Source organism: Rutidosis leptorrhynchoides, chromosome 11 (genome assembly GCF_046630445.1).
Source record: "Rutidosis leptorrhynchoides isolate AG116_Rl617_1_P2 chromosome 11, CSIRO_AGI_Rlap_v1, whole genome shotgun sequence".
NCBI lineage: Eukaryota > Viridiplantae > Streptophyta > Magnoliopsida > Asterales > Asteraceae > Rutidosis > Rutidosis leptorrhynchoides.
The window spans coordinates 394,259,123-394,331,211 of NC_092343.1; the positions used below are offsets into that span (position 1 = coordinate 394,259,123).

Genomic DNA, 72,089 nt, shown 5'->3' on the forward strand with positions numbered 1-72,089 from the left:
TATCCCTTTTTGTCCTTTTGCCAGACTCGCCTTACTTGACCATTTTGGTCACATCTATTTATCACAAACTCAGTATACTGAGTACAATCCACAAAGTTTTTTATTTTGCCAACATTATCAAACTATTAATAATTATCAAGGAACAAAGTAAGTGCATTTGAACTTTTAAGTCACATATAATATTGTGAATTTTTATTAATCGGTGATATACACATGGGGTTGGTCCCAAATTTCACACATGGAAGCTTGAAGCCTTCACCTAATCAATGGAATTACACTTCTGTTACACCTAGATATATCCTACTGGACTACAACCATCTTTAATAATGATTCTATATAATGATGTTACAAGTAACACAACTTAATCAAGGTTAGTATTAAAAGTGCACCTTCTATCTCGGTTAGTGTTAGTAGCATTTAATATCCACCTTTTATCTGTGAAGCTGAGTAATGAAAGATTTGGGTGTGTTATAGTCAAGGATTCTTAAAACCGAATTATGGTGGATATAACTGGACTAGATACTTTGTCAAGTATTATCATATTAATTTTATCCAGCATCACATCATTGTTTACATTTGTAGTTATTGTTGAATGGGAGTGTTAATTTATGCTTCTATAATCATACAGTTGTTTCTGGGATACCAACTGATAAAGGGATTTGCTCATCAGAATTATTTGACAAGAGTTCTTAGTACAAGCATTTTGAGGACGATCTTTTGATGAATCCAGTAAGTTATTGTTCATTTGCATCACATCTTGATCCTTATGTTCGAAATGCATCTGCTTCTATTTATGATTTCGTATATTGTAATGTTCGAAGGCATGCTGAACGTAAGTGATGTTCATGAAGTTAGTTGCTTATTAGTTGCTTATCAGTCGAACATTAATATAAATGTTAATATGATTAACTCTATAAGTTTACATTAGTTTTCATGAAAATGTGACGTCCAATGTTTAGTACAGTTTACATTTGTTCCGGTTAATTGTTGCACGTTGTTCTTAGAGTACAATTTTTCACGCACAACAATATTTGTGATACTGTCTTTATCTGCAAAATGAATTTTTAAAAAACTGATTACAAAACATATATCAACATAGTACTTATAATACTACTAATAATTTGGTTGCAAAAAACATTATAACATTTACAGATACGTACGAGTTTGTAGTTTTATCATTACCTTTAATTGATATAGCATATTACATTTTCAGTTTGTTTGATTAAGAGTCGCCGTGCAACGCACGGGCTCTTAAAGGCTAGTTAACTAATATAGACTTTGTTTTAATAGGAAGAGAGGATTGCAACAACATACAAAACAAAACGTACACTCATATCGGTATCTATATAAAAATCTTACCAGCTTCATTCGTGTTTGACCGGATTTATGTGAGTTACGATTCCGATTTTTATTACCGTACAATTGGACGGGATTCATGACTTAGTTTATAACACAAACACAATTAACATTTTGTCTTCAAGCCCCAAATAAAACCCAAAAATGACCACCATTGTCTTCAACATCCAAATTACGAAAATATAGTACAAAATCTGGAAATATGGTGAACTCGAAACCCAAAATTTCCTTTTCTTAAACCTTCTGATTGTCACCAACTGAAAAATAATGTAACGTCGATTTTTGAGATGCCCTCAAAAATTCCAATGATGTGATGATAAATATTGCCAGGTGTCCCTCAAGAAAAGCTTCAATGCCTTACAAACATTAGACATGTATCTCCCGTTTTCATTTTATTAACCTTTTGAAATTTGTTTTTGAGTTTCTACATTACTAATGGTTGAAGATATCTTACTTTTGTCAATGGATGATGAAATTTGTTTTTAGGCTTTAGTTTTGATTTTGTGTTGGGGATTAGATATGATTTACAGCTTTTGTTGAAGATGAAGAAAAATGAAAAAATAAGTGTGAGTTAATCAAAGGGAAAGAGAAATCACCTAAAATGCCCTCATGTGCACATGACTGTATTTAACGAGATATTTTAATATTCGTTCCAACCACGTAACTACTACATATTATGGGACCAACCAAGTAAAAAAAGAGTTTTAAGGGTAATCCTATCCTATAATTTTGTCTTAATTTTAAAGTATAAAACTCGTCCTTAGAAAAATCGTTCAAGGTTAACAATTTTTTTAGTCTAAAAATTAAAAGTCGTTATTAAAACTATTATTTTACATAGACGACTGGTTCAAATTATAAATGCTTGTCACACCCCCATTTTCATCTTTACAAACACAACTTCACATTTGTTTCCTCCACCATGGAATTAGGATCATCAACGGTACAGGTAGAAGAATTAACCTCCGGCGCAAGCAGCCGTATAATTCCCGTCTTCTGAAACCTACACCGATCAATTTTCACATCAACCTCAATTAACCGTTTATTAATTTTCATTTAATCAATTTTCCTCTGGTTCATTTTCCATCTCCGCCGTTGTCCACGTCACCATAACCACCACCACCGTCAGTCTCCGCCGTCATCTCCGTCTTCTAAACCGAAGTTTTCGTTCCGTCGAAGAGAAATTGAAAATGAAAAAAATGATGCTGTCAGACGACGAGCTCTTGCGGAAGAAATTCAGATGCTGACGTGACGTCTGCATCGTCGATCGGTGCTGATGATTTGAGTAGTGAACAGCGCCGAGCTGCCACGTGGACGTTTTACGGTACCGGACGTAACACCCTGTTTTGCCGGTCTTGGATTCAGGTTGGTGATGACATTAGGTATATTGCATGTGCTCATGCAAGTTGTATAGGTTAGTCTGATTTAGATTAGGTAAAATAAAACTGTTACAGACTTTGTTAATTTGTTAAATTAGTATAGATTAAAAAGATTTGGAGACTTGTATTATATTATACTGTATGATTATTATTTTAAACTGTTATGTTTTTATAATAATGTGTTTGTGTGATTGGCTAGTTTGACATGACTAGGTGAATTAAACTTTTGTAGAGTTTGTAATTATGCCTGATTAGTATAGAATCATAGGAACTTAGTTTTTTTTGGTTTTTTGTTATGCGGTGTAACGACCCGTCAAAATCGCTATTGACGCGGCACGTTAATCATTGATTCCACAGTGAGGTTTTGACCTCTATATGATACGTTTTGATAAAATATTGCATTCATTAAAATAAGTGACTTTCTAAACATAGAAAGTTATAAACATGTGGGCGAGTGCTTAGGTATAAGCAAAACCCCGAAATACATAAGTCTTTAATTTACAGGTTGACATCACAGTCCAATTATTTATTACACAACGCAGTTTTATTTTGAATGCAATAAACTTTGTACAAAGCATGAGAGACTCCATGCAGGCAACAAGCACATCACAGCGGAAGCATTCTAAGGACCTGAGAATAAAACATGCTAAAAAAAGTCAACACGAATGTTGGTGAGTTATAGGTTTAATTGCTCGAGTCATAAACATGTATAAAGATAGACCACAAGATTTCATCAAAAGTTTATCAATAGATTCTACGTAACAGAGCACCCTGGTAACTAAACTTAACGCTATAGTGATAATTACCCCATTCGTTTTAATACACGCAAACCAACGTGTCTTAAACTCAAATAACATACGTCCGTTAAAAGGCTAGCGCTCTAGCTCGGACGGGGATGTCAAGCCCTATGGATCCATATACAATTATTCGCGCCCACCAGTCCATATCCTATGTACTGGCAGCTACTAGTTACCAAAGCTAAGGGATTTTCGGTTTAACTCAGTGTAGAATTTAGTATGTACTTGTGTCTTATCGCGTTTAAAATAAATTGCATGCATTCTCAGCCCAAAAATATTTAAAGTATTTAAAAAGGGAGACTATAAACTCACAGTTCAATATTGAGACTCAATATTGTAGGCAAATTGCGTAGAAGTAATGACGGTAGATGACTGTATGGTTGGCCTTGGATTCAAGAACAATACCCCAAACAATACCCAATATTTCCTTAGCTTAAAGCGGTTTGAAACCCGAATTAAAACACCCTCGAATATACTTTATTATTATTAACTTAAATTAAAATTATAATTATAATTATAAATTAAAATTTATATTACATAAGAAAATATATTGTGAAGTATTTCGTCGAACAAACTGGCCTTTTTATAGTACTTTTCGATTTACTGTAGCTCATGCGATCGCATGAGTTTTCAGTGTTTTTGCCATGCGATCGCATGGCCGCCTTCCCCGTTTTGTTTGCTAGTTCGTCGACATCAAAATAGTATTTACTGTAGCAAATAGTGTTTTATTGTAGCAAATAGTGTACTGTAGCAAATAGTGTTTACTGTAGCAATAGTGTTTTACTGTTGCAAATCACTGTAGCAAAGTCGTTTTCACTGTAGCACTGTAGCAAATACGGTTTCACTGTAGCAAATAGTGTTTTACTGTAGCAAATAGTGTTTTACTGTAGGAAAGTCGTTTTTACTTGTACATATATATACATACATATAATTGTTCATGAATCGTCGAGAGTAGTCAAAGGTAATTGTATATATGAAACAGTTCTAAAATTTTTGAGACTCAATCTAACAGACTTTGTTTAACGTGTCAAAATAATAAATCGTATAGAGAATTGGTTTAAATTAGTCGAAATTTTTCGGGTCATCACAGTACCTCCCCGTTAAAGAAAATTTCGTCCCGAAATTTTGAGTAGTACCTGTTTCATGAGCGATATCAGTGAACAAATGTGGATACTTTTGCTTCATTTGATCTTCACGTTCCCAAGTAAACTCGGGTCCTCGTCTTGCGTTCCAACGAACCCTAACTATCGGTATTTTTCTTTGTTTTAATTGTTTGACCTCACGGTCCATGATTTCAACAGGTTCTTCGACAAAATGGAGTTTGTCATTGATTCGTATTTCGTCAAGAGGAATTACGACATCCTCTTCAGCTAAACATTTCTTCAAATTTGACACGTGAAATGTGTCGTGAACACTACTAAGTTCTTGCGGTAGCTTTAATCGATAAGCAACTGCTCCAATTCTTTCGGTGATTTCAAAGGGTCCTACGTACCTAGGACTTAGCTTTCCTCGTTTACCGAATCGTACAACGCCTTTCCAGGGTGACACTTTCAACATGACTTTGTCGCCCACTTGAAATTCTAGCGGTTTTCTTCTTACATCAGCATAACTCTTTTGGCGACTCATGGCCGTTTTCAATCGCTGTTGTATTTGAATGATCTTTTCGGTGGTTTCGTGAATAATTTCTGGTCCAGTAAGTTGTCTTTCTCCTACTTCACTCCAACATATAGGAGATCTGCACTTTCTACCGTAAAGTGCTTCAAATGGCGCTGCGTTGATGCTCGTATGATAGCTGTTATTGTATGAAAATTCTGCCAACGGTAAGTGTCGATCCCAACTGGTTCCAAAGTCAATCACGCATGCCCGTAACATGTCTTCTAATGTTTGTATTGTTCTTTCACTTTGACCATCTGTCTGTGGGTGATAAGCGGTGCTCATATCTAATCGAGTTCCCAATGCTTTTTGTAATGACTGCCAGAAACGTGATGTGAATCGGGTGTCGCGATCAGATATGATAGAGATGGGTACACCATGCCTGGAAACTACTTCCTTCAAATATAGGCGTGCTAATTTCTCCATACTGTCTGTCTCCTTTATTGGTAGAAAGTGAGCTGATTTAGTTAGACGATCAACTATCACCCAAATAGTATCATGACTACTTGCAGTCCTTGGCAATTTCGTAATGAAATCCATAGTTATTCTTTCCCATTTCCACTGCGGAATTTCTGGTTGTTGCAGTAATCCTGACGGCTTTTGGTGCTCAGCTTTGACCTTTGCACACGTCAAACATTTGCTTACATAAGTAGCAATTTCTGTCTTCATATTAGGCCACCAATAAAACTTCTTGAGATCGTGGTACATTTTCCCGTTTCCTGGGTGAATTGAGTACCTCGTTTTGTGTGCTTCATCTAGTACTAGTTGCCTTAGATTACCATGTTTTGCTACCCATATCCTATCAGCAAAATACAGGGTTCCATCGGCTTTTACTTCAAGCTGTTTTTCTAACCCTCTGCTCATTTTGCCTTTTTCATTTTCTTCTTTTAAAGCCTCTAACTGTGTTGCTTGAATTTGCTTTGTGAGATCAGTACGAATTGTAATATTCAAAGCTCGGACCCTAAGAGGTTTTACTCTTTCTTTTCGACTTAGGGCATCAGCTACAACATTAGCCTTTCCGGGGTGGTAACGGATTTCACAATCGTAATCGTTTAACAACTCTACCCAGCGACGTTGCCTCATATTGAGTTGTTTTTGATCAAAAATATGCTGAAGACTCTTATGGTCGGTGTACACTGTACACTTGGTGCCATATAGATAGTGTCTCCATATTTTGAGTGCAAAAACTACTGCTCCAAGTTCCAAATCGTGCGTCGTATAGTTCTTTTCATGAATTTTTAGTTGTCGTGAGGCGTATGCGATGACTTTTGTGCGTTGCATTAATACACATCCTAAACCTTGGCGTGAAGCATCACAATAGATCACGAAATCATCATTTCCTTCCGGTAATGACAAAATGGGTGCAGACGTTAACTTCTTCTTTAATAACTGGAATGAGGATTCCTGTTCTGTGGACCAATCATACTTCTTTCCCTTTTGAGTCAATGCAGTTAAGGGTTTGGCGATTCTAGAGAAATCTTGAATGAATCTTTAGTAGTAACCAGCAAGACCTAAGAATTGGCGGATTTGTGTTGGAGTCTTCGGTGTTTCCCATTTACTAATGGCTTCGATCTTGGCGGGGTCAACTTTAATTCCATGTTTACTGACAACATGGCCCAAAAATTGTACTTCTTGTAACCAGAAATCACACTTCGAAAATTTTGCGTACAATTCTTCTTTCTTGAGTATCTCTAGTACCAGTCTTAAGTGTTGCTCATGTTCTTCCTTGTTCTTCGAGTAAATCAATATGTCGTCGATAAAAACAATGACAAATTTGTCTAAATACGGTCTACAGATGCGATTCATTAGATCCATGAATACTGCTGGAGCATTAGTCAATCCAAAAGGCATGACTAAAAATTCATAGTGACCGTAACGGGTTCTGAACGCTGTTTTAGGAACATCTTCTTCCTTCACTCTCAACTGATGATATCCGGAGAGTAGATCAATCTTAGAATAAACACTTGATCCTTGCAATTGATCAAACAAATCATCAATCCTCGGTAATGGGTACCGATTCTTGATCGTTAATTTGTTTAATTCTCGGTAATCTATGCACATTCTCATTGATCCATCCTTCTTCTTGACGAACAGAATAGGAGCACCCCAAGGTGAAAAACTAGGACGAATAAATCCACGGTCCGATAATTCTTGCAACTGGTCTTGTAATTCTTGCATTTCTGAAGGTGCAAGTCTATATGGAGATCGGGCTACAGGTGCAGCTCCTGGTATGAGATCAATCTGGAATTCTACACATCTGAGTGGAGGTAGCCCCGGTAATTCTTTTGGAAATACTCCGGGATATTCTCTTACAACCGGCATGTCATCAATGCTTCTTTCTTCAGTATCGATCTTCTTTACGTGTGCCAGAATAGCATAACAACCTTTTCTTATAAGTTTCTGGGCCTTCATACAGCTGATAAAGTTCAGTTTTGAGTTGTTCTTCTCCCCATAAATCATTAATGACGTTTCATCCTTACGAGGGATGCGGATTGCTTTCTCAGCGCAAACAACTTCCGCTCTTGTTTTGGACATCCAGTCCATGCCAACGATTACATCAAAACTTCCTAATTCTACGGGTATCAAATCAATTTTGAAGGTTTCACCAGCGAGATTCATTTCGCAACCATGGCAAATTTTATCGGCTTTTATCAGTTTACCATTAGCTAATTCAATAGTATATTTATCGTCTAGAGGTAATGATGCACATTTTAGTTTAAAACTAAAGTCTTTACACATATAACTTCTATCAGCACCCGTATCAAACATAATAGAAGCTAGTTGATTATTAACGGTAAACGTACCCGTGACAAGATTAGGATCCTCACGTGCTTTACTGGCACTAACATTAAATGCCCTCCCACGTGCGGGTTCTTTGTTCTTCTCCTTATCAGGGCATTGATTTATAAAGTGACCAGACTTCCCGCATCCATAACATTTCTTGACATCGGTCGATTTTGTCTTTACTTCAGAAACGGTGGCATAACAATCTTTCGCCACATGTCCTTTCTTGTTGCACTTATCACAGACCACTTGGCAATAGCCTGCATGATGTGTGTAACATCTTTTGCAGAACGGATGAGGTCCCTTATAGTTTGGACTTGCAGTTGCCCCATCTTGTTTACCTTTAAAAGTTTCTTGTTTCTTCAGATGAGTACTTTTGCCCTTATAGTCTTCCCATTTCCACTTTCCTTCAGTTGTCTTGACTTCGGTAATTGGTGCCTTAATCGAACTCTCTGTGATCTGGTCCATGAGTTGGTGTGCCATTGTCATGGCTTCCTGCATCGTATTTGGTTTGGACGATGTAACATTTCCTTTGATATTGATCGATAAACCGTCAATATACATTTCTATCTTTCGTTTCTCGTTTGGCACCAATTCGGGACACAACAAGGCTAGTTCCATGAAACGCTTTTCATAGTTATTGAGATTCGCGCCGATAACCTTCAGATTACGTAACTCAGATTCCATTTTTCTGATCTCATTTCGAGGACAGTACTCCTCGATTAGCATCTTTTTCAGTTCTTCCCAAGAGATATCATATGCCGTATCTATTCCTTCTGCTTTAGCATAATTGTTCCACCAAGTAAGTGCACCATCTTGCAACGTGCACGAAGCATACTTTGACTTTTCTCCGTTCGCACAATTACTGATTTTGAAAACGGACTCCATCTTTTCAAACCATCGGGTTAGACCGACTGGTCCCTCGGTTCCACTAAACGTCTGTGGTTTGTATCCTTGAAAAGTTTTGTATGAGCATCCGTTTCGTGAGTTTGTGTTTACGGCTGCTGCTTTGGCTGCTGCTTCGGCTGTTGCTTTTGCTGCCTCGGCTGCAGCAATTCTTTCATTCACACATTTCTCGACTAGTTGCTCAAACTCAGCATCCGACATTTGAGACATGTTTCTTCAATAAACACAACAGATATAATTTAATCATATAGAATATTATAGGTAAAATGAGTTGTCAATAGTTAATCGTAGCATATTAATAATATGAACCGATTATTATAAAAGCCTTTTCTTCTTATTAGCATTTTATAATTATTTCTAGGGTATTACCTACCCGTTAAGTTCATACATAATAGCTAGTACAAGGAATTAACTACTAAAATCCTAATAATATTCCACTATGAAAAATTATAGCGAGTTACTACATTATTATGTAATAATAATAATAATAATAATAAGTAGTAATAATACAAATAATCATTCCATGCATTTATTATTAATAAACCAAAATAATACAATACCATACAATACTGATATTTTACATATGCTTATTTTACATAACAAGATAGAGTAGCACACATAAGCAATAAAATAGCGCATGGAAGATTTATGGTTGCGAGGTCGTTTATTCAGAACTATCAGAAACTTCTTCCCATTTGGTTCTCTCTGCCAATTGTTTGTGTGCACATGGTCCGACAGACATTCTGGCAGTGTATTTTATTTTTAGTTGGGGTTTTGAGGTACCCGTTGCCTCAGTGGGTTTAATACAATAAGGGTGGTTACGGATCGAATGGTCCTGTTCTTTTTTAATAATTAAGGACATTTTATTATTGTGGTTGTTTTTATTATCTATTGCAAGTTGGAATTTCTCCTTAGTGATCTCGTCTGATGACGAACTGTCTGAGTCATGTGTAGGAGAATATGATGACGAACTGCAAGAATATGTACCGGTGGTCATGAACCGAAATCTGCCAGGCGTAATCGGCACAACCCGCCCGTCGGCGGTATATCTGGACCAATGTCCATATTTGTTTAGAAATGGATGATCCTCGTTTACTCCAGGGATCATGGGTCCATGCCAACGATACTGTGGCTCTGGAAAACTAAAGCTGGGTGGAGCTGGAACCTCCTCTGGGTTTACCGGGAGTTGAGATTCCCCGGCTAACACAATTTCTTCTTTAATAGGTATTGGAATGCCCTTTTCAGTTGTGGATAGAATAGATTCAGTGTCCGATTCCGAGTCGTACAAAATGATAGGATTAGAGGAAGTCATCTATCACATAATTGAAACAACAATTACGTTAGCATATAAATATATCACATATAATGTTTTTGACCAAATAATAAGCAAAAATCAGTAACAACAGATATGGTCATAGTCCAGACTCACTAATGCATCCTAACAATTACCAGTTAAACACACTAATGTAATTTCTGGTTCCCTATGACCTCAAGCTCGGATACCAACTGTAACGACCCGTCAAAATCACTATTGACGCGGCACGTTAATCATTGATTCCACAGTGAGGTTTTGACCTCTATATGATACGTTTTGATAAAATATTGCATTCATTAAAATAAGTGACTTTCTAAACATAGAAAGTTATAAACATGTGGGCGAGTGCTTAGGTATAAGCAAAACCCCGAAATACATAAGTCTTTAATTTACAGGTTGACATCACAGTCCAATTATTTATTACACAACGCAGTTTTATTTTGAATGCAATAAACTTTGTACAAAGCATGAGAGACTCCATGCAGGCAACAAGCACATCACAGCGGAAGCATTCTAAGGACCTGAGAATAAAACATGCTAAAAAAAGTCAACACGAATGTTGGTGAGTTATAGGTTTAATTGCTCGAGTCATAAACATGTATAAAGATAGACCACAAGATTTCATCAAAAGTTTATCAATAGATTCTACGTAACAGAGCACCCTGGTAACTAAACTTAACGCTATAGTGATAATTACCCCATTCGTTTTAATACACGCAAACCAACGTGTCTTAAACTCAAATAACATACGTCCGTTAAAAGGCTAGCGCTCTAGCTCGGACGGGGATGTCAAGCCCTATGGATCCATATACAATTATTCGCGCCCACCAGTCCATATCCTATGTACTGGCAGCTACTAGTTACCAAAGCTAAGGGATTTTCGGTTTAACTCAGTGTAGAATTTAGTATGTACTTGTGTCTTATCGCGTTTAAAATAAATTGCATGCATTCTCAGCCCAAAAATATTTAAAGTATTTAAAAAGGGAGACTATAAACTCACAGTTCAATATTGAGACTCAATATTGTAGGCAAATTGCGTAGACGTAATGACGGTAGATGACTGTATGGTTGGCCTTGGATTCAAGAACAATACCCCAAACAATACCCAATATTTCCTTAGCTTAAAGCGGTTTGAAACCCGAATTAAAACACCCTCGAATATACTTTATTATTATTAACTTAAATTAAAATTATAATTATAATTATAATTATAAATTAAAATTTATATTACATAAGAAAATATATTGTGAAGTATTTCGTCGAACAAACTGGCCTTTTTATAGTACTTTTCGATTTACTGTAGCTCATGCGATCGCATGAGTTTTCAGTGTTTTTGCCATGCGATCGCATGGCCGCCTTTCCCGTTTTGTTTGCTAGTTCGTCGACATCAAAATAGTATTTACTGTAGCAAATAGTGTTTTATTGTAGCAAATAGTGTTACTGTAGCAAATAGTGTTTACTGTAGCAATAGTGTTTTACTGTTGCAAATCACTGTAGCAAAGTCGTTTTCACTGTAGCACTGTAGCAAATACGGTTTCACTGTAGCAAATAGTGTTTTACTGTAGCAAATAGTGTTTTACTGTAGGAAAGTCGTTTTTACTTGTACATATATATACATACATATAATTGTTCATGAATCGTCGAGAGTAGTCAAAGGTAATTGTATATATGAAACAGTTCTAAAATTTTTGAGACTCAATCTAACAGACTTTGTTTAACGTGTCAAAATAATAAATCGTATAGAGAATTGGTTTAAATTAGTCGAAATTTTTCGGGTCATCACAGTACCTCCCCGTTAAAGAAAATTTCGTCCCGAAATTTTGAGTAGTACCTGTTTCATGAGCGATATCAGTGAACAAATGTGGATACTTTTGCTTCATTTGATCTTCACGTTCCCAAGTAAACTCGGGTCCTCGTCTTGCGTTCCAACGAACCCTAACTATCGGTATTTTGCTTTGTTTTAATTGTTTGACCTCACGGTCCATGATTTCAACAGGTTCTTCGACAAAATGGAGTTTATCATTGATTCGTATTTCGTCAAGAGGAATTACGACATCCTCTTCAGCTAAACATTTCTTCAAATTTGACACGTGAAATGTGTCGTGAACACTACTAAGTTCTTGCGGTAGCTTTAATCGATAAGCAACTGCTCCAATTCTTTCGGTGATTTCAAAGGGTCCTACGTACCTAGGACTTAGCTTTCCTCGTTTACCGAATCGTACAACGCCTTTCCAGGGTGACACTTTCAACATGACTTTGTCGCCCACTTGAAATTCTAGCGGTTTTCTTCTTACATCAGCATAACTCTTTTGGCGACTCATGGCCGTTTTCAATCGTTGTTGTATTTGAATGATCTTTTCGGTGGTTTCGTGAATAATTTCTGGTCCAGTAAGTTGTCTTTCTCCTACTTCACTCCAACATATAGGAGATCTGCACTTTCTACCGTAAAGTGCTTCAAATGGCGCTGCGTTGATGCTCGTATGATAGCTGTTATTGTATGAAAATTCTGCCAACGGTAAGTGTCGATCCCAACTGGTTCCAAAGTCAATCACGCATGCCCGTAACATGTCTTCTAATGTTTGTATTGTTCTTTCACTTTGACCATCTGTCTGTGGGTGATAAGCGGTGCTCATATCTAATCGAGTTCCCAATGCTTTTTGTAATGACTGCCAGAAACGTGATGTGAATCGGGTGTCGCGATCAGATATGATAGAGATGGGTACACCATGCCTGGAAACTACTTCCTTCAAATATAGGCGTGCTAATTTCTCGATACTGTCTGTCTCCTTTATTGGTAGAAAGTGAGCTGATTTAGTTAGACGATCAACTATCACCCAAATAGTATCATGACTACTTGCAGTCCTTGGCAATTTCGTAATGAAATCCATAGTTATTCTTTCCCATTTCCACTGCGGAATTTCTGGTTGTTGCAGTAATCCTGACGGCTTTTGGTGCTCAGCTTTGACCTTTGCACACGTCAAACATTTGCTTACATAAGTAGCAATTTCTGTCTTCATATTAGGCCACCAATAAAACTTCTTGAGATCGTGGTACATTTTCCCGTTTCCTGGGTGAATTGAGTACCTCGTTTTGTGTGCTTCATCTAGTACTAGTTGCCTTAGATTACCATGTTTTGCTACCCATATCCTATCAGCAAAATACAGGGTTCCATCGGCTTTTACTTCAAGCTGTTTTTCTAACCCTCTGCTCATTTCGCCTTTTTCATTTTCTTCTTTTAAAGCCTCTAACTGTGTTGCTTGAATTTGCTTTGTGAGATCAGTACGAATTGTAATATTCAAAGCTCGGACCCTAAGAGGTTTTACTCTTTCTTTTCGACTTAGGGCATCAGCTACAACATTAGCCTTTCCGGGGTGGTAACGGATTTCACAATCGTAATCGTTTAACAACTCTACCCAGCGACGTTGCCTCATATTGAGTTGTTTTTGATCAAAAATATGCTGAAGACTCTTATGGTCGGTGTACACTGTACACTTGGTGCCATATAGATAGTGTCTCCATATTTTGAGTGCAAAAACTACTGCTCCAAGTTCCAAATCGTGCGTCGTATAGTTCTTTTCATGAATTTTTAGTTGTCGTGAGGCGTATGCGATGACTTTTGTGCGTTGCATTAATACACATCCTAAACCTTGGCGTGAAGCATCACAATAGATCACGAAATCATCATTTCCTTCCGGTAATGACAAAATGGGTGCAGACGTTAACTTCTTCTTTAATAACTGGAATGAGGATTCCTGTTCTGTGGACCAATCATACTTCTTTCCCTTTTGAGTCAATGCAGTTAAGGGTTTGGCGATTCTAGAGAAATCTTGAATGAATCTTTAGTAGTAACCAGCAAGACCTAAGAATTGGCGGATTTGTGTTGGAGTCTTCGGTGTTTCCCATTTACTAATGGCTTCGATCTTGGCGGGGTCAACTTTAATTCCATGTTTACTGACAACATGGCCCAAAAATTGTACTTCTTGTAACCAGAAATCACACTTCGAAAATTTTGCGTACAATTCTTCTTTCTTGAGTATCTCTAGTACCAGTCTTAAGTGTTGCTCATGTTCTTCCTTGTTCTTCGAGTAAATCAATATGTCGTCGATAAAAACAATGACAAATTTGTCTAAATACGGTCTACAGATGCGATTCATTAGATCCATGAATACTGCTGGAGCATTAGTCAATCCAAAAGGCATGACTAAAAATTCATAGTGACCGTAACGGGTTCTGAAAGCTGTTTTAGGAACATCTTCTTCCTTCACTCTCAACTGATGATATCCGGAGCGTAGATCAATCTTAGAATAAACACTTGATCCTTGCAATTGATCAAACAAATCATCAATCCTCGGTAATGGGTACCGATTCTTGATCGTTAATTTGTTTAATTCTCGGTAATCTATGCACATTCTCATAGATCCATCCTTCTTCTTGACGAACAGAATAGGAGCACCCCAAGGTGAAAAACTAGGACGAATAAATCCACGGTCCGATAATTCTTGCAACTGGTCTTGTAATTCTTTCATTTCTGAAGGTGCAAGTCTATATGGAGATCGGGCTACAGGTGTAGCTCCTGGTATGAGATCAATCTGGAATTCTACACATCTGAGTGGAGGTAGCCCCGGTAATTCTTTTGGAAATACTCCGGGATATTCTCTTACAACCGGCATGTCATCAATGCTTCTTTCTTCAGTATCGATCTTCTTTACGTGTGCCAGAATAGCATAACAACCTTTTCTTATAAGTTTCTGGGCCTTCATACAGCTGATAAAGTTCAGTTTTGAGTTGTTCTTCTCCCCATAAATCATTAATGACGTTTCATCCTTACGAGGGATGCGGATTGCTTTCTCAGCGCAAACAACTTCCGCTCTTGTTTTGGACATCCAGTCCATGCCAACGATTACATCAAAACTTCCTAATTCTACGGGTATCAAATCAATTTTGAAGGTTTCACCAGCGAGATTCATTTCGCAACCATGGCAAATTTTATCGGCTTTTATCAGTTTACCATTAGCTAATTCAATAGTATATTTATCGTCTAGAGGTAATGATGCACATTTTAGTTTAAAACTAAAGTCTTTACACATATAACTTCTATCAGCACCCGTATCAAACATAATAGAAGCTAGTTGATTATTAACGGTAAACGTACCCGTGACAAGATTAGGATCCTCACGTGCTTTACTGGCACTAACATTAAATGCCCTCCCACGTGCGGGTTCTTTGTTCTTCTCCTTATCAGGGCATTGATTTATAAAGTGACCAGACTTCCCGCATCCATAACATTTCTTGACATCGGTCGATTTTGTCTTTACTTCAGAAACGGTGGCATAACAATCTTTCGCCACATGTCCTTTCTTGTTGCACTTATCACAGACCACTTGGCAATAGCCTGCATGATGTGTGTAACATCTTTTGCAGAACGGATGAGGTCCCTTATAGTTTGGACTTGCAGTTGCCCCATCTTGTTTACCTTTAAAAGTTTCTTGTTTCTTCAGATGAGTACTTTTGCCCTTATAGTCTTCCCATTTCCTCTTTCCTTCAGTTGTCTTGACTTCGGTAATTGGTGCCTTAATCGAACTCTCTGTGATCTGGTCCATGAGTTGGTGTGCCATTGTCATGGCTTCCTGCATCGTATTTGGTTTGGACGATGTAACATTTCCTTTGATATTGATCGATAAACCGTCAATATACATTTCTATCTTTCGTTTCTCGTTTGGCACCAATTCGGGACACAACAAGGCTAGTTCCATGAAACGCTTTTCATAGTTATTGAGATTCGCGCCGATAACCTTCAGATTACGTAACTCAGATTCCATTTTTCTGATCTCGTTTCGAGGACAGTACTCCTCGATTAGCATCTTTTTCAGTTCTTCCCAAGAGATATCATATGCCGTATCTATTCCTTCTGCTTTAGCATAATTGTTCCACCAAGTAAGTGCACCATCTTGCAACGTGCACGAAGAATACTTTGACTTGTCTCCGTTTGCACAATTACTGATTTTGAAAACGGACTCCATCTTTTCAAACCATCGGGTTAGACCGACTGGTCCCTCGGTTCCACTAAACGTATGTGGTTTGTATCCTTGAAAAGTTTTGTATGAGCATCCGTTTCGTGAGTTTGTGTTTACGGCTGCTGCTTTGGCTGCTGCTTCGGCTGTTGCTTTTGCTGCCTCGGCTGCAGCAATTCTTTCATTCACACGTTTCTCGACTAGTTGCTCAAACTCAGCATCCGACATTTGAGACATGTTTCTTCAATAAACACAACAGATATAATTTAATCATATAGAATATTATAGGTAAAATGAGTTGTCAATAGTTAATCGTAGCATATTAATAATATGAACCGATTATTATAAAAGCCTTTTCTTCTTATTAGCATTTTATAATTATTTCTAGGGTATTACCTACCCGTTAAGTTCATACATAATAGCTAGTACAAGGAATTAACTACTAAAATCCTAATAATATTCCACTATGAAAAATTATAGCGAGTTACTACATTATTATGTAATAATAATAATAAGAAGTAGTAATAATACAAATAATCATTCCATGCATTTATTATTAATAAACTAAAATAATACAATACCATACAATACTGATATTTTACATATGCTTATTTTACATAACAAGATAGAGTAGCACACATAAGCAATAAAATAGCGCATGGAAGATTTATGGTTGCGAGGTCGTTTATTCAGAACTATCAGAAACTTCTTCCCATTTGGTTCTCTCTGCCAATTGTTTGTGTGCACATGGTCCGACAGACATTCTGGCAGTGTATTTTATTTTTAGTTGGGGTTTTGAGGTACCCGTTGCCTCAGTGGGTTTAATACAATAAGGGTGGTTACGGATCGAATGGTCCTGTTCTTTTTTAATAATTAAGGACATTTTATTATTGTGGTTGTTTTTATTATCTATTGCAAGTTGGAATTTCTCCTTAGTGATCTCGTCTGATGACGAACTGTCTGAGTCATGTGTAGGAGAATATGATGACGAACTGCAAGAATATGTACCGGTGGTCATGAACCGAAATCTGCCAGGCGTAATCGGCACAACCCGCCCGTCGGCGGTATATCTGGACCAATGTCCATATTTGTTTAGAAATGGACGATCCTCGTTTACTCCAGGGATCATGGGTCCATGCCAACGATACTGTGGCTCTGGAAAACTAAAGCTGGGTGGAGCTGGAACCTCCTCTGGGTTTACCGGGAGTTGAGATTCCCCGGCTAACACAATTTCTTCTTTAATAGGTTTTGGAATGCCCTTTTCAGTTGTGGATAGAATAGATTCAGTGTCCGATTCCGAGTCGTACAAAATGATAGGATTAGAGGAAGTCATCTATCACATAATTGAAACAACAATTACGTTAGCATATAAATATATCACATATAATGTTTTTGACCAAATAATAAGCAAAAATCAGTAACAACAGATATGGTCATAGTCCAGACTCACTAATGCATCCTAACAATTACCAGTTAAACACACTAATGTAATTTCTGGTTCCCTATGACCTCAAGCTCGGATACCAACTGTAACGACCCGTCAAAATCGCTATTGACGCGGCACGTTAATCATTGATTCCACAGTGAGGTTTTGACCTCTATATGATACGTTTTGATAAAAAATATGCTGAAGACTCTTATGGTCGGTGTACACTGTACACTTGGTGCCATATAGATAGTGTCTCCATATTTTGAGTGCAAAAACTACTGCTCCAAGTTCCAAATCGTGTGTCGTATAGTTCTTTTCATGAATTTTTAGTTGTCGTGAGGCGTATGCGATGACTTTTGTGCGTTGCATTAATACACATCCTAAACCTTGGCGTGAAGCATCACAATAGATCACGAAATCATCATTTCCTTCCGGTAATGACAAAATGGGTGCAGACGTTAACTTCTTCTTTAATAACTGGAATGAGGATTCCTGTTCTGTGGACCAATCATACTTCTTTCCCTTTTGAGTCAATGCAGTTAAGGGTTTGGCGATTCTAGAGAAATCTTGAATGAATCTTTAGTAGTAACCAGCAAGACCTAAGAATTGGAGGATTTGTGTTGGAGTCTTCGGTGTTTCCCATTTACTAATGGCTTCGATCTTGGCGGGGTCAACTTTAATTCCATGTTTACTGACAACATGGCCCAAAAATTGTACTTCTTGTAACCAGAAATCACACTTCGAAAATTTTGCGTACAATTCTTCTTTCTTGAGTATCTCTAGTACCAGTCTTAAGTGTTGCTCATGTTCTTCCTTGTTCTTCAAGTAAATCAATATGTCGTCGATAAAAACAATGACAAATTTGTCTAAATACGGTCTACAGATGCGATTCATTAGATCCATGAATACTGCTGGAGCATTAGTCAATCCAAAAGGCATGACTAAAAATTCATAGTGACCGTAACGGGTTCTGAACGCTGTTTTAGGAACATCTTCTTCCTTCACTCTCAACTGATGATATCCGGAGCGTAGATCAATCTTAGAATAAACACTTGATCCTTGCAATTGATCAAACAAATCATCAATCCTCGGTAATGGGTACCGATTCTCGATCGTTAATTTGTTTAATTCTCGGTAATCTATGCACATAGTGTTTACTGTAGCAAATAGTGTTTTACTGTAGCAAATCACTGTAGCAAAGTCGTTTTCACTGTAGCACTGTAGCAAATACGGTTTCACTGTAGCAAATAGTGTTTTACTGTAGGAAAGTCGTTTTTACTTGTACATATATATACATACATATAATTGTTCATGAATCGTCGAGAGTAGTCAAAGGTAATTGTATATATGAAACAGTTCTAAAATTTTTGAGACTCAATCTAACAGACTTTGTTTAACGTGTCAAAATAATAAATCGTATAGAGAATTGGTTTAAATTAGTCGAAATTTTTCGGGTCATCACATGCGGTTATTAAGTGGTATAGTATGATAATCTGCAGGTACATGATTCAAGTTTATATCTTTTTTGTATTTAGTTATATGTTCGGTTAAAGAAATGGGAATGGCTTGAATTTAGGTAGAGCAAATAAGATATGAATACATGTGTTAAATAAATCAATAATGATATGCCATGTGATATGTAGTGTGTTAGGTTAGTTGTTGGATTTCTCTTAGTATTTAGTCATAAGCTTGAGCGAATGCCGTCGGGTTTGCTTTTTACTCATCCCCACTGGATGTCAATTTTAGTACTTCATCTGCTATGATGAAATGGTCCACTTTCAGTGAGAGGACAAATGGATTCTACTCGGATAAAGATCATCCGATCACCTTTATCGTGAATCCATCTTCATCTGACCAAGCTATTGAACTTTCCAGACACATAGCCATGGCCACCGCATCTTCATCTTACGGCGATAGGTCAAACACAAAGACTAAGCCCACTTATTCCTCTTACTCAACGGGCTACTCTCCTAGGCCTACTTATTTGGCCTATAATAAATCCTTCACTCCATATTCTGGATCAACATCCCCAAAAGTTACAACACCATTGGGCCAGGCCCAACAAGCTGTAACAAGCAAACAGTCCACATCTCCTACTGTCAACACTAAATAAATTAACAAAGCATGAATGGGAAGACAGGCGACGGAAAGGATTATGTTTCACATGTGGTTCGATTTATTCTCCACAACACAAGTGCACAGCAGGTCAATTACGAGTCTTACTCTTGGGAGACGATGATGAGCTACTTGATGAGCTTCATGGTTCCATTTATTTCTCAAAAATAGACTTAAAGTCGGGATTTTACCAAGTTAGAGTTCGCGAGTGTGATATTGAGAAAACCGCATTTCGTACCCAGTGGCGGATCCAGGAAAATTTTTCACCGGGGCGAATTTTTTTTTATAACGTAGGGAATTTTTATTTTTGCAAAATATTGAGTTTTTTGAGCAAAATTTGAAGGTTTTGGAGCAAAATACGAAGGTTTTGGGGCAAAATATGAAGGGTTTGGGGCAAAAAAAAATTTCCACCAGGGGCAAAATCGAAAAACCGAAAAAATTTGCACTAAAATTTCGAAATCCACCGGGGGCGGGCGCCCCCTCTTAATACACTGGATCCGCCAGTGTTCGTACCCATGATGGCCATTATGAATTCCTTGTAATGCCTTTCGGGCTGACGAACGCTCCGGCAACTTTTCAAGCACTTATGAACGAAGTTTTTCGCCCGTTACTTCGTCAAGGCGTTTTGGTCTTTTTTGATGACATCCTCGTATATAGTCCTACATGGGACACCCATCTAGAACTCTTACATTCGGTCCTGACATTGCTTCAAACTCACGATCTAGTTATCAACCAAAAAAAGAGTTGTTTCGGAATCAACTCGGTTGAATACTTGGGTCACATCATTAATGGTACAGGAGTCTCTATGGATCCCAAAAAGATCTCTTCCATAATTTCTTGGCCAATTCCCTCCACGGTGTGTACCGATCAGAAGAGCCTAAAGCACTTGCTCGAACAACGTATTACGACTACTGACCAACAAAATTGGATAGCAAAATTGATGGGCTACCGTTTCAATATTTGTTATAAACCTAGGAAGGAAAATCGGGCAGCAGACGCCCTCTCTCGCATCTCTGAAAGTAAAGAATTGATATCTCTGATCTTGATTCCACAATGGCTCGAAGGTGACTCGTTAACCACTGACTACAACAATGACACTAAACTGAGCAAAATTATATTAGAACTGCAAAATGACCCCTCTTCACACCCAGGTTACTCTCTACTACACAATCGTTTGTATTACCACAACCGATTAGTTGTTTCATCTTCTTCACCATGGATACCCCGTCTTCTCGATGAGTTTCATAACAGCCCAACCGGGGGGCATTCGGGTTTTTATCGCACATACAGGAAGCTAGCGACTCACATCTATTGGGTTGGCATGACCAAATCAGTGAAAAAAATATGTACAAGCTTGTGACATATGTCAACGATACAACCCCTACCCTTACCGAGTGCCATTTGGGAAGATATTTCGCTTGATTTTGTCACCGGGTTACCGAAATCTAAAGGGTTGTAGTTGATCGCTTATCTAAGTACAGCCACTTTATTCTCCTTAAACGACCCTTCACTGCCTGGCTAAAACTTTCCTTAAAGAGATTATTCGATTGCACGGCATACCCCGGTCAATTTTAAGTGATCGTGATCCCTTATTCCTTAGTAACTTTTGGCAGGAACTTTTTACACTTCAAGGGAGCAAATTAAAATTCAGCTCGGCTTACCATCCAGATACCGATGGGCAAACTGAGGTGGTCAATCGTAGTCTCGAAACGTACTTGAGGTGCTTCGCAGCTGATCAGCCAAAGACGTGGTCTTTTTGGCTTCCTTGGGCCGAATTCTGGTATAATACCACGTATCATGTCTCCACGCATACAACACCCTTTGATATTGTATATGGTTGACCACCCCCACCTGTTTTTCGTTTCATTCCGGGTGATATAAAGTGTGAAACAATTTTGCATGATTTATCAGATAGAGACTAATGGTGTATCCTATTGTATACACGCATAAAGGCATAATATTCGCATGAAATTAGCATCAGGAACACTGAGAATAACAGTTTTGGGAAACTTTCCGTCAAGCGTTCTCCGATGTGCAAGCTGCTTCCGTCATGCATAAGCCCTGAAGGCCGCCTAGCGCTTAAGCCCTGATCGGAGAACGTCACATCCAGCGCATATTTCGGATCACAAATAACAGAACGTATTATCATCTGACACGTGTCCCCGAACAATCCGGTAGATCTATCACTATAAATAGACCCCTTGGGTCGTGATTTTACACATTCTGACATTCTGACAACTTGTGAGCAGAGACTTCACCTTTCTCTCTCTCACAGTACTTTCTCTCACTAGAATTCATCCGGCTAACAGCTATACGCTCAACGGACAAAATATTGATAAAGCCACCCCACAAGTTTCTATACTTGTGAACCGGGTCTAGGGATTATTTCCCGAGGGTAAAAATCAATCGGCAACACTCCCTCACCTTTAGCTAGGTCACTTCTAGTATTGTGCTAACACACTAAGCCTTACCTCATAAGGAAATAGGTGTTAACAATGGCGCCATCCACTAATGTTAAGAACACGCGAAACGGAAAAGGAACAAAAACAATTTAGGCCCCGTCCACGGGTGTGCTCGAAAAATCCAACAATCCATTAAGTGACAACGTGGAAATCTATCCGTTAATGCCTGAAGGGGATGTACTTATTCAACCAACGGAGGATACAATTGAAGAAACAGTTGCTGAAACTGCAGAAAGGCTTAAGCATTTGGCAACTAATTCAGAGAAAAGGCCAGTAATTAAAGAAACAACAACCAAAAGTGCAGAAAGGCTTCAAAATATTGTTACTAATCCAGAGAGGCGACCATTGATGCAACCATGGCGATGTCCATCATTTATACCTTTTCGACGGATGGCGGATGGTAAAGACAAGCAAATCATGAAAAAGCAATCTATATCAAAGTACAAGTTATCCAGACTACTTGGCAAGCTGGGCAGTCTTATTGATGACTCTGAGGATGATAATGACTTGAGCTATATTAATAATGATTCTGACGATGAGATTGATGACAAAGATGAGTTCATGTCTGAGAAGCAGGCAGTATTGCTTTTAAATGACATCCTTAAGCAGACAGCTCCGGCAAAGTATAAGTAACGCTTAGCGCAGCTCGCTGTCCGTGCTGTGGCTGTGGATAATTTTTTCGTTCTAATCACTGGAGAACAAGCTACAAAACCACCAGCTATGGCAGAGTCCACTCAATGTTTTATTGATCGAATTTCTAACTATCCGTTGCCTAGAAATCTTGGCATACCGGCAATTAGAGTTTATGACGGTACAACGGATCCTGAATATTTTCTTACTATGTTTGAGGGTGCAATGAGGTTACAGCATTGGGATGACGAGGTGGCTTGTCATATGTTTCCAATGGTGTTGCATAAAATGGAAAGGGAATGGTTTGCAAGCTTACCGTCAAGGAGTATTACAAGTTATTTGGATCTTCGTGCAAAGTTTGTTATGCAATATCAAAATCTTCGTAGCTGCACTTTGACACATCTTGATGCACATGAGGTAACGATGCATCATAATGAATCCTTGAGTAATTTCATGAAGCGATACACGCTTGAAGCACAAAAGATACCTGATTGTCCAGAGTCGCAGCTAGTGTCCGGTTTCATTTTCTGTTTGGATCAGCGAAGGTTTAGTGCACTTGTTCATACATTAAGGTATGACTTGCCAAAAACTCTGCATCAGGCATTGGAAGTTGCACAAAAACATGTTCAAGCTGGTGAGAGAGGACTAAACAAGTTTGATGGTAGCAGCAGTAGCAAACCGCACAACGGAGGGCGGTACTTTGACAGAAATCAGAGGAGGAATGACAATTCCAATGGTGGATGAAGAGGCAACAATCATCCCAATGATTTTCATCACAACAGAAGGCCAATAGAGAGGCATCCGTTGATAATGGCGCTGACTAAAACTCCAAAAGAGATTCTTTTCACTGAGCCAATCCGGACAACTTTCAATCCTCCAGCACCTATGGAAGAAAGAGAGGGTCCAAAAAGTGAGCTATGGTGTGACTTTCATGAGGCATGGGGTTATGATACAGATAATTGCAACTCTCTGATGAGAGAAATCATCGCAAAGATCAAAGCAGGAGAGTTAAACCACTTGTTGCCAGGCAAACAATACAGGAGAAATGATCCTCACAGGAAATTTGCATGGCAGAAGAATGATGGTGGAAGAGGTCGTCGAGGTGAGAACAGAAGAAGGGAAGAGCATGGCGGAAGAGATAACAGAAACCAGTACGGAGACCGGATTACGGAGCGTGAGCCAACTCCAGATGTTGTAATCAAAATGGTGTGGTTGAATGGTAGTCACTATGAGGACGGTGAGCATTCAGATAACAATGTTGATAGCTGGAGATATGCTCCAATCATTTTCAACCAATTCAAAATTGGGCCTTGTTCATTCAGCCAGTGGTCATTTCAGCAGAAATTACAAACAAGTTCATCGACCGTATCTATACGGATGCCGGTAGTGAAGCTGATATCATTTATTATCATTGTTTGAAGACTTTTCCAAGGCATGTGCAGGATAGAGCTAGGCGGACGAGTTTGAAGGTTTCAGGATTGACGGGAGCACCGGTGAACCCCATGGGGCGAATTCGTTTGGAGGTTGTTATGGGAACATTCCCATTACTAAGAACTGAAACAATCGATTTCACTATTCTGGATGGCAATTCTCAATTTAATGTCCTTTTTGGAAGGACAGCGTTGGCTAAATTTGGAGCAATTACATCAACCGCTCATGCAGAGATCAGATTCCCAACTCCTAACGGAGTAGCTGCCATACATTCACAGTATGTGGCACCAACTAGGGAACGATCCACATTTGCAAATTTGCCAGACGGCAGCACAAATCAGAGAAGGCGTAATCGGTTGGTCAGAGAGGACGAAGTTCAGGAATTTTTCATACCATGATCAAACTTTCAAGCCGGACAGCGCTGCGCGCTTGGCGTGTGAAGACCAGTTTGTTAGCATTTTCTGAAGAGCAAAGTTTATCAATTTACTGTAAACCATTGTGGTTATTTTACAGTGCCTATGTTTACAATAGCATACATTAAACGTTTATGATGTACTAATTAGGCTTGATCCACCTAAATTCATCATTAATTGTTTATGTACTGCACAGTATCGATCAATAAAATTTTATATTTTTCTTATGCAAAGTGCTGCTGATAGTGCTCCAAATGAATATATATTTAGGCACAATATCCTTCCAATATGTAAAGCTTTTAGTTGTAATTGTTCTATTTTTATGTAATATTCGTTTAAATAAATAAGTGCGAAGACAAAAGAAGAAAACGACGATTTGAAGACGCAAATGACCAAAAAGCTCAAATGTACAAGATATAATTCAAGTGGTTCAATTTATTGATAAGAAACGTCTAAAAATTATAAAAGTCCAAGTCGCGGAACGCAAAGTACAAGATATCTACGCGTACGAAAAGACGTTCGAGAAACCGGAACCGAGACATAAACCGGGCGTAAACGTACGAGACAACGGAGTAAAAATTATGAGTCAACTATGCACAAGAATATAATATAATATATATATATATATATATATATATAATTATACAAAATTATATATATTATATATATTAAATAAACATGTCGACAAAGCTAGGAGACAAACGATTGTGAGCTGGATCCTTGCTCCATGCGATCGCATGGCCTGGAGGCCTAATTCCCATGCGATCGCATGCCCTACTTTTTCTGGACACATTCCTATAAAAGGCAGTCTGGTGCTCGAGCTTAATACATATCTTTTTCTTTTCCTTCCCTGTAACGTGTATATATATATATATATATATATATATATATATATATATATATATATATATATATATATATATTTATAATATAATTTTAATTTTAAGTTAATAATAATAAGGTTATTTTAAGAATGTTTTACGGGTTTTAAGTCGAAATTCTGTCCGTGCAACGCTACGCGATTAATCACCACTGTAAGCTATGTTCTTCCTTTTTAAATTAATGTATCGTAACTAAGTTATTATTATGCTTATTTGAGCCAAAGTAATCGTGATGTTAGACTAAAAATTAAGATTGGGTTATTAGATTTTGTACCATAATTAAGGTTTGGACAAAAGACCGACACTTGTGGACATTGGACTATTGACTATTAATAGATAGGGGATATTGTCTAATCGAATGACAACTCGTTGGAATCTGTCGAACCTATCTTCAAATTAGTTAATCTAATAATTATTAAAATGATTATGTATGTTCTATTTAGTGACGTTTATACTACATCTTTTATGATCATTTAATTAATTATTCGGGTTGAGTAATTGATTATTCATTCTGATCAAGTGAGTAAATTAATATTCATATCTCATTAAAACAGGGGTGGATTACATGCTAGAATAATTGGTGTAACTGTTAACAAAGTATTAAAACCTTGGATTACACGCAGTCGATAACCTGGTGTAATTATTAACAAAGTATTAAAACCTTGTTACAGTTCGAATCCCTAATTAGTTGAAATATTTGACTTCGGGAATAAGGTTAATTTAACGAGCATTTTATAATTATGACCGATGGACTATTATGGACAAAAATCAAATAGGTATCAAATAATCCAGGACAAAGGACAATTAATCCAGGGTAATAAATTAAAATCAAAACGTCAAACATCATGATTACGGAAGTTTAAATAAGCATAATAATTTTATTTCATATTTCATCGTACCTTTATTTACTGTCATTTTAATTACAGCAATTTACTTTATCGCAATTTAAATTCTGTCATTTATATTATCGTCATTTATCTTTATGCTTTATTTAAAATCGACAAACAGGTCATTAAACGGTAAAAACCCCCCTTTTATATATTATTATTACTATATATAATTATAAATATAGTTGTTAAAAATATAGCGTTAAACTTAGTTAGCTCCCTGTGGAACGAACCGGACTTACTAAAAACTACACTACTGTATGATTAGGTACATTGCCTATAGTGTTGTAGCAAGTTTTAGGTATATCCACTCTATAAATAAATAAATAACTTGTGTAAAATTGTATTGTATTTAATAGTATTTCGTAGTAAAAATATAACTATTTCGTACCCCTCTGCTTTAACATCAAGTTTTTGGCGCCGCTATCGGGGAGCTTCAACAACGCCGAAAGCGAAACGCTATAAATTTTTTTTATTAAGTTTTAATTTCTTTTTGTAAAAATACGTTTTAAATATTAAAAATACAAAAATATAAAAAAAACGAAATATATATATATTTAAGAGTTTGTTTAAAAAATATAAAATTATAAAGTTTTTCTATTTCTATTTTAGTTTTTAAAAATTAAGTTTTTATTTATTTTATATAAATAAATTAAAAACAGAAAAATAAAAGAGTAATCGGGCCACTACACTGTAGCAGCCCAACATCTGAACTGGATCCGAGGGTCATGCGACCGCATGGAATTAACAAAGAATCCTCATGCGATCGCATGAGGTAACCTGACACGCCAGGTCTGATCATAGTACAGCATTAATTACGGAGTATTATTAATTATTCTTATTATTATTATTATTATTATTAAACCCTAATTAGGGTGTAGTTATTTAATAATTAAGTTTTAGTTTATTTTATTTTGTATTTTTAAGTTTCAATTAGTTTTATTATTAATAAAATTAATACTTTTATAAAATAATAATATAAAAATAATATTTTTATAAAATTGTAATTTTATTACTTTTTATTTCTTTTTATAAATTGTATATTTTAATCGTTTATTCGCAATATTTGTATTTTTATCGTTCCTAATTAGTTTTAAACTTAGTATTTTGCCATAGTAGCTCTAGATTTTTAGACTTTGCCGTAAAATTATTTAAGTGCTTTTTCTATAGACTAAGATTTAGGTGCTTTAGAATTTTGCGACGCCGTTTTAAGATTTTAGTACTTTTTAAGTTATTGCCGTTTTGGATATAGATTTCCTTTTAAGCTTTAATACCTTTAGGCGAAACTTTTTAGATTTAGTTTTTAGGCTTTTAAGTTTCGACGCTTATTTTCTTATTTTTGTTTTTCGAACTTTTATTTTTCAAAGTTTTTCGACGCGCTCTTTTTCTTTCTTATTTCTCGACGTTCTAGTTTTTAGGACATAGAATTTTATATTTCTCTAAAATTTCAAAACGAAAAATTATTTTAAGCGGTTAAATTTATAGACATCCAAAATTTTCTGGTTCATAGTAATAGTTGGATTTGTTAGTGGCGAGTTGTGGGCTTCCGATTTAAAGGGTCCTGGCTACCTGCTGTATCTATTGGCTATTCGAAACGTGGGAAAATCAGAAAAGTCTATTAATTTGATAACTTATATAATTTTTATTTTTATAACTAATAGGATATTCAGTGAATGCACCGAGCAAAACGTTCACCACCTTTCATACGTTCACCACCTGTAACTCGATCAAGACATCTAGCCAATATTGTCGCCGTTGATTTTTCTTTAGAATCGTCATCTAGTCCACCAAGTACTCCAATTCAAATTTCCGATAATCCATTTTTTGAACCCGACCTCACAATTGAGAATCCGGAGGATATTCAAGGACAATTCCAAGATCCTGAACCACTAATCATTCCTCCTGAACCACAAACCGTTAAATCAGAATCCTCTAGTGATTCGTATTCAACAATTTCAATTATGGAAGTAACGGAACCTCTAAGTATGGAAGATCGAATGAGAGCTACACGCACTGGCCAAGGTCACGCCATTATTAAGCCAGATATTAATGTGTCAGATTATGAAATCAAAGGACAAATCTTACACATGGTAACTAATCAATGCCAATATAGTGGTACGCCAAAAGAAGATCCAAATGAACATCTTCGAACCTTTAATAGGATTTGTACTCTATTCAAAATCAGAGAAGTTGAGGATGAACATATCTATCTCATGTTGTTTCCCTGAACTTTAAAGTGAGAAGCCAAAGATTGGTTAGAATCGTTACCTGAAGGAGCGATTGATACATGGGATGTCTTAGTTGAAAATTTTCTTAAACAATTCTTTCCGGCATCTAAAGCCGTAAGACTTCAAGGAGAGATTGTTACGTTCACGCAAAAGCCAAATGAAACTCTATATGAAGCGTGGACAAGATTTGGAAAGCTGTTGAGAGGATGTCCTCAGCACGGTTTAGACACTTATCAAATAGTACAAATATTCTACCAAGGATGCGACATTACTACACGAAAAGACATCGACATAGCAGCTGGTGATTCCATTATGAAGAAAACCGCAACTGAAGCACACAAGATAATTGATAATACAGCCTCCCACTCTCATGAGTGGCACCAAGAAAAAGATATCTTTCGTTCATCTAAAGTAGCTAGAGCCGATTCTAGCCATGACTTTGATTCCGTTTCAGCAAAAATAGATGCTTTCGAAAGACGAATGGAAAAGATGAATAAAGATATTCACGCAATACGAATCAGTTGTGAGCAATGCGGTGGACCACACTTAATGAAAGATTGTCACATTGAGCAAACGATGGAACAACGTGAGAATGTTTCCTATATGAACCAAAGGCCGAGAAATAATTATCAAAATAATTATTAACCGCCAAGGCCAAACTTCAATCGAAATCAAAACATTCTTTACAATCCAAATGGACCCAACAATAACTCGTACAACCAACAAGGTCCGAATAACCAACCAACTCAAAACAACACTTTCAATCAACAAAGACCTAGCTTGTATAAACTACCACAACAAATCGAAGAGAAAAAGTCAAATCTAGAAGAAATGATGGCAAAGCTAATGGAATCTCAAACACAATTTATTACATCTCAAACCCAAACAAATGAGAGGTTTGATCAGTCATTAAGAACTCAACAAGCTTTCATTTTGAATCTAGAAAAACACGTAGGTACTCTTGCTAGCATGATGAGTGAGAGGGAAGAAGGAAAGCTACCGAGTAATACTGAAGTAAATTCTCAAAATGAGAATGTTAATATGGTGTCAACAAATTCTGAAAAACCAGCATCAGAAGATGGGAAGGTTTTAGACGTGAGTAACAATGAAGAAGTTACACCACCACCACCACTACCCGAGTATGTAAAGCCAGTGGTGGCACCCTATAGACCACCCGTCCCGTTTCCAAGAAAAAGAGTTGAGTATGAGCAAGTAATAGGTAACAAAGTTTGTGATACCTCTGGAAAGAAGAATAAGAATAAGAAAGTACAAGAAACAAAAACCGTAAAGATAAACCCGGTGAAGACAATCCCACCAAAACCTCCACCCAGGGTGGGTGATCCGGGTGAATTTATTATTCCTTATCTACTTAATGATTGTGTCATGTATGATGCACTAGCAGATTTAGATGCGACTGTGAGTGTTATGCCTCTTTCATTATATAAAAGATTAGGAGTAGGTGAGTTAAGTCCAACAGAGATGAGTGTCCGACTCTTTGATCAAACAATTAGGCACCCAGTTGGAATTGCTGACAACCTACCCATTCAAGTGGGTAATTTAACCTTTCTAGTCGAATTTATTGTCATTGACATAGAAGAGGACTCAAACGTTCCTCTAATTTTAGGACGACCATTCTTAGCATCCACCGGGGCGTTATTTGATGTAAGAGAGGGTAGAATGACACTTAGTGATGATGAAAACTCGATCACCTTTGTGAGTCGAAAGGCTAAATCTCCACCAACCAAAACCGTTGAACCAACAAAAACGATTGGTAAGAACCATGTTGTTTTACCAACTCCAACAGTAATTCTTAGCAATAATAAAACGCCTAAGTGTGGGGAAGATGAAGCAACACCTAATGATGACCTGATAACAAAGAACCCCATTGTTGATACGAAATTAAACTATCCCGTTATTTACAGTTCAATGAAGAAACTTATAAAACGGATTCTCGATGCTAGAACCAAGGGGAACTTTAAGTTATGTAACCGGTTAGTATCCAATCTATCGCCTAAAGAAAAGGCGAAACTAGTTGAATTTGTGAATATTACACAGGAATCCGACCAATGGCTTAAAGCAAAAGTCACAGATATGCAAGTTGATTATGGTCCAAGAGAAATTGACAATGAAGTTAATCACAAATTAGATACCACATCTACCTAAATGTGGGGAGATTCAAATGTTCTAAAAAAAACGCTGTCTAAAGTTAGTTGTTCTGTTCTGGTTTAGTTCCGAGAATCGAAACCGATTGGTCTTTTCCGCTAGCAGACACTAAAGAACTAGTTTTCTCCTCCCATTCTGAATTTTTGTTTTGTAGGTTTTGAATAAAATTAATATGCATTTTTAAATTTAAGTTTTGTGTGAATTAAAAAATAAAAAATTACTTTATTTCATTAAGTTTAAAAAATGATTTCTAAAATTCATCGTAAGTTGAAGACTAGGTCATGGAACCGAAATTGCTTTACCCGAGGGCGGGGCGAAAAATTTTGTTATCATTATTTTTAATTTTATTGATCTAAAGTATACCAAAAAAATTAAAAAAAAAACCCAAAAATCTTTGTTTATAAAACAATAGCTTTAAGAACGACAAATTTTAAATTTTGTCGAGGGACGGACTAGGTAAACATACCGAAACTACCTAAAGTAAAAGGAAACAAAATTTTAAAAAAATTATTCAAATTGTTTTAATAAATAAAGGATTTTATATATATATATATATATATATATATATATATATATATATATATATATATATATATATATATATATATATATATATATATATATATATGTTTGTAGTTTATCTTATGTACAAAACAGGGTAAAACATCGCATTTTCAAAGACTGACATTAAGTTCAGCAAAAGCTACTAATTTTTGACGATAAGACGCAAAATATCAAATGTGATATAAAATAATATGTTTACAAACTCGGTATTTTTAATCACTTTTCTACACTCATCACCCTCAGGAATTTATAATTATAGTCTGATTTCATGCAAGTGAGGGCATTGCATGATCTCAAGTGTGGGGAAGGGTTATAAATTCTCTCGGGTTTACACTTAGTTTAATTGCCAAATTTTGTGAAAATTTGAAAAAATTTCAACTAAATGAATTCAAAATCATGTTTATACATATTTATGAACGATAAAACTAGGTGTTAATGCCGAAATTATTGTTACCTCGGAGAGAACATAAATGGAGAAACAACCCAAAACGTTAGAATTCATTTAAAATGGAATAGAGGAGAATAAAAATGCAAATAAAAAAATAAATAAAAGCTAAGTGTGGGAAGAATTTACCAATTTCTTTAAAACACATATCACATATTTGGTACAGATTATTGCAGGTACTTTTGCTTTCGACTAAACTAATCCGTTTTACCCGATTTATTGTAATACCTTTTAAAGAATAGATGGATCTACACGATGAATTAATTTCATCATTAAAAGGAAGTAAAGTCTTCCGAAAAAGACACGCGCTTCTTGATTTAGGTCAGGAAGTTGTCGTCCAGACCAGCTGTAGGTTGACGAAAAATTTAGAAAAGTCATCTCTAAAATTAGCAGGAAATTCACGGACCTCAGCATCAAACAGGGTCGCCAAGTGGTCAGACTTATCCTAACCATGAGAGGATCTGTCTCGTAAAATGGGGAGGGCGCCGTGCAAATTAGCTTGATAAGACTAATGAATCAGACCCCCAGAAAGGATAATCTCCTTAAAGATTAAAAATCAGCTTCTAAGCCTGATATTACTCAATCCTTGAGATTGACATTAAAGATTGAGAATTACAAACTCATGGAATTCAATGATATCTAAACTCGAGCTTGAACGAGAAAATATTTTGATCAAAATTAAAACCGATTTGTTTTCTGAAAACCTATTTTCAATGCGTTCATTACCATTGAACGTAAAATCCTAGGAATTCACCTAGAATTCCTTAGGTCACCTGAACCAAATCGGGTGTCAACCGTAAGAACGGTAGTTGCATAGCATGGTCGAAGACAGGACCTTGTGCCAGACAGAAAAACTATAGGGTGATCTTTACTATTTCTCCTACAAAGGATAGTAATTGCATCCAACACGTTATAGACCATAATCAAAAGCATGTCACGGGACGTTGCCTTAACAGTTGTTTGTTCAATGCTTTCCTTTACAACCGGACGATAGTTTACCTAAAGGTAATATACGGAGCAAGTATACTGGACGTGTTGCTTTCCCAATACAAGGTTAGCAAGTGGGTGACACAAAATCATAAGTTTTGAGCTAAAATTTTCAAATCTGAAACCCACCAAACCCACAAAAACAATTTGCAAACACCGGTGAAGGGTTATTCTGGAAAACTTATCTAGGGTAAAAGCTAGAATGAATTTTCAAAAGATCAAATGTTTTCATAAAGATCCAATTTCCTTAAATGATCAAAATTTTCATAGTCATGTGGGACTGTAAACTACATCGTTACTACCATTGTTTATACCGCCGTATCAAAATCACTGATGTATAAAGTGTGAGAATAAAAAATGATTCGAGTGAAGTGTGATTTAATTTCAAGTTCTGTGTTGCTTGAGGACAAGCAACGCTCAAGTGTGGGGATATTTGATAGTGCTCCAAATGAACATATATTTAGGCACAATATCCTTCCAATATGTAAAGCTTTTAGTTGCAATTGTTCTATTTTTATGTAATATTCGTTTAAATAAATAAATGCGAAGACAAAAGAAGAAAACGACGATTTGAAGACGCAAATGACCAAAAAGCTCAAATTTACAAGATATAATTCAAGTGGTTTAATTTATTGATAAGAAACGTCTAAAAAATACAAAAGTCCAAGTCGCGGAATGCAAAGTACAAGATATCTACGCGTACGAAAAGACGTTCGAGAAACCGGAACTGAGACATAAACCGGGCGTAAACGTACGAGACAACGGAGCGAAAATTATGAGTCAACTATGCACAAGAATATAATATAATATATATAATTATATAAAATTATATATATTATATATATTAAATAAATATGTCGACAAAGCTAGGAGACAAACGATTGTGAGCTGGATCCTTGCTCCATGCGATCGCATGGCCTGGAGGCCTAATTCCCATGCGATCGCATGGCCTACTTTTTCTGGCCACATTCCTATAAAAGGCAGTCTGGTGCTCGAGCTTAATACATATCTTTTTCTTTTCCTTCTCTGTAACGTATATATATATATATATATATATATATATATATATATATATATATATATATATATATATATATATATATATATATATTTAATATAATTTTAATTTTAAGTTAATAATAATAAGGTTATTTTAAGAATGTTTTACGGGTTTTAAGTCGAAATTCTGTCCGTGCAACGCTACGCGATTAATCACCACTGTAAGCTATGTTCTTCCTTTTTAAATTAATGTATCGTAACTAAGTTATTATTATGCTTATTTGAGCCAAAGTAATCGTGATGTTAGACTAAAAATTAAGATTGGGTTATTAGATTTTGCACCATAATTAAGGTTTGGACAAAAGACCGACACTTGTGGACATTTGACTATTGACTATTAATAGATAGGGGGTATTGTCTAATCGAATGACAACTCGTTGGAATCTGTCGAACCTATCTTCAAATTAGTTAATCTAATAATTATTAAAATGATTATTTATGTTCTATTTAGTGACGTTTATACGACATCTTTTACGATCATTTAATTAATTATTCGGGTTGGGTAATTGATTATTCATTCTGATCAAGTATGAAAATTAATATTCATATCTCATTAAAACATGGTTGAATTACATTCAAGGATAATTGGTGTAATTGTTAACAAAGTATTAAAACCTTGGATTACACGCAGTCGATAACCTGGTGTAATTATTAACAAAGTATTAAAACCTTGTTACAGTTTGAATCCCTAATTAGTTGAAATATTTGACTTCGAGAATAAGGTTAATTTGACGAGCATTTTATAATTATGACCGATGGACTATTATGGACAAAAACCAAATAGGTATCAAATAATCCAGTACAAAGGACAATTAACCCAGGGTAATAAATTAAAATCAAAACGTCAAACATTATGATTACGAAAGTTTAAATAAGCATAATACTTTTATTTCATATTTCATCGTACCTTTATTTACTTTCATTTTAATTACTGCAATTTACTTTATCGCAATTTAAATTCTGTCATTTATATTATCGTCATTTATCTTTACGCTTTATTTAAAATCGACAAACCGGTCATTAAACGGTAAAAACCCCCCCTTTTATATATTATTATTACTATATATAATTATAAATATAGTTGTTAAAAATATAGCGTTAAACTTAGCTAGCTCCCTGTGGAACGAACCAGACTTACTAAAAACTACACTACTGTACGATTAGGTACACTTCCTATAGTGTTGTAGCAAGGTTTAGGTATATCCTCTCTATAAATAAATAAATAACTTGTGTAAAATTGTATCGTATTTAATAGTATTTCGTAGTAAAAATATAACTATTTCGTATACACCTCGCATAACATCAGCTGCCTGTGACAAATGTAAAACATTGCATTTATATCCTGCCCACAGAAGGAGAGTATTTTTATACCTCCGATGGCGGAAGTTTGTGCCGGCCAGCAACAGGCACAGGGGATCGGCTAGAAAACGTTAAAGTTTTACTAGAACGCACCGAGGCAAAATACAAAAATCAGATACTTGTCATGACAAACATTATAAAAAACTTACTTCACAGAACGAAAGAAGTTTCTATATTATATGAAGGTAAAAATATTTCACAATTCTTCCTCATAAACTTTATGACGGAAGGCGTATGACGGACAGGTTACTAATTCATAACCATTCTTCCAAAAAAATACTTCATATTCCTCATTAACTTTGTGACGGAAAGCATATAGTGGACTTCAAATGTTCTACTAATTATTTGCAGGTATAATGTTTGCAAAGTGAATTTTCCATATTTTATATGTTGTTCATTCAGCAGAAGTTAACAAAACGAAGCATCCACAAAAGAATTACCTCAAACACTTTTCAGTATGTCTTAATAAGTTAAGCAGCATGCAATTGTACATGGAAAATTTCGAATATGCTTAGTGCATAGCAGATTTATTTGAGCAATAAACGTTAAAACAAACATAAAGCCAAACATAGTCACAGAAGTAATATATATATTTATGGCGTCAAAAACAACAAAAGTTTATTACACACGTTGTTTATCAATAGGAAAAGTTTATTACATAGTTACAAAATTTATGAAAAATCCACATTAAGGACATCCTGGGCAGGAGACTCTTCTCTGCTGCACACCTCATCATAAACATCAATTTTAAGATTTATCAGTTTGTCCTTTGCTTCATCAACCTTCTCCAGGGTTCCAGAACGCATAAGGTTAGCAATAGCAGGAGGGAGAGTCTGGTTTGGGACAAGGCGTCTAGTTAACTTGTTCGCCACATCAGAAATGGAATGGGTGCGAATAGCATCAACGTAATCATTGTAGGGATCCCTAATAAGTTTGGATCCAAGAACTTTGGCTATCACACCCAGTATCCCCTTCTTTAGCTCAGCAAAGTTACCCTCACCGGCCTCCTCCCTCCGCAGAAGCTCAGCAGACTTTTCCCTCTCAGCATTTAGCTGCTTCTCCAGCTCACTAACCTTCACATGCTCCTCCTCAACCTTCTTCTTTTCAGCCTCCACCACTCTATCCTTCTCCTCTTGCAAGGCAGTAGCAGCATCTTGAGCACTTTTTAGCTCAGTTTCTTTAGCCTTTAGTATTCTCTGAGCATCAGTCAAGGCACGTTCAGCATTAATAGCTCTTTTGAGAGCATTTTCATCTTCAGCCATCTCAGTACGGGCTATGGCAAGAACAGACTCCTGATGCTTCTGCAGTTGCAAAGAAGACTCTAGATGATTAATTAACAATACAGTAGTTGCAGCGGTTGATTCCCTAAGTTGATCAGAGCGGAGAGCGTTGAAGTGAGGTTTTAGCTCAGGGATAGCATAACCCTGCAAAAGAAAAATGTTATGATCAATATTGACAATCCATGTAAATAGAATGCAAGCACATAATTGCAAGATATTTTATCATTCATACCTGAAGAAGAGTCGAAAAATCTGTGCCCTTAGTGGCAGGGTTATCAATGAACGCCTGCAGCGTGCTCACATAAGCAGGAATGGATGGCTCTTGAACATTTGATGATGTGATAGGCGAGATAGTGGTACTGGGAGGTGGAGAATGATAGGAGGCGTCGTCTTCCGGCCTCTGCTCATGGAATTCAGCTTCATCAAATAGAGTAAAGTTCTGCTCAGGAGTTTTTAGAACTTTATCTCCTTGACTTTCAAGATTCTCCTCTGGCCTCTGCTCACCACCTTCAGCAGCCTTTCCTTGGCTATCACCAGAATCTGATAAAACCACTAACATAAATAAATTAGCAAACATAACAATTATGAGCAAAGATATATGCAATATCAAGAAAGGGCAATGTTGGTATACTTCTTCTACGTTTTAGCTTAGGGCTTCCCTCAGCACTTTTTGCTCTCTTAGAGCCTATACTCTTCTTGCGAGTCTTCTTGGTTGTAGGAGGGCTAGGAAGCGTTTCACCAGTAATGTCTACCGAGCCTGTTGTTTCCTGCTCGGTAGTGGTGCCCTCCGCTGTCAGTTCAGTGTCGGACTCGGACTCACTATCTGAACTACTGCCACTGCCTTCCCCTTCCTTTTCAGCATTAGCAGCAGCAGCAGCCTCAGCTTCAGCAGCAATCCTTTCCGCCTCTAGTTCAGTAGGGGTTTTGTCACGAGCAGTGATCTCCACGTCATTCTCAAGATCGAGGGATAAGATAGCAGAACGAACAAGCATCTCGGTATATTCTGCAAAATTTAAACAAGGGCAAAAATAGCAAACATAAGCAATAATGGCATAAAAAAGATAGACAAATATATATGTTAGGATGATCATATCACATCCTACCCTAGTTTTTCTGGTGGAGTACTGGCACAGAAGTACTTGGCCATTCTTGGCTCACTTTACACAGCACAAGAATACCCTCATATCTCTCATATAATCTAGGCGGAAGGTGGAGAGCTTTAAGATTATTTATTATTCGCTTTTTTGCGGTGGTTACCTTAATGACCTTTCCCACACCAGCATCTATAGACTTCCATTTCCAGACCACGGAATACTCCTCCAGAATAACTCCTTCGTCAACAAAGAAAAATGGACTCTTCCAGTCCTTCAAGTTTGAAACTTTATTTTTCCCAACAAAATATGTATTTCGTTTATTGTCAATCATAAGCCAGCAGTGGCTAATCGTTCGTATTCTAAAAAGAGAGATGAAAACTTTAAGGCGAGGCTTAATATTGCTGGCATTGCAATACATTTCAAAAAGGATAATTTTTTGAAGGTCGTGGGGATGGATTTGGCTCAAGCAGGCTCTATAGTATCTAAGGATACGGAGAAGAAATTTAGTTAGAGGAACACGGAGGTTGCCGTGAGTAAGTTGTAAAGCATACAAAGTAATTTTTCCGGCAGGCGGTTTATTGGCCCTTTGATTTCCAGTGGGAAGAATAGGGTTGTATTGATTAAGATGATGAAAAGCGATCTTCAAGCTGTCAAAATGGCTCTCCGATAATGACGATGCTATCGTGCTAACCTCAGGAAGGTCGGTTGTTTCTGAAGAAGAAAGCTCCACGTTCTCTCGGCCAGTACTCGACACAGAAGCCATGGTAATAATATGAACAGTAAAAGTGAAAAAGAAGTAACAGCGAGGTAAAATGCAACTGACCTTGAAAGATGAAAAACCTTAAAAAGTTGAAAATAAAAGCTTGAGGAATGCGATGAAGATTTGGGCAGAGATATGCTTTTTAGATCTTGAGCAAAAGTAAAAAAGTGAAGTTCAAAGGTTATGACGGTTTATATAGAGATTCATCAATGTATTTTTTATGGACACGATCGTGACACGTGTATGGGCAAGTTTAAAAGTGGGATATACAGAAATGCTTTTAACAGCTGGTGACGCGTAAAGAATCTCAACCATTTAAAAGTAATCATTATAATGTCAGTAAAATTCGTCTGTCATCATTATCAATAATGTTTTCCCCGATGCAAATGGCAAATGTGAAGACTTGTTTGGCATGCGTTGGCAGAAGTTTAACAACTTAATCCTTTTTCAAATGCTTAAGTCATTAAACTGGGGGGACTTAATGGTGTATCCTATTGTATACACGCATAAAGGCATAATATTCGCATGAAATTGGCATCAGGAACACTGAGAATAACAGTTTTGGGAAACTTTCCGTCAAGCGTTCTCCGCTGTGCAGGCTGCTTCCGTCATGCATAAGCCCTGAAGGCCGCCTAGCGCTTAAGCCCTGATCGGAGAACGTCACATCCGGCGCATATTTTGGATCACAAATAACAGAACGTATCATCATCTGACACGTGTCCCCGAACAATCCAGTGGATCTATCACTATAAATAGACCCCTTGGGTCGTCATTTTACACATTCAGACATTCTGACAACTTGTGAGCAGAGACTTCACCTTTCTCTCTTTCACAGTACTTTCTCTCACTAGAAGTCATCCGGCTAACAGCTATACACTCAACGGATAAAATATTGATAAAGCCACCCCACAAGTTTCTATGCTTGTGAACCGGGTCTGCAAGGATTATTTCCCGAGGGTAAAAATCAATCGGCAACACTCCCCCACCTTTAGCTAGGTCACTTCTAGTATTGTGCTAACACACTAAGCCTTACCTCATAAGGAAATAGGTGTTAACAGAGACGAAGCATTGAAGCAACTGAAGTTCCACTTGACCCGAGCTCAAAATTATATGAAAACAAGTGCCGACAAACATCGCAGAGATGTACAGTTCGCTATTGGTGACTGGGTTTTCCTCAAACTACGCCCCCACAGGCAGCAGTCGTTTGTTAAACGCATACACCAAAAGCTGGCAGCTCGTTTCTATGGGCCATTTCTTATCCTAGCTCGCATTGGAGCCACAGCCTACAAACTCCAGCTGCCCGATGAATCGAAAATACACCCGGTGTTCCATGTGTCACTCCTTAAAAAAGGCCATTGGGCAGGCCCCTGTAGAGGCCTCTCTTCCTCTGGGTTTCGAATCTGACACTACTGATATAACCCAGCCCACCAAATGCCTAGCTGTTCGAACTGTTACCAAGAATGGGGCTAAGGTTCATCAATGGTTAATACAATGGCCCGACACCGATGAAGCAATTTGGGAAGACGCTTTGGACATCCAAACACAATTTCCGGATTTTAGGCTTGAGGACAAGCCTTTTCTTCAAGAGGGTTGCATTGATAAAGATCATCCGATCACCTTTATCTTGCAGCCCAAAGATACCAGGCCTGAGCCCAACAATTGGAAAGTTTACAAGAGAAGAAATGTGATACGAATCAAGTTGGATTTTATTAATGAGAAAAGAAAACACGTAATAAAAGAAACAAATATCCTACAGTTCGAGATTGTAGGCTCTCCCAAAGACTTAATTAATGTCTTAATACTTCAATAATTCTCTGCCATAAACAGCTCCGCTCTACCCTATTTATCATCATCTCCAACTTGATCAACAAGTAACTTTATTAAAGGAAACACAATCATACATTCTTAATGACTAGGAAGATATAATACTTGCTAAATAAACTAACTACTAATTTATCATTCACCCCCTTGGCTTATCTTCAATTTCCAGCAAGCCCTTCAATTTGCTTGGGTCGACAACGATACCCGTTTTTACCCGATTTTCTATTCGTATCAAAATGCCAACAAGATGGAGGGTTGAGATGAATGCAGCTTGTTATTTTCTTATGTTAGAATAATATATAATGGCATAGTGGGAGAATGCCTTTTTCATGTTTTTGCACTTTCTGTTTCTCTCTGATTTTGTATCACTGTTCTATTACATAATACAATTACAGCTAAAACCCTATCACATACTTACTTCAATGATTTTAATTTGTTGTGTTTATTGTAGTTCGTTTAAATAACAATAATCTTTTTCAAAGATTAGAAAACCTACTAATTTGAAGTTTGCAAATTGGATTCATTGAACTGAAAACTATGACTAGTTCCTCTGCCCTTGAGAGGATAGAGTAAGCTATACATTTGCTTTATATAGTTCTATTGTTTTTTTTTTTCACTTGCTTTGGTTTGAAGAGACTTTTTCCAAGTATTTTTACATTTTCATTTGGTATTTCAATGTAGATATAGTTTAGTCACTAAATTATGTGACTGCACATTTTGAAAAACGTTATGTTTGCATGGCAGTTACTGACTAAAATGTAGCTTTATCGTTGCACTTTCAGGCGTGTTTTTTTTTATACCAATCTTCTTGTATTATCGATATTCTTGAACACTACCTAAATGTATTAGTTGTTTCTTCTTGTCATTCATTGTTAACATCTTACAGGTTAATAACTTATATCATACTTGTCATAATTTAAGGCAGTAGTCTGTCATTTTTCAATCATAAAAATGCTTCAACAAATTCTTGCCATATCGATTTTTTTTATGTTGTCACTTCGTTTATTTACTTTTTTCAGGGGTATTTTAATCATCATACACGGGCTGAACGAGCACAGGCAAGTGATCTTCCCACTTCTTTACTTTTTAACCTCATTTTAATATATCAACGTTGAACTACTTTACACCTTTAAAAATCATATTATGTTTAATTTTTTTCATGTAACGCATATCTACAGTGGGAGATATGCTGATTTTGCAACGCAACTTAATTCTTGTAACTTTGCGGTATATGCAATGGACCGGATAGGTAGGTATGTTGTTTTATACCTAATTCATCATCTTTTTTGATACTATTCATATTATATTATATACCTATATCTAAAAGACAAAGTAAAAATGAACAGTACTATTCCTTTTTTCACTTTTCACAACCTAAACCCTCTAACTTTTGTTAACATACAAATCGAACCCCCATTTTATACGTATACTTTTCTCCAAATTTCACAAACTTAAACCCCTACCTTTTATTAAAATACAAATTGAACCCCCACTTTAATAACTTTTTTTTTTTACTAATATTCAATTTTCACAAACTTAACCCCCTAACTTTTATTAAAATACAAATCGAACTCCCACTTTATACGTATATTTTTTCCAAATTTCACAAACTTAATCCCCTAACTTTTATTAAAATACAAATCGAACCCCCACTTTACTAACTTTTTTTTTTTAAATAAAACCCGAACGCTAAAAGAAGCAACTTTCACAAAAGGAACAACCCTTCAATGTTAGATGTCGAAAACAATTCTTTTTTACAAAATAGTTCAAGACTTTTTTTTTAACTTACATTCAAAACGGAGCCCCCGGCGCGAAGCGAGGGCTCCACAACTAGTTGATACATAAATAGTCATTCTGAAGTTGTAATCTATCGTATAGGAATTGAGCAAAAAATATTCTTTCTGATACAAGTATGCTTTTAATTGGATACGACACTAATGAAAGTGACATGTTTTTTTTTAACTTTTGTAAAATTTATATGTTATTAGGTCATGGAGGGAGTGACGGATTGCATGGATACGTACCTTCACTAGATCATGTTGTGGCTGATACTGTGAGTTTTATTACTAATGATATATATATATATATACACACACAATAACATACGTGTGTACGTACACAAACATATATACAGATAGATTACCATGTATATATCTATATTTCAGGGGTCATTCTTGGAGAAAATAAAGTCGGATCACCCAGGGACACCATGTTTTCTTTATGGGCACTCGACAGGTGGAGCCGTGGTTTTAAAGGTATGGCTGCTAAACAGCTTTGTGGTCCTCTGGACCCCACTAAATTGATTATGAAGGCTAACTATAAAAAAAATGTCTTTTTTTTTTTCTTACAATTAGGCTGCTAGTTATCCTTGCATTGAAGAACTTTTGGAGGGAATTATCTCAACTTCACCTGCATTGCGTGTTAAACCTTCCCATCCCATAGTTGGTGTAAGTCTCCTGACTACTGAAATGTCCCGTTCTTATTGATTAAAAACGTTTCATATTAATTGATTTCGTTGCGAGGTTTTGACCTCTATATGAGACGTTTTTCAAAGACTGCATTCATTTTTAAAACAAACCATAACCTTTATTTCATAAATAAAGGTTTAAAAAGCTTTACGTAGATTATCAAATAATGATAATCTAAAATATCATGTTTACACACGACCATTACATAATGGTTTACAATACAAATATGTTACATCGAAATCAGTTTCTTGAATGCAGTTTTTACACAATATCATACAAACACGGACTCCAAATCTTGTCCTTATTTTAGTATGCAACAGCGGAAGCTCTTAGTATTCACTTGAGAATAAACATGCTTTAAACGTCAACAAAAATGTTGGTGAGTTATAGGTTTAACCTATATATATCAAATCGTAACAATAGACCACAAGATTTCATATTTCAATACACATCCCATACATAGAGATAAAAATCATTCATATGGTGAACACCTGGTAACCGACATTAACAAGATGCATATATAAGAATATCCCCATCATTCCGGGACACCCTTCGGATATGATATAAATTTCGAAGTACTAAAGCATCCGGTAATTTGGATGGGGTTTGTTAGGCCCAATAGATCTATCTTTAGGATTCGCGTCAATTAGGGTGTCTGTTCCTTAATTCTTAGATTACCAGACTTAATAAAAAGGGGCATATTCGATTTCGATAATTCAACCATAGAATATAGTTTCACGTACTTGTGTCTATTTTGTAAATCATTTATAAAACCTGCATGTATTCTCATCCCAAAAATATTAGATTTTAAAAGTGGGACTATAACTCACTTTCACAGATTTTTTACTTCGTCGGGAAGTAAGACTTGGCTACTGGTCGATTCACGAACCTATAACAAATATGTACATATATATCAAAGTATGTTCAAAATATATTTACAACACTTTTAATACATTTTGATGTTTTAAGTTTATTAAGTCAGCTGTCCTCGTTAGTAACCTACAACTAGTTGTCCACAGCTAGATGTACAGAAATAAATCGATAAATATTATCTTGAATCAATCCGCGATCCAGTGTATACGTATCTCAGTATTGATCACAACTCAAACTATATATATTTTGGAATCAACCTCAACCCTGTATAGCTACCTCCAACATTCACATATAGAGTGTCTATGGTTGTTCCGAAATATATATAGATGTGTCGACATGATAGGTCGAAACATTGTATACGTGTCTATGGTATCTCAAGATTACATAATATACAATACAAGTTGATTAAGTTATGGTTGGAATAGATTTGTTACCAATTTTCACGTAGCTAAAATGAGAAAAATTATCCAATCTTGTTTTACCCATAACTTCTTCATTTTAAATCCATTTTGAGTGAATCAAATTGCTATGGTTTCATATTGAACTCTATTTTATGAATCTAAATAGAAAAAGTATAGGTTTTTAGTCAAAAAAATAAGTTACAAGTCGTTTTTGTAAAGGTAGTCATTTCAGTCGAAAGAACGACGTCTAGATGACTATTTTAGAAAACATACTTCCACTTTGAGTTTAACCATAATTTTTTGATATAGTTTCATGTTCATAATAAAAATCATTCTCCCAGAATAACAACTTTTAAATCAAAGTTTATCATAGTTTTTAATTAACTAACCCAAAACAGCCCGCGGTGTTACTACGACGGCGTAAATCCGGTTTTACGGTGTTTTTCGTGTTTCCAGGTTTTAAATCATTAAGTTAGCATATCATATAGATATAGAACATGTGTTTAGTTGATTTTAAAAGTCAATTTAGAAGGATTAACTTTTATTTGCGAACAAGTTTAGAATTAACTAAACTATGTTCTAGTGATTACAAGTTTAAACCTTCGAATAAGATAGCTTTATATGTATGAATTGAATGATGTTATGAACATCATTACTACCTCAAGTTCCTTGGATAAACCTACTGGAAATGAGAAAAATAGATCTAGCTTCAAAGGATCCTTGGATGGCTTGAAAGTTCTTGAAGCAGAATCATGACACGAAAACAATTTCAAGTAAGATTTCCACTCGAAATAAGATTGTTATAGTTATAGAAATTGAATTAAAGTTTGAATATGATTATTACCTTGTATTAGAAAGATAACCTACTGTAAGTAACAAAGGTTTCTTGATCTTGGATGATTACTTGGAATTGATTTAGAAAACTTGGAAGTAAACTTGCAATCTTGGAAGTATTCTTGATTTTATGAAACTAGAACTTTTGGAATTTATGAAGAACACTTAGAACTTGAAGATAGAACTTGAGAGAGATCAATTAGATGAAGAAAATTGAAGAATGAAAGTGTTTGTAGGTGTTTTTGGTCGTTGGTGTATGGATTAGATATAAAGGATATGTAATTTTGTTTTCATGTAAATAAGTCATGAATGATTACTCATATTTTTGTAATTTTATGAGATATTTCATGCTAGTTGCCAAATGATGGTTCCCACATGTGTTAGGTGACTCACATGGGCTGCTAAGAGCTGATCATTGGAGTGTATATACCAATAGTACATACATCTAAAACCTGTGTATTGTACGAGTACGAATACGGGTGCATACGAGTAGAATTGTTGATGAAACTGAACGAGGATGTAATTGTAAGCATTTTTGTTAAGTAGAAGTATTTTGATAAGTGTCTTGAAGTCTTTCAAAAGTGTATGAATACATATTAAAACACTACATGTATATACATTTTAACTGAGTCGTTAAGTCATCGTTAGTCGTTACATGTAAATGTTGTTTTGAAACCTTTAGGTTAACGATCTTATTGAATGTTGTTAACCCATTGTTTATTATAACAAATGAGATGTTAAATTGTTATATTATCATGATATTATGATATATAATATATCTTAGTATGATATATATACAGTTAAATGTCGTTACAACGATAATCGTTACATATATGTCTCGTTTCGAAATCATTAAGTTAGTAGTCTTATTTTTACATATGTATTTCATTGTTAATACACTTAATAATATATTTACTTATCATTTAACATAATTAACCAAGTGTATCAATATCTTAATATGATTCATATGTACCTAGTAAGACGTTGTTATAACGATAATCGTTATATATATCGTTTTCGAGTTTCTTAAATTAATAGTCTCATTTTTATGTATATAACTCATTGTTAAAATACCTAATGAGATACATACTTATAATAAAATCATGTTAACTATATATATAACCATATATATGTCATCATATAGTTTTTACAAGTTTTAACGTTCGTGAATCACCGGTCAACTTGGGTGGTCAATTGTTTATATGAAACCTATTTCAATTAATCAAGTCTTAACAAGTTTGATTGCTTAACATGTTGGAAACACTTAATCATGTAAATAACAATTTCATTTAATATATATATAAACATGAAAAAGTTCGGGTCACTACAGTACCTACCCGTTAAATAAATTTCGTCCCGATATTTTAAGCAGTTGGAGGTGTTGACGTATCTTCTGGAAATAAATGCGGGTATTTCTTCTTCATCTGATCTTCACACTCCCAGGTGAACTCGGGTCCTCTACGAGCATTCCATCGAACCTTAACAATCGGTATCTTGTTTTGTTTAAGTCTCTTAACCTCACGATCCATTATTTCGACGGGTTCTTCAATGAATTGAAGTTTTTCATTGATTTGGATTTCGTCCAACGGAATAGTGAGATCTTCTTTAGCAAAATATTTCTTCAAATTTGAGACGTGGAAAGTGTTATGTACAGCCGCGAGTTGTTGAGGTAGCTCCAGTTGGTAAGCTACTGGTCCGACACGATCTATAATCTTGAATGGTCTAATGTACCTTGGATTTAGTTTCCCCCGTTTACCAAATCGAACAACGCCTTTCCAAGGTGAAACCTTAAGCATGACCATTTCTCCAATTTCAAACTCTATATCTTTTCTTTTTCTGTCCGCGTAGCTCTTTTGTCGACTCTGGGCGGTTTTCAATCTTTGTTGAATTTGGATGATTTTCTCGGTAGTTTCTTGTATTATCTCCGGACCCGTAATCTGTCTATCCCCCACTTCACTCCAACAAATCAGAGATCTGCACTTTCTACCATAAATTGCTTCAAACGGCGCCATCTCAATGCTTGAATGGTAGCTGTTGTTGTAGGAAAATTCTGCTAACGGTAGATGTCGATCCCAACTGTTTCCGAAATCAATAACACAAGCTCGTAGCATGTCTTCAAGCATTTGTATCGTCCTTTTGCTCTGCCCATCAGTTTGTGGATGATAGGCAGTACTCATGTCTAGACGAGTTCCCAATGCTTGCTGTAATGTCTGCCAGAATCTTGAAATAAATCTGCCATCCCTATCAGAGATAATAGAGATTGGTATTCCATGTCTGGAGACGACTTCCTTCAAATACAGTCGTGCTAACTTCTCCATCTTGTCATCTTCTCTTATTGGCAGGAAGTGTGCTGACTTGGTGAGATGATCAACTATTACCCAAATAGTATCATAACCACTTGCAGTCCTTGGCAATTTAGTAATGAAATTCATGGTAATGTTTTCCCATTTCCATTCCGGGATTTCAGATTGTTGTAGTAGACCTGATGGTTTCTGATGTTCAGCTTTGACCTTAGAACACGTCAAACATTCTCCTACATATTTTGCAATATCGGCTTTCATACCTGACCACCAAAAATGTTTCTTAAGATCCTTGTACATCTTTCCCGTTCCAGGATGTATTGAGTATCTGGTTTTATGAGCTTCTCTAAGTACCATTTCTCTCATATCTCCAAATTTTGGTACCCAAATTCTTTCAGCCCTATACCGGGTTCCGTCTTCCCGAATATTAAGATGTTTCTCCGATCCTTTGGGTATTTCATCCTTTAAATTTCCCTCTTTTAAAACTCCTTGTTGCGCCTCCTTTATTTGAGTAGTAAGGTTAGTGTGAATCATTATATTCATAGATTTTACTCGAATGGGTTCTCTGTCCTTTCTGCTCAAGGCGTCGGCTACCACATTTGCCTTTCCCGGATGGTAACGAATCTCAAAGTCGTAATCATTCAACAATTCAATCCACCTACGCTGCCTCATATTCAGTTGTTTCTGATTAAATATGTGTTGAAGACTTTTGTGGTCGGTATATATAATACTTTTGACCCCATATAAGTAGTGCCTCCAAGTCTTTAATGCAAAAACAACCGCGCCTAATTCCAAATCATGCGTCGTATAATTTTGCTCGTGAATCTTCAATTGTCTAGACGCATAAGCAATCACCTTCGTCCGTTGCATTAATACACAACCGAGATCTTGCTTTGATACGTCACAATAAATCACAAAATCATCATTCTCTTCAGGCAATGACAATATAGGTGCCGTAGTTAGCTTTTTCTTCAATAATTGAAACGCCTTCTCTTGTTCATCCTTCCATTTAAATTTCTTCCCTTTATGCGTTAATGCAGTCAAGGGTTTTGCTATTTTGGAGAAATCTTGGATGAATCTTCTGTAGTAACCAGCCAATCCTAAAAATTGACGTATATGCTTCGGAGTTTTTGAGGTTTCCCACTTTTCAACGGTTTCGATCTTTGCCGGGTCCACCTGGATACCTTCTTTGTTCACTATGTGACCGAGGAATTGAACTTCTTCCAACCAAAATGCACACTTTGAAAACTTAGCGTACAGTTTTTCTTTCCTCAATACTTCTAGCACTTTTCTCAAATGTTCTTCGTGCTCTTGATCATTCTTTGAGTAAATAAGTATGTCATCGATGAAAACAATGACAAACTTGTCAAGATATGGCCCACACACTCGGTTCATAAGGTCCATGAACACAGCTGGTGCGTTAGTCAATCCAAACGGCATAACCATAAACTCGTAATGACCATAACGCGTCCTAAAAGCAGTTTTTGGAATATCATCCTCCTTTACTCGCATTTGATGATATCCAGAACATAAATTGATCTTCGAATAAACCGACGAGCCTTGTAGTTGATCAAATAAGTCGTCAATTCTCGGCAGTGGATAACGGTTTTTGATGGTAAGTTTGTTCAACTCTATGTAGTCAATACACAACCTAAATGTACCATCCTTCTTCTTGACAAACAAAACAGGAGCTCCCCATGATGATGTGCTTGGTCGAATGAAACCACATTCTAATAGTTCTTGCAGTTGGCTTTGCAGTTCTTTCATCTCGCTGGGTGCGAGTCTATAAGGAGCACGAGCTATTGGTGCAGCTCCTGGTACAAGATCTATTTGAAATTCAACAGATCGATGTGGAGGTAGTCCCGGTAATTCTTTCGGAAATACATCGGGAAATTCTTTTGCGACGGGAACATCATTGATGCTCTTTTCTTCAGTTTGTACTTTCTCGACGTGTGCTAGAACAGCATAGCAACCTTTTCTTATTAGTTTTTGTGCCTTCAAATTACTAATAAGATGTAGCTTCATGTTGCCCTTTTCTCCGTACACCATTAAGGGTTCTCCTTCTTCTCGTACAATGCGATTTGCATTTTTATAACATACGATCTCTGCTTTCACCTTCTTCAGCCAGTCCATGCCAACTATTACATCAAAACTCCCTAACTCTACTGGTATCAAATCAATCTTAAATATTTCGCTACCCAGTTTAATTTCTCAATTCCGGCATATATTATCTGCTGAAATTAATTTACCGTTTGCTAATTCGAGTAAAAATTTACTATCCAACGGCATTAATGGACAACTTAATTCAGCACAAAAATCTCTACTCATATAGCTTCTATCCGCACCCGAATCAAATAAAACGTAAGCAGATTTATTGTCAATAAGAAACGTACCCGTAACAAGCTCCGGGTCTTCCTGTGCCTCTGCCGCATTAATATTGAAAACTCTTCCGCGGCCTTGTCCATTCGTGTTTTCCTGGTTCGGGCAATTTCTAATAATGTGGCCCGATTTTCCACATTTATAACAAACTACATTGGCATAACTTGCTCCAACACTACTTGCTCCGCCATTACTCGTTCCGACACCATTTGTTCCTTTCGTTCTGTTAACCCCTGGTCCGTAGACCTCACACTTCACCGCGCTATGACCATTTCTTTTACACTTGTTGCAAAATTTGGTGCAGAACCCCGAGTGATACTTTTCACACCTTTGGCATAGCTGCTTCTGATTGTTGTTGTTGTTATGGTTGTTATTGTTGTTGGGATGATTGTTGTAGTTGCTGTTGTTGTTGTTGTTGGGTCGTTTGTTGTAGTTGCGATTGATGTTGCGATTGTTGGGATAATTGTTGCGATTATTATTGTAATTGCTGTTGTTGTTGTATTGGTGATTCTTATCACCGTTTTCCTCCCACTTTCTTTTGACTTGCTTCACATTGGCCTCTTTAGCCGTCTGTTCTTTAATTCTTTCCTCAATCTGGTTCACTAGTTTGTGAGCCATTCTACATGCCTGTTGTATGGAGGCGGGCTCGTGTGAACTTATATATTCTTGGATTATTTCCGGTAATCCTTTCACAAACGCGTCGATCTTCTCTTCCTCATCTTCGAACGCTCCCGGACACAATAGGCACAATTCTATGAATCGTCTTTCGTACGTGGTAATATCAAATCCTTGGGTTCGTAACCCTCTAAGTTTTGTCTTGAGCTTATTGACCTCGGTTCTGGGACGGTACTTCTCGTTCATCAAGTGCTTGAATGCTGACCACGGTAGTGCGTAAGCATCATCTTGTCCCACTTGCTCTAGATAGGTATTCCACCATGTTAACGCAGAACCTGTGAAGGTATGCGTAGCGTACTTCACTTTGTCCTCTTCAGTACACTTACTTATGGCAAACACCGATTCGACCTTCTCGGTCCACCGTTTCAATCCGATCGGTCCTTCGGTTCCATCAAATTCCAAAGGTTTGCAGGCAGTGAATTCTTTGTAGGTGCATCCTACACGATTTCCTGTACTGCTAGATCCAAGGTTATTGTTGGTATGTAGCGCGGCCTGTACTGCGGCTATGTTTGAAGCTAGAAAAGTACGGAATTCCTCTTCATTCATATTCATGGTGTGTCGAGTAGTCGGTGCCATTTCCTTCAAAATAGTCAAATGGAACAAGTTAATCATACAGAATATTAAGAGTAGTTAATAGTATTTCGTAGCATAATATGAACTCATTTATAAAAGCTTTTTCTTCATATTAGCATTTTATAAGTTTAAATTCGGGTAGTACCTACCCGTTAACTTCATACTTAGTAGCTAATATACAATTCAACTACTACAATTCTATATGAAAAACTGATTATAATAATATTTCGCGTTCAAACTTTTATACAATATTTTACAAACTTACAATACCGCTTATTTTACATAAAGCATGAAATATAGCACACAATAACTTTGATACAAGATAGTTGTGAAGATAATTCTAGCTAGTACACAAGTCGTTCAGCAAAGGCAATAAAGACACGTAATTCATACGTCCAGAAACAAGTCATGCATTCTGGTTTTACTAGGACTACTTCCCATCCTTGGTCTTGTGGAACATAACCGCTATGGTCGTTGATAAGACAGCGTGTTGTAACGTCGTCAAAGGGACGAGGGTTACGTAATGACCAACAGTCTCGTAATAACCTAAAAACCTCATTTCTTACCTCAATTACCGACTCCGTCACTTGTGGGAACATTTTGTTTAATAGTTGTAGCCCAATGTTCTTTTTCTCACTTTGGTGAGAAGCGAACATTACTAACCCGTAAGTATAGCATGCTTCTTTATATTGCACGTTAGCCGCTTTTTCTAAATCATGAAGTCCTATATTCGGATACATTGAGTCAAAATAATTTCTTAACCCGTTGCGTAAAATAGCATTTGGGTTCCCCGCAATATATGCGTCAAAGTAAACACATCGTAACTTATGGGTTTCCCAATGTGATATCCCCCATCTTTCAAACGAAAGTCTCTTATAAACCAAGACATTCTTGGAACGTTCTTCGAATGTCTTACAAACTGATTTCGCCGTAAATAATTGTGCCGAAGAATTCTGACCGACTCTAGACAAGATTTCATCAATCATGTCTCCGGGTAGGTCTCTTAAAATATTGGATTGTCTATCCATTTTGTGTTTTTATACTGTAAAATAGACAAGAGTTAGATTCATAAAAAAATACTTATTAATACAAGCAATTTTTACATATATCATAAAGCATAAGCACACTATATTACATATATTACACCACACGAATACAACTATCTTATTCCGACTCGCTCGTTTCTTCTTCTTCGGTTTTGGTTCGTTTTGCCAAGTTTCTAGGGATATATGATGTTCCCCTAATACGAGCCGTCGTTTTCCACATTGGTCTAGAAAAACCTGGTGGTTTAGAGGTTCCCGGGTTATTGTTACAACTTAAGAAATACGGGTGTTGACGATACATATAAAGTTCATCGGGGTTGGAATCAGATTTCTCTATTTTTATGCCCTTTCCCTTATTGTTCTCTTTTGCCTTTTTAAATTCAGTTGGGGTAATTTCTATAACATCATCGGAATCCTCGTCGGGATCCGATTCATCGGAGAATTGGTAATCCTCCCAATATTTTGCTTCCTTGGCGGAAACACCATTGACCATAATTAACCTTGGTCGGTTGGTTGAGGATTTTCTTTTACTTAACCATTTTATTATTTCCCCCACCGGTTCTATTTCCTCCTCCGGTTCCGATCCTTCTTCCGGTTCCGATTCTTCTTCCGGTTCCTCTTCGGGAACTTGTGAATCAGTCCACGAATCATTCCAAATTACATTTGACTCTTCATTATTATTAGGTGAGTCAATGGGACTTGTATTAGAGGTAGACATCTATCACATAATATCAAACACGTTAAGAGATTAATATATCACATAATATTCACATGTTAAAAATATATAGTTTCTAACAAAATTTGTTAAGCAATCATTTTTCAAGTAAACACGGTCGAAGTCCAGACTCACTAATGCATCCTAACAAACTCGATAAGACACACTAATGCAAAATTCTGGTTCTCTAAGACCAACGCTCTGATACCAACTGAAATGTCCCGTTCTTATTGATTAAAAACGTTCCATATTAATTGATTTCGTTGCGAGGTTTTGACCTCTATATGAGACGTTTTTCAAAGACTGCATTCATTTTTAAAACAAACCATAACCTTTATTTCATAAATAAAGGTTTAAAAAGCTTTACGTAGATTATCAAATAATGATAATCTAAAATATCATGTTTACACACGACCATTACATAATGGTTTACAATACAAATATGTTACATCGAAATCAGTTTCTTGAATGCAGTTTTTACACAATATCATACAAACACGGACTCCAAATCTTGTCCTTATTTTAGTATGCAACAGCGGAAGCTCTTAGTATTCACCTGAGAATAAACATGCTTTAAACGTCAACAAAAATGTTGGTGAGTTATAGGTTTAACCTATATATATCAAATCGTAACAATAGACCACAAGATTTCATATTTCAATACACATCCCATACATAGAGATAAAAATCATTCATATGGTGAACACCTGGTAACCGACATTAACAAGATGCATATATAAGAATATCCCCATCATTCCGGGACACCCTTCGGATATGATATAAATTTCGAAGTACTAAAGCATCCGGTAATTTGGATGGGGTTTGTTAGGCCCAATAGATCTATCTTTAGGATTCGCGTCAATTAGGGTGTCTATTCCTTAATTCTTAGATTACCAGACTTAATAAAAAGGGGCATATTCGATTTCGATAATTCAACCATAGAATATAGTTTCACGTACTTGTGTCTATTTTGTAAATCATTTATAAAACCTGCATGTATTCTCATCCCAAAAATATTAGATTTTAAAAGTGGGACTATAACTCACTTTCACAGATTTTTTACTTCGTCGGGAAGTAAGACTTGGCTACTGGTCGATTCACGAACCTATAACAAATATGTACATATATATCAAAGTATGTTCAAAATATATTTACAACACTTTTAATACATTTTGATGTTTTAAGTTTATTAAGTCAGCTGTCCTCATTAGTAACCTACAACTAGTTGTCCACAGCTAGATGTACAGAAATAAATCGATAAATATTATCTTGAATCAATCCGCGATCCAGTGTATACGTATCTCAGTATTGATCACAACTCAAACTATATATATTTTGGAATCAACCTCAACCCTGTATAGCTACCTCCAACATTCACATATAGAGTGTCTATGGTTGTTCCGAAATATATATAGATGTGTCGACATGATAGGTCGAAACATTGTATACGTGTCTATGGTATCTCAAGATTACATAATATACAATACAAGTTGATTAAGTTATGGTTGGAATAGATTTGTTACCAATTTTCACGTAGCTAAAATGAGAAAAATTATCCAATCTTGTTTTACCCATAACTTCTTCATTTTAAATCCATTTTGAGTGAATAAAATTGCTATGGTTTCATATTGAACTCTATTTTATGAATCTAAATAGAAAAAGTATAGGTTTTTAGTCGGAAAAATAAGTTACAAGTCGTTTTTGTAAAGGTAGTCATTTCAGTCGAAAGAACGACGTCTAGATGACTATTTTAGAAAACATACTTCCACTTTGAGTTTAACCATAATTTTTGGATATAGTTTCATGTTCATAATAAAAATCATTTTCCCAGAATAACAACTTTTAAATCAAAGTTTATCATAGTTTTTAATTAACTAACCCAAAACAGCCCGCGGTGTTACTACGACGGCGTAAATCCGGTTTTACGGTGTTTTTCGTGTTTCCAGGTTTTAAATCATTAAGTTAGAATATCATATAGATATAGAACATGTGTTTAGTTGATTTTAAAAGTCAAGTTAGAAGGATTAACTTTTATTTTCGAACAAGTTTAGAATTAACTAAACTATGTTCTAGTGATTACAAGTTTAAACCTTCGAATAAGATAGCTTTATATGTATGAATCGAATGATGTTATGAACATCATTACTACCTCAAGTTCCTTGGATAAACCTACTGGAAATGAGAAAAATAGATCTAGCTTCAAAGGATCCTTGGATGGCTTGAAAGTTCTTGAAGCAGAATCATGACACGAAAACAATTTCAAGTAAGATTTCCACTCGAAATAAGATTGTTATAGTTATAGAAATTGAATTAAAGTTTGAATATGATTATTACCTTGTATTAGAAAGATAACCTACTGTAAGTAACAAAGGTTTCTTGATCTTGGATGATTACTTGGAATGGATTTAGAAAACTTGGAAGTAAACTTGCAATCTTGGAAGTATTCTTGATTTTATGAAACTAGAACTTTTGGAATTTATGAAGAACACTTAGAACTTGAAGATAGAACTTGAGAGAGATCTATTAGATGAAGAAAATTGAAGAATGAAAGTGTTTGTAGGTGTTTTTGGTCGTTGGTGTATGGATTAGATATAAAGGATATGTAATTTTGTTTTCATGTAAATAAGTCATGAATGATTATTCATATTTTTGTAATTTTATGAGATATTTCATGCTAGTTGCCAAATGATGGTTCCCACATGTGTTAGGTGACTCACATGGGCTGCTAAGAGCTGATCATTGGAATGTATATACCAATAGTACATATATCTAAAAGCTGTGTATTGTACGAGTACGAATACGGGTGCATACGAGTAGAATTGTTGATGAAACTGAACGAGGATGTAATTGTAAGCATTTTTGTTAAGTAGAAGTATTTTGATAAGTGTCTTGAAGTCTTTCAAAAGTGTATGAATACATATTAAAACACTACATGTATATACATTTTAACTGAGTCGTTAAGTCATCGTTAGTCGTTACATGTAAATGTTGTTTTGAAACCTTTAGGTTAACGATCTTGTTGAATGTTGTTAACCCATTATTTATTATAACAAATGAGATGTTAAATTGTTATATTATCATGATATTATGATATATAATATATCTTAGTATGATATATATACAGTTAAATGTCGTTACAACGATAATCGTTACATATATGTCTCGTTTCGAAATCATTAAGTTAGTAGTCTTATTTTTACATATGTATTTCATTGTTAATACACTTAATAATATATTTACTTATCATTTAACATAATTAACCAAGTGTATCAATATCTTAATATGATTCATATGTACCTAGTAAGACGTTGTTATAACGATAATCGTTATATATATCGTTTTCGAGTTTCTTAAATTAATAGTCTCATTTTTATGTATATAACTCATTGTTAAAATACCTAATGAGATACATACTTATAATAAAATCATGTTAACTATATATATAACCATATATATGTCATCGTATAGTTTTTACAAGTTTTAACGTTCGTGAATCACCGGTCAACTTGGGTGGTCAATTGTTTATATGAAACCTATTTCAATTAATCAAGTCTTAACAAGTTTGATTGCTTAACATGTTGGAAACACTTAATCATGTAAATAACAATTTCATGTAATATATATATAAATATGGAAAAGTTCGGGTCACTACAAGTACACCTTTACTAACTTTAGGTACTACTAATTATTATATGTTACAAGAGTCTTTTATGGTTTTTTACACCATTTTTCTTTTTGTCCCTATCTTGGATTAAATGGGAACAACTCGTGTTCAAATAAATTTGAACTTTGAATAGTCAAATAGGTCGTAGGACCTTGTCAATCAGACACGTGAACAATTCTAACATTTTAATCCTATGTTTTATTGCAGGCTGTAGCTCCTTTATTTTCACTTGTAGCCCCAAAATACCAATTCAAAGGTGCCAACAAAAGGGGAATTCCAGTCTCAAGGGACCCAGCTGCTCTCATAGCCAAATACACCGACCCGTTAGTATACACCGGGCCCATGAGAATCCGAACGGGTCATGAAGTTCTTCGCATATCGACTCATTTGATGCAAAACTTCAAGTCCGTAACCGTACCCTTCTTCGTTCTTCATGGAAGTGCAGATAAAGTGACTGATCCACTTGCTTCTCAGGACTTGTACAATGAGGCTGCTTCAAAGTACAAGCACATAAAGCTTTATGAAGGGTTCTTGCATGATCTTACATTTGAACCCGAGCATGAAGAAATAGGGAAAGATATTATTGATTGGATAGAGATGAAGCTAAGTTGTTACCATTGTTAGAAATGTGAAATATTAGGTGATGATTTTGGTTGTTTTTTGAAAGGATTTATATGTAAGTATGCCTATGGGTTTGAATTTGGATATTTGGTGCTTGATAACCTTATAGTATAGCTTTAACCTGCATGTGCAAGCAATATTTTTGAGTTCATTTTCATTAAAAAAATAAAAAATAAAATAATGAAAAAATGGACCCATTGCAGTGACGACTTTTAGCTTTGAAGCCCTTTCCTAGTGTTGAAGAAATAGACTTCGCACATGTGCAAGTGGAAGCCCTTTTAGAGGTTGTAAAGGTCGGTCATCTAGGTTTAATTAGTTGCCTGGCAAGTTCAAGTTTGAAATAGTTTGACCTGGCTCGGCCAAACCGGTCAAAAGTTGTCAGTTAAACGGATAAAAAAATGGTCTATTATTGAATTTTGTTGGTTAAAGTTAAATTGAATTTAGTCGGTTAAAATCGAATATTATGTTGTAAAATCAATCAAAATTGGTTAAAAACTCCAAAAAATAATTAGAAGTTGGTCAATGTTCAATTGGTCACTAGTTCAGATTTTGAAATAGTCTGACCCGCCAAGGCTAAGCCAGTAACAGTTTTCGGTAAAACGGGTAAAATGGTCTATTATAGAGTTTAGACTTTAGTTTATCGAGGTTAAAGTCAAATATTGAATTTAGTCAATTATATTCGAATTTATGCTTAAAAATCAATCAAAACCGGTTACAAACTCTTAAAATCAATCAAAGTTAAAGTTGGTCAATGTTCGAGTAGTCACTTATCTGATAGAGTGTCGTTTGATAAAACTGAGTTGTTATTATTTTGAATGAACGACATGAATTGAGTAAATTCTTATTAACGTGTTACATGAACACAAAATTTAATATACTCCTTGGTTAAGTGTTCTCGATATGATTTAAGAAGGATATTACAGAAAATTTAGTGCTTAATGGTTAAGAGAGTGTTTCAAATCGTTTAGTACTGAATTCCGAACCATTTAGCACCATATGTCATTCAGAGGTCATAAACATAAACGCTGAATGCTGAATGTTTCATCATTCAACGTTGAACTATTCCATTAAGAGAGAAACAAAAGCACCGTTAGCCTCTAAAAGGTGTTGACTTATAATTCCGACAAATACAACCTTGTTTGTGGTCCTACACATGACTAAAAGTAATGCTTGTTCACTAATTGTTTGTGGTCCTAGAAGTATGCATCTCAGAAATAATAAATAAAAATAATCACACGAATAAATAAAAATAATCAAAAACCTTGCCACTAGAACTCTATTCATTAAGAAGTGATGAAATGAAAACAGCTATAATTAAATTATACACCACCAAAGATCAAAACCACATGTTGAATGCAACAACCTTAACATATAGCAACCCAAATCAAGGTGACTTGTTATTTACTGCCAAATATATATCTATATAGAAGTTATTTATACAAGTAAGTTTAGAAAGCAATATAAGTATTCGATACCATAAACATAAACTCGAATTCAGTTTGTTGCAGCTTGAAGTCCCATTTCCATTCTTTCTGCCATAGTTTTCAATGACGATTCGATATAACCACACAAATCTTCCAATCGCCACCCTTCAATCGGATCAGAAACAAATGACCACTCGATTTTACACCCGCTTTCGATCTCAATCACTTTCAATTCAGCCACATAATATGTAAATCCTACATTATTCTCTTTAACTTCATAACTCAAACACCTTTCAGCATGATCAATTGATATCAACTTTTCATGACACCATTTAACAAAACCGTTAGAAGATGATGATTCGCAGTACCTTACTAAACCTGGCTGACCATGAACTCCTTCAACATAATGGCAAGTGTTTATAGATGGAAGCCATTTGTGTATGGAGCAAAAGTCTTCAAAAAGTGGCCATATTTGTTCAGCTTTTGTGGTTTGTAGTTCTCTACCTACTTTTCCTTCCCATTTTGATGTTTTGGTGTTTTCATCCATGAGACTACTGAGGGGAAAAGAAAGAAAAATGTGGACTTATAGGATCATGGGATGGAATCATATTCTTTGTATTTTTTTATTACAAATTTAGTGCATACCTGCACATTTTAGTGTTTGATTCTTATTAAGTTTTATTTTTTGATATCAATATCAATTGATTTATTATTAATATAAAGGTCTTCAAAGATAACAAAGAGAGGTCACTTGTGTCTTCTAGGATGGATTCAATACTATTCTTCCAATGTGGAGGTCAATGGTTCGATTCCATGCAACCACAAAGTTATTCTCTCTCCTAGCCACAGAGGTTTGCCTGCAATGACTCTGAATTGCTCTCAAAGTGGGTAGTCTCCTGTGATTATTTAGTTAAAAAAAAAGTTGTATACTCAAGTTAAAAAAAAAAAAGAAACATAGATTTATTCGGAGAGACGAAAGTTTTAGTAAGATCTACGTTATTTAATTGGATTAATTAATTCATTATCATTACGATCACTTTTTCAACTATCCTATATTAGTGAGATTTGAACTTAAAACATGTTATTAAAACATGATATATAATGACAATAACTTATCTTGTTATAATTAACATATTCCTTTGAAATATACGAGTACTTTTTTCATAGCTCCTTAAAATATAATTAAGAAACTCCTAATTGTCCTTTACATTTTTAAAATTCAATTAAAAAACATTTATTTATTCTAACATTAATCTAAAGTACTCACCAGTCACCACTCAAAAGATTGTACATTAAAATCTCGCAAGAACGAAAAAAAAAAAAAAATTTATATATATATATATATATATATATATATATATATATATATATATATATATATATATATATATTACGGAGTACATGAATTTACATAACATGTGATGCGACATTTAGTATTATATACTTTTTTAAGTAACACATAGCTAAGAAAACAGAGTAAATTTTGAAACGATTTTAGGAATCCTCCTTGTATATGTATATGCTTTTAATAGATATTGCTAAAACTATATAACAATAAAATATATGCCTAAATTTATTTCGTAGTACCGGGATTTTTAATAAGAAAAATACAATGACTAACGTGGGTGCACATGAGATGTTTTATTAATTTCTCCACAGTTCACTTCAATTTCAAGTTTTCAGCTCTTCTTAGACAATAGATGAGGGTGACGTTTACGTGAAGTGAAAGAGAGATACTTTTTGAGTTATGACGCTGACATGACAATGATAGAGAATGCGGTAGTTGTAATGGGGGGCGTTTGTTGAGAGGTTGTAGAAAGTTTGTCGGTGATGTGTTCAAATTTGATTGATATTTGGTAAGTAAATAATAAAAAGTGTGAGAGTGAAAATAACTGGAACCAATCACAGGCCGTCAACTCACCTCACCTCACTTCCCCCTCCCTCTTGCTAGAGGCGTAGACAAAGGGGGGACGTGGTGGTGCTAAACCTTCCTTAATGTCTCTTATATATCTAATATACTACTAAGTTCAAATACACAAAGAGTCCTATTATACATTGAATTTTGCACAAAATATATCTGAAGTACACAAACAATAACATATTGATTAAATAAAGCATATTATACGTCGATTACATCTAATTTGCCGAGTCAGTATAGATTGCATTCTAATTTCTTTTTACGTTTTACCATTACTTTACGGAGCAATTTAAACTTCTCTCCATATATGAATTAGTCAATTTTTATATTAGTCAATTTCAATTGTAAGCTTTCCATTTAATTTTTCTTTTTAAAAAATTTCATTCTATGTAACAATTGTGTTTGTATTATGTCTATTAAATAAGATAAGATAATCTTAATTATAAACATTTTTTTTATTTTAGATGTATTTATTCTAATGAAAATTGTTGTTATTAATGGAGTGTTACCATTTTATGATTACTGATTAAAACTTGTTTGATTCTTTATATTGAAAGGAAAATTGATGATATAGTTATTACAATTGCTTTTACTTTCAATAAACGTGAATACGTTCAACTATTAACATAAAAGATAAGATTTTTTTGAAAGATCTTTTATTTTATTGTAAGTTATATGAATTATATGAATAGTTAACTAAACATATCTAACCTTTTTTTAACTATTATCGATAAACTAGTTCGTAATAAATGCATATTTGTGTGTAAAATTAACTAATTTTCAGAGATTAAATTTGATAATATTTATATATTGGTTCGGCTCATGTATTTAAACTATCTACCCATTCAGCTTGTAGTCCAATTGTGAGATATTAACTCAAATTCGAAATACCTAAAAATTTCATGGAAGTTTTTCTTGAACTCTCTCCTTAGTTCATCTTTGAAATCATGTGAAAACTCAATGGATATCTCTACAATTATGTACATATTTGAAGTTTTAAATACCTTGATCCTAGTCATTCATATCATTTAATCTAATTCATCCATTATTTAGTAAGAGTAGTATAAATATGAGTAACCTCATTTGAGCACAAGACATATCAAATTTCATGTATATTTGCTTGTAAAGTTCTTTGAATCACTATAAGTACTTTTCTCTATTCTCATCTGTTATCTATTGTTTACTTAAATCGTCAAAAGTTCTGTATAAGGTTAACTTAGTAGTGACTAGATGTCGCACGAGAAGATTATCGAGATAAGTCTGTGACACTGAGCCCCCACCATCATTAAAACTTGGCTCCGCCACTGCCTCTTGCATTCACATTGACAAATGGCGTGAGAGAAACGCCCACAAAAGCCCCATTATAGGCGTTTGTGGAGCGTTTGTGATGACATGTAGGCAGCAAAGGGGAGAGAAATGTTGCGTTATCTGTGATATTACGCAACCTATAATGTCACGTAATTTTTTATTTAAAAGGACTATTAGTTAATATGCGCGCGTGTGTGTGTGTGTGTATATATATATATATATATATATATATATATATATATATATATATATATATATATATATATATATATATATATATATATATATATATATATATATATATATATATTACGGAGCGAAATTTTCGGAACAAGTAATATTACTACTTGAATTGTCTAAAAATAAATTAATATTGATATATATATATATATATTACGGAGTAAAATTTTCGGAACAAGTAATATTACTACTTGAATTGTCTAAAAATAAATTAATATTGATTTCTACTTTTAATTTAAAGAGAACATAATTCCCTTTAAAAAAAATTGATATCGAAGAAACAATTTTTTAATATTGATTTCTATTGCATAACATATGTGTTTTAATTTACTAAATTAGTTTTTATAAAGGAATTTCGTATTAATTGTCTGTAATTGAAACTGTTTAAAACAATATATTGTTGTGGCATGATTAATAAAATTAAATTATAATGTAAACAACAAAATCAGTCAATGGTCAATGGTTAAAATAGTCAAAATGGTCAATGGTCAATGGTCAATGGTCGATGGTTATTATTATTATTATTATTATTATTATTATTATTATTATTATTATGCAATCTTAATAAAAAATAAGAATAAAAATTGAAAAACTTAGAAACCAAAGAACAAAAGAAATAATAAATCACGTGAGAGACATGTGCCTCAAATTAAACGTCAAATCCAATGAAATGGTTTGGGTTGCTCTCGGGTACCAATTAACGTAAGTATTGCTTCAAATGTAAGTGAAGACAAATCGGTAAGTGAAGAAACAATTACCAGCTCACCTTTCAACTTCTACATACATCATGAAAATACGTTGAGTTGATGAGTTGATAGTCATGTCATCTTCTTCGATAAAACTCCACTGATTGTCACCTCGTCTTATTTAAAGATGTAAGATCTATCATTGTTAGCCATTCATTTTATTTGCAAACTTCAATCTTTTTATAATTGTAATAGTGACAATTTTTTATGAGAGATTACAATATTTTATATTAACTTTTGTAACTATTATTCTCTTTTATACGTATAAGATACGCTAAAAGAAAAAGTTGTCAACCACAACCACCATTCAAAATATTCTTTCATTATGAATATAACTAGACCGAAGACTTGGAATGTAAATATTTGATTAACCTTTAGCTTGAACTCATTTGGATCCATAGTCTAACCCAAATGATCCTTTTGAAAAAGAGCATCCTCCATGTTTTTAGCAGTTTGATCAAGTCCATCTTGATATTTTCTAACCAAATAATCAAATCTTAACCCTTCAATCGGATCAACTGAAAACGACCAATTCACAACACACCCCTCGATTTCATCCGAAACAATCTTGATGGTCGAAACATATGACTTGTATCCAATATTACAGTCAACCATTTCATATGTCATAGACATCTTATTTTGATCAACGGCTACTAATCGCTCTTTTGACCAACTAACTTGATCAACACCACCATCTACATTTGGGATTGACAAACTGGCACAATATCATGTGCAACCAACCTCACCGTTAGTACCATGGACCACATAACATGTAGATAAAGTGGGAAACCATTTGTGAAAGTTGAAGTCTATGAACAAATGCCGTATTTGATTAGCACTTGTTTTTGTTAATTTAGTTGATACGGTACCTTCCCATATAGCTATTGATGAATTTATTCTCTAATATTTTTGTGAGGTATAAATTAGATATTATAATGATAACAAATATATTCATAAAAAAACAAGATGATTGTGACAACGTAACGTACCGTAAACGTAATACTCCGTATATGGTTATTTATTTATAGATTTCAAGCGCTTACCATGTTTTAAATGATAGTGTACAAATTAGACGGATATGTAATATGTAATTAAACTAGATTTGTGGTCCGCGTTTCGCAGCGGATTATTGTCATTTTAACATTACTATATGGTTACACAGTTTTCGGCCTGAAAGTCATCGAAACCATGATATAAACACTCGATATAATCTATAATCTACTATTTAAAAAAGGGAAAAACCAATCGAAACCACAATATAAACCCCCGATATAATCTATAATCTACTATTAACAAAAGAAAAGGACTAATCAGTTGAGGGTTACACACAACAACTTCCTTCTCTGTTAAACGTTCTTCACCATCAACAACATCCTTCAAATAAAGTTTTGTTGGGTTTTAATTTGGTTTCCAATCATGTGGATAGCCCAAGCCCAACAAAAATAGGCCCAAGATGTTGTTTGACCTGGTCAACATTGGAGGGCATCTTTAATATCTCAAAGTGTGCAGCTGTTGGTCATTAAGAGAGCAGAGAGATCAAAGAAAAAGTGTGTGATCTTCAATTTCCGTCTGCAGTCACAGCAGTCCAGAAAATCGACGATCCCCGGAGATCTAACCGTTGGATCTTCATCAAATTTGGGCTGTGTCTTCCTGACATCAGTTCCAAGGTTCTCAACCGTTGAATTTGTCTAAAGAGGTCTGTAGCTCTCGTTATAGCTTCTGGATCAGACTGCAGTTTTTGGGTGAAATCATTCCTCTTTTGTCTTTAATTGTTTCATATACTTGTTGATTGTTGTAATTCAAGAGTATGATGATGTTGTACACCTCTAGTTGATCTAGAGAAGGATTGTTGTATTGCTCTGTTGTTGATGATAGTGAAGTTTAAGTGGCTTACGAGTCCCGTAGTTTTTACTCTCGATTTTGAGAGGTTTTTCACGTAAAAAGTATCGTGTGTATTGTGTGTGCTTGATTATTCGTTATTAGTTGATTTGCTACTGAATTGGGACAGATTTGGGTTGGATTTGATATAGCTTATTTGTTAGCATCCTCACGGTTTTATACGGGTCGGGAAATGTTTGTCAAACGGATGTTTGTTTCCGTTTTGTAGATTGCCCGTTGTGACTATTTTCCCATCAAATTGGTATCTAAAGCTTAAGGTTATTTGATTGACTTGTGTGAAAGATGGAAGCTAATACAAGTAAGATGGTTAGTTTAAATAGTTCAAATTATCATGTTTGAAAAGGTAAAATGGAGGATCTTCTTTAATTGAAAGATTATTATTTACCTGTTTTTACTGAGAGTATGCCTGAGGGTAAGTCTGAAGCTCAATGAAAATTTTTGCATAGACAGGTATGTGGGTATATTCGGCAGTGGGTTGATGATAATGTAGTGAACCATATTACTGGGGAGACTGATGCTAAAGCCTTATGGAAAAAGGTTGAACAGTTATATGAACGAAAGACTGGGAATAACAAGTTGTTCTTAATTAAACAGTTGATGGGTTTAAAGTATCATGATGGGACTCCTATTACAGATCACCTAAATGCATATCAGGGTATTATTAATCAGCTTGCAGGAATGGGTATCAAGTTTGAGGATGCGGTTCATGGTCTCTGGTTACTTGGTACGTTACCGGACTCTTGGGAGATTTTTAGGACATTTTTGTCCAACTCTGCACCGAATGGTATTATCACCATGGAATTGGCTAAGGGTAGTATTTTGAATGAAGAGATGAGAAGAAAGTCACAAGGTTCCTCTTCACAGTCAGATATCTTGGTCACAGAAATGCGAGGGAGAAGTCATTGATAGTGCTCCAAACGAACATATATTTAGTCGCAATATCATCTCAATATGTAAAGTTTTTTAAGTTGTAATCGTTTAAATAAATACATGTGAAGACAAAGCACGAAGATTAAAGAATTGAAGAAAAAGTGTCACTAAAGCCTGAAAAGTGCCACTAAAGCCATAGTACACTCAAAAGTGCCACTAAAAGTGAGTTAAAGACTTGCGCGGATTTTGGGAGTTAAGGAAAATAATTATTTGTGCAAATTACAAATTGCAAAACGCAAAGTACAAGATATTAAATAGTACGAAAGGACATTCGAAAATCCGGAACCGGGACCTGAGCCAACTATCAACGCGCGACGCAACTGACCTAAAATTACAAGTCTAATATGCACAAGAATATAATATAATATATATATATAATTATATAAATTATATATATATATATATATTATATATGTTTATTATATTATGTCGACAAGCTAGAAACAAAGCAAAACAGCTGGATCCAGGGTGGCCATGCGATCGCATGGCCAGAAGGCAGAAATTCCATGCGATCGCATGGATGAAAATTTCAGGCCAGGTCCTATAAATGCAACGAATTCTGGCCGAGTTCTTTACACAATAATAATAATACTCCCTCTGTAATATATATATATATATATATATATATATATATATATATATATATATATATATATATATATATATATATATATATATATATATATATATATATAATATTAGTTTAGTTTTATATTAGATTAGTTTGAGTAATGTAAAAGGTTATTTTACGGGTTTTAAAGTCGAAGTTCTGTCTGTGTAAAGCTACGCGATAAATACTCAATGTAAGTTATGTTCTCCTTTTTAAATTAATGTCTTGTAACTAAGTTATTATTATGCATATTTAAGTCGAAATAATCATGATGTTGGGCTAAAATATTAAAGACGGTGTAATTGGGCTTTGTACAATAATTGGGGTTTGGACAAAAGAACGATACTTGTGGAAATTGGACTATGGGCTATTAATGGGCTTTATATTTGTTTAATTGAATGATAGTTCGTTAATTTAATATAAAGATTTACAATTGGGCGTACCTATAAATAACCACATACACTCGATCGGACACGATGGGCGGGATATTTATAAGTACTAATAATCGTTCATTTAACCGGACACAGGAATGGATTAATAGTCAATGGACTCATTAAAACAGGGGTGAATTACATACAAGGAAAATTGGTGTAATTATAGTTTAAGTCCCCAATTAATTGGAATATTTGACTTCGAATATAAGGATAATTTGACAAGGACACTCGCACTTTATATTTATGACTGATGGACTGTTATGGACAAAAACCAGATGGACATATCGAATAATCCAGGACAAAGGACAATTAACCCAGGGTAATAAATTAAAATCAACACGTCGAACATCATGATTACGAAAGTTTAAATAAGCATAATATTTTTATTTCATATTTCATCGTACCTTTATTTACTGTCATTTTAATTACTGCAATTTACTTTATCGCAATTTAAATTCTGTCATTTATATTATCATTATTTATCTTTACGCTTTTTTTAAAATCGACAAACCGGTCATTAAACGGTAAAACCCCCTTTTTATAATAATAATAATAATAATAATACTACTATATTACTAATATATATATATATATATATATATATATATATATATATATATATATATATATATATATATATATATATTTATATATATATATATTTATACAAATATAATTGTTTAAAAATATAGTGTACGCAATAAGCCGTCTCCCTGTGGAACGAACCGGACTTACTAAAAACTATACTACTCTACGATTAGGTACACTGCCTATAATGTTGTAGCAAGGTTTAGGTATATCCCATCTGTAAATAAATATATAAAACTTGTGTAATTTGTAACGTATTTCGTAATAAAAATATAACTATTTTGTATACACCCCTACGCACATCAAGTTTTTGGCGCCGCTGTCGGGGTTGCGGCGAAACGCTATATTTTTAATGTATATTTGTATAAATATATTTATTTATAATTTTTAGAAAAACAATATAAAATCTATAAAATAAAAAAAAAAAAAAAAAACCTGGACTGACAGGCCATGCGATCGCATGACCCATCAGCCTAAACCCCATGTGATCGCATGAGGTGCCCTGACAGTTCTGATCACAGCATTTATTACGCATAGGGTTTATTTTTAATTAATTTTATTTATTTAATTTAGGGTTTTAATTAAATATATAATTTTATTATTATTTATAATATTAAATTTTAATTTAGTTTAATTAAATTAAAAGAGTTAATACTCTTATAAAATAATAATATAAAAATAATATTTTTATAAAAATTGTAAGTTTATCATTTTTTTATCCCTTTTTATAATTTGTATATTTATCGTTCGTAATTAGTTTTAAACTTAGTTTCTGCCGTAGTTATTTTATATTTCTAGATTTTTAGGCTTTGCCATAAAATCCCTTAAGTGCATTTTCTTTAGACTAAGATTTAGGTGCTTTAGAATTTTGCGACGCCATTTTAAAATTTCAGTACTTTTTAAGTTATTGCCGTTTTGGATATAGAATTCCTTTTAAGATTAATACCTTTAGACATAACTTTTAATATTTAGTTTTTAGAATACTAAGTTTTGACGCTTTATTTTCTTATTTTTATTTTTCGACTATTTGTTTTTCGACATTTATTTTTCGACCTTTTATTTTTCGACGTTTTTCGACGCGCTCTTTTTCTCTCTTATTTCTCGACGCTCTAGTTTTTAGGACTTAGAATTTTTTCTATTTCTTCTCTAAAATTTCAAAACGAAAAATTATTTTAAGCAGTTAAATTGATAGACATCCAAATTTTCTGATTCGTAGTAATAGTTGGATTTGTTAGTGGCGAGTTGTGGGCTTCCGTTTTAAAGGGTCCTGGCTACCTGCTGCATCTATTGGCTATTCGAAACGTGGGCAAAATCAGAAAAGTCTATTAATTTGATAACTTATATAATTTTTAGTTTTATAACTAATAGGATAATTAATAAATGCACCACATTGTAGCTAAAATTTGGTAATAAGTGTAGTATGGAAAATGTAACGACCCGTCAAAATCGCTATTGACGCGGCACGTTAATCATTGATTCCACAGTGAGGTTTTGACCTCTATATGATACGTTTTGATAAAATATTGCATTCATTAAAATAAGTGACTTTCTAAACATAGAAAGTTATAAACATGTGGGCGAGTGCTTAGGTATAAGCAAAACCCCAAAATACATAAGTCTTTAATTTACAGGTTGACATCACAGTCCAATTATTTATTACACAACGCAGTTTTATTTTGAATGCAATAAACTTTGTACAAAACATGAGAGACTCCATGCAGGCAACAAGCACATCACAGCGGAAGCATTCTAAGGACCTGAGAATAAAACATGCTAAAAAGTCAACACGAATGTTGGTGAGTTATAGGTTTAATTGCTCGAGTCATAAACATATATAAAGATAGACCACAAGATTTCATCAAAAGTTTATCAATAGATTCTACGTAACAGAGCACCCTGGTAACTAAACTTAACGCTATAGTGATAATTACCCCATTCGTTTTAATACACACAAACTAACGTGTCTTAAACTCAAATAACATACGTCCGTTAAAAGGCTAGCGCTCTAGCTCGGACGGGGATGTCAAGACCTATGGATCCATATACAATTATTCGCGCCCACCAGTCCATATCCTATGTACTGGCAGCTACTAGTTACCAAAGCTAAGGGATTTTCGGTTTAACTCAGTGTAGAATTTAGTATGTACTTGTGTCTTATCGCGTTTAAAATAAATTGCATGTATTCTCAGCCCAAAAATATTTAAAGTATTTAAAAGGGGATCTATAACTCACAGTTCAATATTGAGACTCAATATTGTTGGCAAATTGCGTAGACGTAATGATGGTAGACGACTGTATGGTTGGCCTTGGATTCAAGAACAATACCCCGAACAATACCCAATATTTTCTTAGCTTAAAGCGGTTTGAAACCCGAATTAAAAACACCCTTGTATATACCTTATTATTATTAAACTTAAATTTAAAATTATAATTATAATATAAATATAAATATTGATTAAAGAAAAAAATGTAAATATTACGTTGAGTAAACTGGCCTTTTATAGGCATGTTTCCTGATTTTGGTCCCCATGCGATCGCATGGGTTTTCAGTGCTTTTGCCATGCGATCGCATGGCCGCCTGAACCCCTTTTGTTTGCTAGTTTGTCGACATTAAATAGTGTTACTGTAGCCCATGCGATCGCATGGGTTTTCAGTGTTTTTGCCATGCGATCGCATGGCCGTCTTTTCCGTTTTTGTTTGCTAGTTCGTCGACATCAAATAGTGTTTACTGTAGTAAATAGTGTTTACTGTAGCAAATAGTGTTTCACTGTAGCACTGTAGCAAAATACGGTTTCACTGTAGCAAATAGTGTTTTACTGTAGTAAATAGGGTTTTACTGTAGGAAAGTCGTTTTTACTTGTACATATATATATATACATACATATAATTATTCATGAATCGTCGAGAGTAGTCAAAAGTAATTGTATATATGAAACAGTTCTAAAATTTTGAGACTCAATCTAACAGACTTTGTTTAGCGTGTTAAAATAATAAATCGTATAGAGAATTGGTTTAAATAAGTCAAAAAATTTCGGGTCATCACAGTACCTCCCCCTTAAAGAAAATTTCGTCCCGAAATTTTGAGTAGTACCTGTTTCATGAGCGATATCAGTGAACAAATGTGGATACTTTTGCTTCATCTGATCTTCACGTTCCCAAGTAAACTCGGGTCCTCGTCTTGCGTTCCAACGAACCCTAACTATCGGTATTTTGCTTTGTTTTAATTGTTTGACCTCACGGTCCATGATTTCAACAGGTTCTTCGATAAAATGAAGTTTATCATTGATTCGTATTTTGTCAAGAGGAATTACGACATCCTCTTCAGCTAAACATTTCTTCAAATTTGACACGTGAAATGTGTCGTGAACACTACTAAGTTCTTGCGGTAGCTTTAATCGATAAGCAACTGCTCCAATTCTTTCGGTGATTTCAAAGGGTCCCACGTACCTAGGACTTAGCTTTCCTCGTTTACCGAATCGTACAACGCCTTTCCAGGGTGACACTTTCAACATGACTTTGTCGCCCACTTGAAATTCTAGCGGTTTTCTTCTTACATCAGCATAACTCTTTTGGCGACTCATGGCCGTTTTCAATCGCTGTTGTATTTGAATGATCTTTTCGGTGGTTTCGTGAATAATTTCTGGTCCAGTAAGTTGTCTTTCTCCTACTTCACTCCAACATATAGGAGATCTGCACTTTCTACCGTAAAGTGCTTCAAATGGCGCTGCGTTGATGCTCGTATGATAGCTGTTATTGTATGAAAATTCTGCCAACGGTAAGTGTCGATCCCAACTGGTTCCAAAGTCAATCACGCATGCCCGTAACATGTCTTCTAATGTTTGTATTGTTCTTTCACTTTGACCATCTGTCTGTGGGTGATAAGCGGTGCTCATATCTAATCGAGTTCCCAATGCTTTTTGTAATGACTGCCAGAAACGTGATGTGAATCGAGTGTCGCGATCAGATATGATGGAGATAGGTACACCATGCCTGGAAACTACTTCCTTCAAATATAGGCGTGCTAATTTCTCCATACTGTCTGTCTCCTTTATTGGTAGAAAGTGAGCTGATTTAGTTAGACGATCAACTATCACCCAAATAGTATCATGACTACTTGTAGTCCTTGGCAATTTCGTAATGAAATCCATGGTTATTCTTTCCCATTTCCACTGCGGAATTTCTGGTTGTTGCAGTAATCCTGACGGCTTTTGGTGCTCAGCTTTGACCTTTGCACACGTCAAACATTTGCTTACATAAGTAGCAATTTCTGTCTTCATATTAGGCCACCAATAAAACTTCTTGAGATCGTGGTACATTTTCCCATTTCCTGGGTGAATTGAGTACCTCGTTTTGTGTGCTTCATCCAGTACTAGTTGCCTTAGATTACCATGTTTTGGTACCCATATCCTATCAGCAAAGTACAGGGTTCCATCGGCTTTTACTTCAAGCTGTTTTTCTAACCCTCTGCTCATTTCGCCTTTTTCATTTTCTTCTTTTAAAGCCTCTAACTGTGCTGCTTGAATTTGCTTTGTGAGATCAGTACGAATTGTAATATTCAAAGCTCGGACCCTAAGAGGTTTTACTCTTTCTTTTCGACTTAGGGCATCAGCTACAACATTAGCCTTTCCGGGGTGGTAACGGATTTCACAATCGTAATCGTTTAACAACTCTACCCAGCGACGTTGCCTCATACTAAGTTGTTTTTGATCAAAAATATGCTGAAGACTCTTATGGTCGGTGTACACTGTACACTTGGTGCCATATAGATAGTGTCTCCATATTTTGAGTGCAAAAACTACTGCTCCAAGTTCCAAATCGTGCGTCGTATAGTTCTTTTCATGAATTTTTAGTTGTCGTGAGGCGTATGCGATGACTTTTGTGCGTTGCATTAATACACATCCTAAACCTTGGCGTGAAGCATCACAATAGATCACGAAATCATCATTTCCTTCCGGTAATGACAAAATGGGTGCAGACGTTAACTTCTTCTTTAATAACTGGAATGAGGATTCCTGTTCTGTGGACCAATCATACTTCTTTCCCTTTTGAGTCAATGCAGTTAAGGGTTTGGCGATTCTAGAGAAATCTTGAATGAATCTTCGGTAGTAACCAGCAAGACCTAAGAATTGGCGGATTTGTGTTGGAGTCTTCGGTGTTTCCCATTTACTAATGGCTTCGATCTTGGCGGGGTCAACTTTAATTCCATGTTTACTGACAACATGGCCCAAAAATTGTACTTC

The 72,089-nt window shown here is 35.3% G+C and overlaps 2 protein-coding genes and 1 pseudogene across 2 annotated transcripts; 1 reads left to right on the plus strand and 2 right to left on the minus strand.

The window, feature by feature from the left end:
* The first annotated feature begins 2,275 nt into the window (after positions 1–2,275).
* LOC139876078 (uncharacterized) lies at positions 2,276–56,755 on the plus strand (annotated as a pseudogene).
* A 1,491-nt stretch (positions 56,756–58,246) lies between these two features.
* LOC139876079 (lachrymatory-factor synthase-like) lies at positions 58,247–58,723 on the minus strand. Its single transcript, XM_071863380.1, has one exon. It carries the CDS (start codon positions 58,721–58,723, stop codon positions 58,247–58,249), a length of 477 nt encoding a protein of 158 aa, XP_071719481.1.
* Positions 58,724–62,790: 4,067 nt separating this feature from the next.
* LOC139876080 (lachrymatory-factor synthase-like) lies at positions 62,791–63,265 on the minus strand. Its single transcript, XM_071863381.1, has 2 exons — positions 63,258–63,265; positions 62,791–63,103 (listed from the first exon to the last, which is right to left on the minus strand). Exons 1-2 carry the CDS (start codon positions 63,263–63,265, stop codon positions 62,791–62,793), a joined length of 321 nt encoding a protein of 106 aa, XP_071719482.1.
* Positions 63,266–72,089: the final 8,824 nt, after the last annotated feature.

What these genes read in the sequence shown, in the direction of transcription:
- LOC139876079 (XM_071863380.1), bottom strand. Translation starts at nt 58,723, where the DNA reads ATGGATGAAAACACCAAAACATCAAAATGGGAAGGAAAAGTAGGTAGA.